The sequence below is a fragment of the Mytilus edulis genome, chromosome 13 (genome assembly GCF_963676685.1).
Source record: "Mytilus edulis chromosome 13, xbMytEdul2.2, whole genome shotgun sequence".
Classification (NCBI taxonomy): domain Eukaryota; kingdom Metazoa; phylum Mollusca; class Bivalvia; order Mytilida; family Mytilidae; genus Mytilus; species Mytilus edulis.
The window spans coordinates 70,913,274-70,985,362 of record NC_092356.1 but is presented as its reverse complement, the minus strand read 5'-3'; the positions used below and the strand labels follow the sequence as shown (position 1 = coordinate 70,985,362).

The 72,089-nt window shown below is 32.1% G+C and overlaps 1 protein-coding gene across 2 annotated transcripts; it reads right to left on the bottom strand.

Annotated features, from left to right (window-relative positions):
* Positions 1-21,826: 21,826 nt before the first annotated feature.
* On the bottom strand, positions 21,827-71,229 carry LOC139501656 (uncharacterized). 2 transcript variants are annotated; one of them, XM_071290798.1, is made up of 5 exons: positions 70,982-71,229; positions 59,473-59,979; positions 35,060-35,650; positions 23,343-24,146; positions 21,827-21,987 (listed from the first exon to the last, which is right to left on the bottom strand). In XM_071290798.1, the coding sequence occupies exons 1-4, from the start codon at positions 71,211-71,213 to the stop codon at positions 23,344-23,346; spliced, it is 2,133 nt and encodes a 710-aa protein (XP_071146899.1). In that variant the 5' UTR covers positions 71,214-71,229; the 3' UTR covers positions 21,827-21,987; position 23,343. The 2 variants fall into 2 exon arrangements, with proteins under 2 accessions (XP_071146899.1, XP_071146900.1); XM_071290799.1 differs by having other exon boundaries at positions 23,343-23,744.
* Positions 71,230-72,089: the final 860 nt, after the last annotated feature.

Below are 72,089 nucleotides of genomic sequence, written 5' to 3'. Positions count from 1 at the left end.
TAACCCATATGATACTTGGTCTTATAGATTTAGTTTTACACTCTATCAATTTAAGTTCACAAGTTGAACCATTTGTGAGACCATCAGTGACTTCAATATTAGCTGTAAGATCATATTTCATCCCAATTGCTAATACCACTTCCTTTGCAAGATTGGCTGTATCAGACTGTTTTTCTGGTAAAGAACTAAGTAATTTTGTTTTTACAGATGCTGGTAAATCCCCACAAACTGTGTCAACTGCTTTAACTTTAACCTTTTGTGAGCCTAATTTAGATATGTATTGTAAATTAAAATTATCCACTAAAGCATTTTCAACAAACAAATGAGTAGCATTAGTTCTGTATGATGGATCACTGATTGAAACAGTTCTTGTATTTAAAACTGCAAAATCATTTTCAGTCAGCTGATTTTGTCTCAACCTATTTAGTAATTGAGCAAATTCCAAATCATCTTTTTGTCTCATTATTTCAGTAAGTTCATGAAAAGAAAATAATAATTTCCAGTAATTAGGAGCTAACGCTGTTAATCCTTTGCTTAGATCATTGAAAATCCAGCTGTCAAATACAGGTTGGAGTTGGAAAAAGTCACCAATAGCTATGATACTCACGCCACCAAATGAACAGTTGCTTCCCTTGATTTTTTTCAGCCTTCTTTCCAGTAAAGAGAACATTTTGTTTCCAACCATTGAAATTTCATCAATCAAAATCAGAGACAAATTTCTGTATTTCATTCTGAGTGTATTGAGAACATCACATGACAGTGACTGGTCAAGTCCTTTATTTGGTTGTATCTGGAAAGCATTGTGAATAGTCAGACCATTTATATTGTAAGCTGCCTTTCCAGTAGGAGCACAAAGAAGAATTCTTATATCGTCAGGGTCCTCACCTTCAATAGAACATAAGTGTCTGTGTAAAGCTTGAAATATTGTTCTGACAACTACAGATTTTCCGCATCCTGCTCCACCTGTCAAAAATGTATAAAATGGTTCATGTTTTGTTTTAACCCATGTGACAACATGTTTGAAAAATTCCCATTGTTTCTTATTCAAAGATCTTATCAAATCAAAATAATCACTCTCACTTATTCTGTTGGCATGATTTGTCAATTCTACTGTTCTTGCTTCAATTCCAACTTCACGAGACATATCATACAGTCTATGTTCTGTTGGTCTATCTGGATTGAAATGAACATACTGTTCTGATTCTGTTGGGCCTATTTCAGCATCTTCCATTTCTACTTGCTGTGTGGCAGGTGCTATTTGATCATTCTCATTACAATCATTTTCTGCCTCTTCTATAGCTTTCTCTAGATCTATTACTTTTCCTTCATATTGCTTAGCTTTCTTTTCTAATAGTCTTGAAACAGTCAAGTACATTTTTTCAAATGTTTCATGTCCACATTGCAAATCTGAAAGTTCATTTCTCCATGGATAAAATAACATTAAGCGTTCTCTGTAGAAGTTTTCAGAGTCAGTCTTGTAATTATATTTAACATATCTTATAACCTTAGGTGTTTTTCTTTGGTATATTCTAATACCATTCTTCAGTGTTATGTTGATCTTGTTATTGTTTTCTTCTATAACATCTGCATTTGTCTCTTCATTTTCACTTTCAGACTCATTTTCTTGCTGTTCTGTTTCATGATCTGAGGATTCCAAGTTTTTAGGATACTGCAATTCAAGCTGAGATACATAGTCTGCTAGACACCAGTTCTCCAGTTGTTTTGGTCTACGCGAGTATCTTTTAATATCATTGTCTGATTCTATTTCAGTAGAGTGTGGGCCTAGTTTTTCTAGGGCTGATGATTGTTTTAGAAGGAAAGTTCTTTTGTGTTGTGGAGATGTGTTAATGAAGACAACTTGTCTTGTTGCTTTTGTTAAAGGCATCTGTAGTGTTAAGTATGCTGCTTCTTGTGCGCTTGTTTCAACAGAATTTGAAAAGTAATTCCCAATGTGCCTTACTTGATGCTTCAAGTCTAAATTTCCCTGTCGTGCTTCTTTTGCTGCTTGGTCTAGTAATGCACTCATACCTTTTTGTGACTTGCTTATGTATGAAACAATATACACTGCACATGCAAATGCATCTAAAACAAACTGTAAATCATGGTTTGCTTGCCAAGCTATCAACACAGTTTTCATGTAACCATTAACACGGACTTCAGATGGTTTTCGTTTGAGAAAAACTTTTGGACCACTCAAGTTGCTTCTTATGGCCTTTATGTAATTTTCATCATTCATTTGTAACACATCATCTAAAAACATGTCATATGTCATCTGGTCTATATCTTCAGAATTGTGAAGTATATTAATTTCGTTTTGTATTTCTTTATATATAGCCTTGTACTTTTCTATGTCATCATTTTCTTTCAAAGGCTCTAAGATTACTGTTGCTTTCATAGGTGGAAGGGGGAAACCAAAACGACAAATTGGGTGACCTTTTTTTCTGCATGTTTTAGAATGTTTATGAACTTGTAAATTGACTAAACTAGTGTCATTTTCTGAAAGTGAACAGGAGACATATTTATCAATAAATGCTACAACATCTTCATTTGAATTACTTTCATATACTGGTGCATTTTCAATCCAAATCAAGATATGAATATGTGGTGAACCTCTCTGTTGAAATTCAACCCTATAAAAAAAGTCTGTCAATTTTCCAATAGGATCATGATCACTTTTCAACACTAAGTTCATAAACTGTTGGACACGATAATCAAAATATCTAGAGCATGTCACAGGGTCTTTCTGAACAAGTTTAGATTTCTGATTCCAATCCATTTCTTCCAATTCCTTGTCAGTATACTCTTTGCCATCATTTAATTTTCCTAGAATTCGTAACAAATCTTTCCAGTTAGTGTCTGCAGATGAAAGAGAGCCAAACCATGTTGGAAGACCCAATTGTCTGATCATTGCAAACAAATCTTTTTTCCTCTTTTCAAGGTATACTGGAGAGTTTCTTAAACTTCTAAAGATGTAATAACCTTCATCTAATCTTACAAGATCATTTACAGTGTTAGGATTGAGTACATCTTTTGCTGTCCATTTTTTTCCTTCTGATTGACACCTTCTCAGAGCAAGATTGACCTTATCACTTATGTTTTTTAACTGAATTTTCTTCAACTTAAAAAAAATGTTTGGTACAGACTGTGCTACTCTCCTATCCATGGACCTTAGTTCCCATTTGACAATATCAGTATAGTGAACAGAAACAGACCTGTCTTTATTATCTGGCCTTCTTTGACCACAAAATATAGTTGGAAAAGATAAGTACTCTGCATCAGGATCACTATAGAGGCTAATTGGTCGTTGACCTTCACCAGGAGCAAAAGTTAAACCTGCATCACATAATGGATTGTCGTCTGGAATGTGATCTAACAGTGTATCTGTATTACCAACATGTGTTTCATTTTCATCTATTTCACTGAAATGATCCGAGTCATCTTCTGAATCATTTTCATCTTGGTTATCCTCTTGTTCTGTACTATTTTTTTCATTTGGTATTTCTTCTTCATTTATTTTTGCTATTTCTGTAATCCAATCCTCATTTATTTCTATTCCAGAAGACTTGTACAATTCACTTGTTCTCATCAAATAATGTAATGCACAAATGACAGCAAATGGTCTCACATTTTCACTAAAATCACACTTTTTGAATTCCAGCTTCTTCTTCAGTTTAACTGATATTGTTCCTGATTTCTCTAATGTATGAGGAAGTGAATTTATTGTAGGTTGAACTTCAACAGGCACATTTACAACATTGCCTTTAACTGATAACTGTCCACCTCTAGGCAACTGTCGAATCTGCATAAAAGGAATTCTTAATGATAACGGTCTCTCTTCTAAGGGATACAAATTTAATTCTTTTGGTTTTTGGGGAAATCCCATCTTATTTGCTATTGCAAAGCGAGGTATTTTTTGTCTTTTAATTGCATTTAGACAAGTGTGGCATATCCATTCTATGTGCTGTACAGATTTAAAATTTGTAAAACAATGAGACATGTTTGCAGGAGTATTCATTTTAATAGTTTTAGCATTAACTACAGAATCACAGAACCAAGTTTGATGACAAGAAGTACATATATATGTAGGACCTTCATTAATTTTTGTTTTAAAATTTCTTATGCAGGTATCAAGGGTTATACCGTGAGTTCTTTTCTTTTTGAGGTCTTTTTCATGATCTGTAAAATCAATGTTTTTTCTTTTAGTACTTTTGACTGTCTTTTCATAACATCTGTCTATATCTAGGTTTTTCTGTCTTGAACTTTGTTTCTTCAAACGCTCATTTTCTAAATTTTCTGGATGTGACCTATATTCTTGTTTTCTGTGGAAGTCTCGTTTTGACTCATGTTTTCTGTAGTTTTCATCTTGTCTGGCAATTTTTTTCTTTTTTGTTTCGTTTCTTTTGAAATTTTCATTCTCTCTAGCCTCTCTTTTAGCAGCAAGTTCTCTTCTATTGAAATTTTCATTCTTTCTAGCCTCTCTTTTAGCAGCAAGTTCTCTTCTATTGAAATCTTCATTCTTTCTAGCCTCTCTTTTAGCAGCAAGTTCTCTTTGTCTTTCCATTCGTCTTAAATCAGGATTATCTCTTTGAGACTTTTTACTTTCTGCTTCAGCCCTTCTATAATTTGTATCCTTTCTTACTTCTCTTTTAGCAGCAAGTTCTCTTTGTCTTTCCATTTGTCTTATGTCAGGATTATCTCTTTGAGACTTCTTACTTTCTGCTTCAGCCCTTCTATAATTTTTATCCTTTCTAACTTCTCTTTTAGCAGCAAATTCTGTTTTTTTGAAATCTTCATTCTTTCTAGCCTCTCTTTTAGCAACAAATTCTCTTTGTCTTTCCATCCGTCTTAAATCAGGATTATCTCTTTGAGACTTCTTACTTTCTGCTTCAGCCCTTCTATAATTTTCATCCTTTCTAGCCTCTCTTTTAGCAGCAAGTTCTCTTTGTCTTTCCATTTGTCTTATATAAGAATTATCTCTCTGAGACTTCTTTCTATGTGCTTCTGTTTTTCTGTAATTCTTATCTTTTCTTGAATATCTTTTAGCATTTAATTCTTTTTCCTTGAATTGTTTTTTTTTCTTCTTTTTTGCATGTAGTTTTTCATATATACAAACTTGGGTACTTTCATATACTGGTAGGAAACTTTTTTTTGTTTTGTGTTCCTTAGTTTCTGATCCTCAAAGTAATTCTTAATCTGCTTGGTGACATCTTTGTCAGTATCTTTATTACTGATACATACAGGTAAAATTTCAAATTGAGAGTCTAAATCAATTTGTAAACTGGTGTAAAAACCATACAAGTAACTGAGGAGGTCATGTAAGTCAGCAAATCCAATCAAAATACTTTTGCCAGAGGAATCTAATGGATTATTCAGTGCACATTCTGAATGAGAATGAGTGTCAAAAAAATAGTATGTATGATTATAATAATAAACTGCTGAACATATGGCTCCAATCATAATAAGAAATTTGTTCGACTGCTTTATACAATTTTGAATTGCTTCTTGTAATGTGAGAAATCCAGTCAACTCTTGGTACTGTAAAGCTATACCAAACAGAATATTTTGTTTGTTAATTATAAAAATCCCTTCAGGAATTTCTATTTTGACAGGAATTTCATCAAAATTTAAGAGCATATTTTTAAATAATCCCTGTGTTGTTAATTCTTGAACATGCTTCCTGTAAATTTCATCACCTTTATTCAAAATGTAATCCAGGTTCAGTGTGTTTGAATCAAAATTTAAAGAAGAAAGTGATAAGAAAACTAAGCAATTACAAGTACATTGGTTTCCCCTGCTTTGATCAACAAATTTTGTGGCATACTGGTCAAAAGTTCCAAATTTAATAAAGTTTGCATTAAAAGAATTGTAATATTTTGATACTCCTTGTTCTGAATCAGTTTTAAATTGTTCATTTTGGTCTTGCAACAGATTAGTTTGGATAAAACAATGAGAATCTTTTTTGGCATAACTATTGTTTGATTCATTTGACAGAATATCTGTTTGTATGTGACAAGTTTCTTTTAGACAGTTATTGTCACTGTTTTGATTTGCACAGTTGTTGTTACTATTTTGATTTGCAGAGTTATTGTTACTGTTTTGATTTGCACAGTTATTGTTACTGTTTTGATTCAATTCAGATTGTTTGTGTTTATTCAATTCAGATTTTTCAAGTTTATTCAATTCAGATATTTCAAGTATATTCAGTTCAGATATTTGAAGTTTATTCAATTCAGATTTTTCAAGTAGTTTCAAGTTACTATTGTTTGCATTTGAGTGGAGGTTAGTATCCCCCATGTTATTTGAGTTACTGTTGTTTATATATGTGTGGAGGTCAGTATCCCCCATGTTATTTGAGTTACTGTTGTTTATATTTGTGTGGAGGTCAGTATCCCCCATGTTATTTGAGTTACTGTTGTTTATATTTGTGTGGAGGTCAGTATCCCCCATGTTATTTGAGTTACTGTTGTTGAAGGTGTCAGTATCACCTATGTCAAGGTCAGATTTTGTACTGTTAATGGGTCCAGTATCCCAAGTCAAGTCCGTCAGTGTCTGTTTCTTTGGGTTTTTCACACCACGTTTAGCCTCAGCTGCCCTCCAATTTTTTCTTCTTGGCATCTTCAAAAATCTATAAATACATATGCAAATAATGTACAATAATGAGGACAAAATGTTATAAATTGCATAATGTGAAAAAAGAAAGACTAGATTAATAATTACATAATGAGAGCTAATATGATTGGGGTAGACATAGTACCTTTATATATATCATGATTATCATATGTGTTTTCTGTCATAGAGTTGTCACTTGTTTTTTTTATAGATATACCTATATATATATCTAGAATACTGATATGCTTCATTTACAGTGTAGTGGGATAAAATAATATATATATCGAAGTGCAATTATAGCTAATTGCTAAACATGTTGCCTTTGGTTAAATAAGGGAAAGTTAAGTTATGCCCTTTTTTTTTTTTTAATCATGATCAATATAAATATGTTGTGTTTTTATTTGCATATACAAAAAAGGTTTGAGAAATTGATACTACTGGTGCATTCCTGTATATTTAATATAGCAGTATTGTTGAAAATTCCATCTACATGTAATTTATTATAACTATCTTTCTAAATTAAGTAAACAAAGTTTCAATTAAATAAGATAACCTAATGCACTTACGCTCATTCATATGTATGTGTACATCAGTTTGAAGTTGACATCTTAAATAAGAAATACAAATTGGTGTTCAAAACAGTTATGTTCTTGTAAATTTGTTTAATCTAATTAAGTTACACAGAAAATTTTACTAATTCAAAGTCACTTGTCAATGTTGTGTCAAAATAGTCAGAAAACTGACATGTATCCATAAATCCATAAGTCTTGCGAAATCATTTTAAATTTGTCATATTAAATAGCATTGTGTAATGATAGATTTGCAACCTCATACAAAATATCATTGAATTTGATCTATCACATGTAGCTCTTATCAAACTAACTTAATATAAATTGCTACTTCATTCAAAGTCACTGGACCATGACCAAGGGGCAGAGCCTAAAAATAGTCACCAAACTTGTATTAACTGATAGCAGATGTGTCAAAGCAACACGAATGGCCTCGTCCCAAAAAGTTGAAAAATCTGCAATTTCAATATAAACACACATGTGGACACAAACATGATGGTAGCCTCGCATACCAAAATTCAGCTCAAAATCTGGAGGGTAATAGAGAAAAAATCTGTATAACTGTGATTTTCAATAATCTATCAAAGTCAAAAGCCCGTAATTTCAGCAAAAATCAGCAGAGCGGAACAAAACTTAAGCTTGACCTATAACTCATCATGGTTAACTCAGATACCAAAAATCAGCCCCATATCTGAAGGCGTTTAGAAAAAGTCTGTATAACTGTGATTTTCAATGATTTTCAACAATTTCTCAAAGTCCAAAGCTCGTAATTTGGCAAAAATTAGTGGAGCGGAGCGAAACTTATACTTGATCTGTTACTTATCATAGTTAACTAACATACCAAAAATCAGCCCCATATCTGAAGGTGTTTAGAAAAAAAGTCTGTATAACAGTGATTTTCAACAATTTCTCAAAGTCCAAAGCCCGTAGTTTCGGCAAATATTAGTGGAGCATAACAAAACGTAAATTTGATCTGTAACTCATTATGGTTAACTCACATACCAAAAATCAGCCCCATATCTGAAGGTGTTTAAAAAAAATGTCCGTATAACTGTGATTTTCAACAATTTCTCAAAGTCCAAAGCCTGTAATTTCGGCAAAAATTAGTGGAGCGGAGCAAAACTTAAACTTGATCTGTTACTTATTATAGTTAATTAACATACCAAAAATCAGCCCCATATCTGAAGGTGTTTAGAAAAAAAGTCTGTATAACTGTGATTTTCAACAATTTCTCAAAGTCCAAAGCCTGTTTTTTTGACAAAAATTAGTGTAGCAGAGCGAAACTTAAAGTTGATCTGTAGCTCATCATAGTTAACTAACATACCAAAAATTAGCCCCATATCTGAAGGCGTTTAGAAAAACAGTCGGTATAACTGTGATTTTCAACAATTTCTCAAAGTCCAAAGCCTGTAATTTCGGCAAAAATTAGTGGAGCGGAACAAAACGTATAATGGTATGTTGCGGAATGACGGAATTACAGAAAGACAAAATTACAGACTTTGTTGCGGGGCCATAAAAATGGTGGGTAAAATCCACAATTGTTGAATTTGCCATTCATTTGTCATGCTTACAAAAAAATGTCAATCCTGTGTCATGCTTAGACCAGAGTGAGACCCACTTTTAATGGTTTGAGAAATTGGCAATGCCATCGGCACAATTTTTTTATTTCCCCATTTGCATTCTGATGACATGAATGCTATTATGACAAATTTGAAGTGACAAACTACAATGAGATACACTTGCATCATTTATTACATAAGTTGAATGACATTTTATTGATATTTTTAGAAATAATTCAGATAATAGAGAGAACATATTTTCATACATGTGATTGACTGTGAAACTCAGATCAGGAGATTTGGAAATTTTGGTCAGGAGATTAGGACTCAGATCAGGAGGTTTTTTATCGACATAAATTTTGTCGTAAATGTAACTGTATGATGTAAAAATTGTGTTTTCTCTTCAAATTTCCATCAAATTGTAATATGTTCATAGTACCCTTATTGCCTTTCTATTTGAATGAAATAAAATATTAAGAATCTGTTTCTTGTTTTATTGTTTTTGATAAATGATTGTTCACTGCTTGCAAATAAATCATTATATTTATTTATCTTATCTCATAATCTGTTTAGATTTGTATTCATGACTCCATCTCCTTATCATTGGTAACTTTATAGACAAATAAGAAAGAAATATGCTCTACACGGATATTTGCAACATCATAAATTAATTAAAAAAGCAATAGTACTGCATGGCTTTTAAGCATTATGAAAGTCATATTTCTAGAAAACTTAAAAAAACTTAAACAGTGCAAATGTTTTGCTATCTCTAGTTAAACAATAAAATCTTATATAAACTAACATCTTAAATTTTCAATCCCAAAGTTTTAATAGGAAGTAAACTAACTAGGATTTTTTTTCAGTCTAAATGTACATATTGTATGGTCCAATAACATAATAAATAGACAGATTTACCATATAAACTTCAATTTAATCCTTGAAAGGAAGTCTAGATTGCTAAAATAATTTATAAATTTATATTTTTTTATTTGTCCCAAAACATTCAAATTCATTTAATTACCGTCCTTTTATGATTATTTGATTAAAATATTAATCATTTATAGTCTTTTTACAATTTACATTTTTAAAAGCAAAATAACTGAAAACAGGATAAAACAAAGGGAAGTAACAAAAATGTATTACTCAAAGTTTTTATTAAACAACGGCAGTTAGCCAGAGGTAAACATCGTTGATTACCAGTATGTTTGACACCCAAGCTGTCAAGTGAAGCCATATAATTATACATCTTCTTTGATTTACAGGTAAAATTTAACACAGGTGTCAACTACACCCGTACAGTAGTAAGAAATGATATTCATGAAATATACTCCCGTCGGGAGGTTCACATGTATGTATTTTACACGCCTGTTTCTGTTTCTTGTCATGATTTATTAACGGTGAAAGGACATAGAATCTGCTATAACTAGGTAGTTTCGAGTCCTGTCAATACAAATGTTCCTGATTTAATCAATAACAAATGTTTCAATTTTTATTCTATAGAACTACAAATAAAGTATATCATTACTCATTCCAACAAACAAAACACATATGGTTTAAATATTTTTAATGAATTTAATATTTCCATTGAAAACTTGTTTTTAGCTTCATCCTTCTCTTTTACAAGAATGTTTTCTAGACATCATCATTGATCATTGTTGAGAACATGCATGCAAAACATTGAGAGTAAAAGTGTTTGCAAATTAGATAAATTTAGTTGTATGATAACACAGTTAAATAAATATTGACAGCAAAATAATGTTTTCTTCCCTTTCATGGTCATTTTTATTTTGGGCTTATTTACATTCTAATTTTAGAATGCTAGCAGGCTAATCAGATTTTTCTTTAAACTATATTGATCCTATTCATCTATATTTTATCTGAAAATACAAAGCAGTTTGTGTGTCCCAATTATAGTTTTAAACTTGAGCAAACTTTTAATACTGTACCTTCAAGATTCCCACCAAAAAAGGAAGTATTCTGACTTTTCATTGAAGACTTCCTGTTTGCTATATCTTATTACCACAAAAAACTTTTAAACAACAAAGTCCAACAAATATGATGACTGAAACTCATGACACTGAACACATGGTCTTTATTCTTGTATCAAGTAATATTTTTACTTTTAGTATAATAAATTTCTTGTATATTAATTCAAAACCAATACTTTAAAGTAGGTTTATTCTAGGAAATGAGAACAAGGGACACGATCAAATTAAAAAAAAATCCTAAACTTCTAATATATATATTAAATGAAGAACTATATTTTTTTAATGAGAAAAACATCTTTTAATAGTTAATTTATATTTTGAACACTATCAATCAATTCTAAGATCTGTTTTTGTTGATTAATTTAGCTCTCAAAGTGTCTGTTATTCTATTAAAGTTTTGAAACAATAATATGAGGCACACATTACCTGTAAAGGGGATGAAGTCTGTATAAATTATTAGAATTCAAACTTGACATTCAAACTTTGGAATCTGTTGAAAAGAAACCAAAATACTGAAACATTTTTGATGTTAGGGATTATAGTTGTCACATCATTTTCAATGTAAACAAAGGAACGCTATCATTAGGAATAAATGTTTGTTTTTCTTCAAGTATATGTTCATTAGTGAGGGGGGCAGGACCTTTTTTGGGACTACTGCAGTTTCAGAGGAGAAGCATTTGGTAAAAGTTTACAAACAAATACAAATCAATTGTTAAAATTGACTATGAAGGGCAGTAACTCCCTTAAAGGGTCAATTGTAAATTTTGGCTATATCCACTTATTTGTAGCTTGTACTTTGCTAAACATTATTGCTGTTTACACTTTATCTCTATCTATAACAATATTCAAGATAATAACCAAAACTCTAAAATTTTCTGAAAATTACCAATTCCGGGGCAGCAACCAAACAACGGGTTGCCTGATTGGTCTGAAAATTTCAGGGCAGATAGACTCTGACCTATCAAACAAATTTATCCTTGTCAGATTTGCTTTAAATGCTTTGGTTTCTGAGATTTTAGCCAAAAACTGCATTTTAACCTATGTACTATTATTAGTCATGTCGGCCATCTTGGTTGGCAGACAGGGTCATCGAACACATTTTTTAAACTAGATACCCTAATGATAATTGTGGACAATTTTGGTTAAATTTGTCTCAGTAGTTTCAGAGGAGAAGATTTTTGTACAAGATAACAAAACTTCAAGAAAAATTGACAAAAAATGACTATAAAGGGCAATAACTCCTTAAGGGGTCAACTGACCATTTTGGTCATGTTGACTTTTTTGTAGATCTTACTTAGCTGAACATTATTGCTATTTACAGTTTATCTCTATCTATAATTATATTCAAGATAATAACCAAAAACGGTGAAATTTCCTTAAAATGACCAATTTTGGGGCAGCAACCCAACAACGGGTTGTCCGATTCATCTGAAAATTTCAGGGCAGATAGATCTGGACCTGATAAACAATTTTACCCCATGTCAGATTTGCTCTAAATGCTTTGGTTTCAGAGATATGAGCCAAAATCTACATTTTACCCCTATGTTCTATTTTTAGCCGTGGCGGCCATCTTGGTTGGTTGGCCGGGTCACGCCACACATTTTTTAAACTAGATACCCCAATGATGATTTTGGTCAAGTTTGGTTAAATTTGGCCCAGTAGTTTCAGAGGAGAAGATTTTTGTAAAAGTTAACGACGACGGACGACGGACGACGACGGACGACGACGACGGACGCCGGACGCAAAGTGATGGGAATAGCTCACTTGGCCCTTCGGGCCAGGTGAGCTAAAAAAGAAGAGTAAGCAACCACAAATATCCAATTGTTCAAAATATTTGAAAACAAGAATGTGTCCATAGTACACGGATGCCCCACTCGCATTATCATTTTCTATGTTTAGTAGACCGTGAAATTGGGGTCAAAAGTCTAATTTGGCAATTAAATTAGAAAGATCATATCATAGGGAATATGTGTACTAAGTTTGAAGTTGATTGGACTTCAACTTCATCAAAAACTACCTTGACCAAAAACTTTAACCTGAAACTTGCACTATTATTTTCTATGTTCAGTGGACCGTGAAATTGGGGTCAAAAGTCTAATTTGGCAATTAAATTAGAAAGATCATATCATAGGGAACATGTGTACTAAGTTTGAAGTTGATTGGACTTCAACTTCATCAAAAACTACCTTGACCAAAAACTTTAACCTGAACGAACGGACGGACAGACGGAAGGACGGACGCACAGACCAGAAAACATAATGCCCCTCTACTATCGTAGGTGGGGCATAAAAATAAACAAAAGCTTTGTTATTCGACTTTTGACGATGCGAATTTAAGCCTGGATGCAATTTGGGTACTCCTCATTATAGAATCATTGATGGTTTGGAGGTTAGTTTAGACCAATTTTTCTATGATTCCATATGGAATGAAAATCAAATTGGTGTTACTATATAATAAAGAAGGATACAGCTACAAAATGGAAATTTTTGTCTTGATCATAAAAAAACGTAGTTGAAAAAACTGTCAACATAGGTGCAATTTGGGTACCGTCACGTTACACATGTTCGCCGAATTTTTCAACATTCTTTGCCATACTCTGCTAAAAAAATAAACATTATGCAAGTAGACAACATATAAAAAAAATCAGATCGAATCGATCATGGGCGAACAGGTACTTGGGCGAACGTGAATCATGTCAACTACATGTAAGTCACTATGTATACCAAACTCGAAGATGAAAACATTCAGTCATTGCAGATTTCTGTTTATTCCTGTACTATTAAATCATTTGAGTTACCTGTAGTATATCCTCGAGTTTTTATTAATATTCATAGCTCCTTGGTATTGGTTGTCTTGTTAAATTAGTTGAAACAAGTACTAGGCTATTGTTGTTGACAATCGACTGCGTCCTTCTCTTCAAAACGCGTCATAATCTGAATCTTTCAAGCGTTTTAAAAATCCGAATCCGGACTAGAGATTGGCGGATATTTTGCTGATGTTCAAATTGAAGCATTTCTCCATGTAAAAAAAAGGTATCCCCATTCTTTTAATATATACTATACAAATTCTTGGAACATATAACAAATTATTTTGTTTATAAGCATCCTTTACAAAGGAGCACCTCCACATGGACAACCCTTACAACCCTTTAATATTTATGATCATTTATAAAATATAATAACTTATTTAACTATAGTTTCAATTAAATGACTAAGGGACTGTTATATTAGTTAGCATAATCACAGATTATGACTGTGATTTCATTATGTAAAATAATATATATATAAAGAAAAATGTTTTAACTTTAATTCAATGAGAAATAAACCAGCCTTGTCTAGTTAGCAATCATTTACCACACATTTAGCTTTTAGCTTTCAAATACCGGGGCAGATCCAGAAATTTTCGTAAGTGGGGGACCGCTGACTGCCTAACAGGGGGACCGCCCCAGTCACGCTTCAGTGATTCCCTATATAAGCAACCAATTTTTTTCCCGAAAAAAAGGGGGGGCACCCCCCCCCCCCCTCAATCTGCCTCTGAAATGTTATTTTACTGTCAGTCAATAAGTTTTCATAACATACATAAAATTTTGGAATTGAAGTGGGAAACAATTGTCAAAGAGACAACAACCTGTCCAAATAGCAGACAATAAACAGCCTAATCCATCTACATTGTAAGACACTAACGTGACGGTACCCAAATTGCACCTATTTTGACAGTTTTTTCATCTACGTTTTTTTTATGATAAAGACAAAAATGTCCATTCTGTGTTTATTTTGTAGCCGTATCCTTCTTTATTATCAAGATACACCAATTTGATTTTTATTCCATATGGAATCATAGAAAAATTGGTCTAAACTGACCTCCAAACCATCAATGATTCTGAAATGAGGAGTACCCAAATTGCATCCATGCTTAAATTCACATCGTCAAAAGTCTAATAACAGAGCTTTTGTTTAATTTCTTCAAATATTTTGAACAATTGGATATTAGTCCATGCTTACTCTTCATTATTTTTTAAATGGATACTTGCAACATATTGTGTTTGCTCATTTTAAAAAGATGACGTTTTGATGACGTCGCATGGCGACGTTTCAGTACATTTTGCTTTTTCAGTAAATACTTCATCTGTTGATAAATACTGTGAACGTTTTGTGCATATCTAAATAGTTTAGATGTGCTTAGTATTAAATCATAAAAATACAAATTGTTTAGTCTCTATGAAATCTTGTAAGATTTTCGCTGCTAGTTTTGCTAAATAGGTGCAATTTGGGTACTCGGTGCAATTTGGGTACCGTTACGTTATGTATATCAAAGACCATAAATTTATTCATTATAATAAAGTCAATTATTGCAACTTTATTTACTTTGCCTTTTTTTCTGTAACTATTTTCCTACATTGATTGGACAAAATTTCCATAAGAAGGGGGACACTCAAAATTTTACATTAACCTTTTTCCAGAGTTAATAGGGACAATCCTAAACAAAGTACTTAAAACATACCTAATATTTAATACCAAAAATTATAAAAACTAAATAAAGATAAAGCTTTTTACATGTTTTAGTTTAAATTTTCCCCATTAATTGATAAACCCGGACAACTCATCAACTCTTAAGGAAAATTGAGAAATCTTTTACAGTATAAAAAACAGTATGGATTATTTGTAAAGTGTACAATTTAAACAAATAAATTGCTATCTAGTCAATACACATATAATCCCTGATATAATATTTTACTTCCTTAATTTGGGTGAGGGATCAAGTTATTTAACATTCACCACTTTTATAATGCATGTTGTCAATGAAACATTTTTTACATTTGTAAAAGCATAGCAGTTTTATACTGCACTTTAAATATACTCTTAAGAAATTAATAAACATTTAAATTTACATAAAGTTATTAACAAAGTATAGTGCAGCTAAAAAAGAATTCTGTATACTTACTGTTTTTATTCACATGTCCTAATGTTAAAGTTATGTGCAATTCAAATTGCTCACACATTTTCTCGACATTTATTAGTTTGAAGAAAAGTTTTATGCACAGTCAAAAAGGGAGATAACTCAGGCGCGGATCCAGAAGGGGGGGGGGGGGGGGTTCCGGGGGTTGGAACTCCCCCTTTTTTTTGGACGATCAATGCATTTGAATGGGGACATGTAATTGGAACCCCCCTTTGTCCTGGGTTAGGAACCCCCTTTTTAAAATGGCTGGATCCGCCCCTGTAACTCATGTTTGGAGGTAAATGATATATATATATATATATATTACCCTTTTTTTTCTTTGCAATTATGGGAGGTAAAAAATTCATGACAGTAACTGTGAGTGAGTAATCTATTTCATAAGTTGGAGTCACCTTCAACATTTTTTAAAAGTATAAAAGTAAAGAAGACTTAAGATGTGTAAAAGTAATTAAATTTACTACATTTTGTAATTAATAATTATAGTAATATTACTAGTAAATCAATTAGTCCATCAATATAATATACGCATCTATGAATTTGAAATTCAAATAAGAGATACACATGTTTACAAAATTCCAATTTAATGACTCTACTAGAGATAAATATAAACAGTGATAGAAAATATCATTCAAAACCAAAATGTTTTTGTAGTTGCATCTAACCCATTATCAAGGGAGGTAATTCATGCTTAAGAAAGGATAAATATTAATCATTTACATTGATTCTATGCCCTTCTTTTATGTACTTCTTGAGACACAAAAATAACAGCTTTGAAATGATTCAATTTTGCAAAAAGAAAATTGGAATGAATAATAGTATGTGTAAAATTCAGGTGAATTTGTTTCTCATATTGCAAAAATTTAACTCAATAAATTTAAATTTGTCTTATTAACTCATGGTTTAATTCAGATAAAATGAAACATAACTTTCACGGGTTTTGATTCATGTTAATTTCATGTGAAATTGTTCACGTTAATTTAACATGAAATTTTTCACGTGAATATAACATGAATATTTTCACATGAATTTCACGTGAAATATTCACGTGAATTTCACGTGAAATTAGAATTTTTAAAATTAAATAAAGATTCCCAGGGAATATATGATACATATAATACAAGGTATGAGATGTTGACAAAATTTTTGATTTTCAGTTAATGTTTTATAACTTAGACACCATTTATATTTTTTCACGTGAAATTCACGTGAAATTTTTACGTGAAATTCATGTGAAATAATTTCACGTGAAATTCACATGAAAATTTAATGTGAATTTCACGTGAAATCTCATCACGTGAAATTAACGTGAAAAGTTAAAGTGAAATTCATGTGAAATTCACGTGAAATTTACGTGAAATTCATGTGAAATTCACGTTAAATGAGATTCACGTGAAATTCACGTGAGCAAAATTTGGCTGTGTATAAAGAACTGTATACTGTTAGATCATTATAATTCGTTGGATACTAATTTTCGTGGATTTCGTAGGTACTGGGAAAGCACGAATTCAAATGTTCAACTCATTGCAAATTTGGTTTATGATTAAATGCAGATTTTTAGAAAACCACGAACTGAAATATCCACGAATTAAATCCGAGAAAATTGGTTTCCACGAAAATAAATGAATCCATAGTAATCAAGTGCATTTTTAGGGGACAAATACTAGCTGGTGTATTAACTTTTTCTCGCGTTAGTGAGATTATATACAGAGTCAGTTTTTACACAAACCAGGTTCAACCCACCATTTTTTTCTCAACTGATTTATGAATTTCGAACAGTGGTATATAAAGGCAACAGTAGTATAGCGTTGTTCGAAATTTATAAATCGATTGAGAAAAAAAACAAATCCAGGTTAAAAACTAAAACTGAGTGAAACACATTAAATATAAGAGGAGAACAACGCCACAACAGAAAAACAACACTATACTACTATTGCTTTTTTAATACCATCGAAAGTGACCCAAAGTTTGAGTTTTTGATTACTGTGGATTCATTAATATTCGTTGGATACCAATTTTCGTGAATTTCGTGGAAAAAGGAGAACCACAAATTTAAATGATCAACGAAATACAAGTTTTGTTAATGGAAAGTATGTAGATTTTGCCAAAACCACGAATTTAAATATCCACGAATATGTAAGTTTTCCTCAATCCACGAAAATTTGTACCCACGAAAATAAATGAATCCACAGAAGTTATTGTTATTGTTTTCCTCCCGAATGAGAGCATTTAAATAATATATTTCTCCAATTGTTGAAATGTTTCCCGAACAAGACATTTAGAAAAAACGACTTAATAAAATAGAATTGTAAAATCATTTTAATCCGTAAAGCTCAGATTTATAAACGTATTATTCGAGTAATTAAGAAATTAATCAATCAGAATCGGAAATAACTTCAGACTTTTTCTTCAAAGACAACATTCAATCTGAAAGCCCTTTCAGAACTAATAACATTTAATCTTTTCTGTTCCATTTGCTCATTTCTTAATATTTTTAATATTATAAACCTGTGCTAGCACCATGTCGTTAAATATTTATTTATTTTGCGTGTAATCAAGACTATGTATAACCTTTGATAATGCCAAAAATACTGAACTCAGAGGAAAATTCTAAAAGGAAAGTCCCTAATCAAATAGCAAAATCAAAAAGCTCTAACACATCAAACGAACGGATAACAACTGTCATATTCCTGACTTGGTACAGGCATTTTCTTGTGTAGAAATTAGTTTGTTAGTGAGGACGCATAATAATATAAGCTCAAGTGATACGAGATGTGTTATTACTGAAACATCTGCCATACCCAAGTTATAAGCATTTTATCTTTGAGGATGTTTTAAAAACACAATGTTAGTGTCATTGCTAAATGACGCTTCAAAACGAGGGTATACAAAGTCCAGTCTCTGTATATGTTGAATTGCAAAGCCGTTCTAAATGAATCACAAAACAAAAAAGAGACTGCTAATGAGACAATTATCGAGAAGAGGCATTCTCGCAATGATGAAAACCCATTACGTATAATTAGCTAAACAAATTCCCTAAAAGACAAAAAACAAATAATTTAAACAAGTAACCCTCGACAAGATCAATAAACATACAAAAAAAAGTACAATCACAAAAATACTGAACTTAGAGGAAAATCCATTCGGAAAGACCATAATCACATGACAAAATCAAATAACAAAACACATCAAAAACAAATGGACAAGGACTGTCATATTCCTGACTTGGTACAGGCATTTTAAAATGTAGAAAATGGTGGATAAACCTGGTTTTATAACGCTAAACCTCTAAACAGACATACTAAATAATATAGTCAAAATATGGGTACAGCAGTCATCATCGTGTAACAATTTTAAAAGGAACAAATTAACAGAACACAAAAACATCTACCTACAAACACATTAATTGATTCGCGTGTCTGACGTCAGAACATTATATACGTCACATATTGTTGTCGTTCAATGTTTATACATTGAACCAAAAGACATGACAATTAGCAATCAAGGAAATTAGCATATTTACAAACACTTAACACAAGATAGACATACACATTATATGGCGGGGTCACTTATTTTATCTTTTAATCAGATTTTGACAGTATCAATCTGTTGTCCTTTTGGGTTCACGCATCATTGTAAATATAATGGAATTTGATGCAACTGTCATACAGGTGAGAGGTTTGGCTTGCTATAAAACCAGGTTCAATCCACCTTTTTCTTAATAAGACAAATGTCTGTACCAAGTCAGGAAAATGACAGTAGTAATCCTTAGGTACTACGGTACTTTTCTATCCCAAATTCATGTATTTAGTTTTGATGTTATATTTGTTATTCTCATCGGATTTTGTCTAATGCTTAGTCCGTTTCTGTGTGTGTTACATTTTAATGTTGTGTCGTTGTTCTCCTCTTATATTTAATGCGTTTCCCTCAGTTTTAGTTTGTTACCCCGATTTTGTTTTTTGTGCATAGATTTACGAGTTTTGAGCAGCTGTATACTACTGTTGCCTTTATTTAGGTTTGATTTGTTTGAGCTTTTTGATTTTGTCATTTTATTAGAGACTTTCCGTTTTGAACTGAGTTCAGTATTTTTGTGACTTTTCTTTTTTTAATTTCAACTGTTGAGTTGTTCAGTTAATCATATTTAACTCCTACTACTAACGCACAAAAGAAATACATGTTAACCTCAATAATGCTTCGACGGAAACATGATAAAGTTATTAAAAAATTAACAAATTGAACATAATTTTTTTTTATAGTTCTAAAAGGGCATTCAGATTAAATGTCGTCTTTGAAGAAATTGTTCAAATAGAATCGTCAAAGCCTGAACGATTTCTCAATTCTAATTGATTAATTTCTTAATCACACGAATAATACGTTCATAAACTAAATGTATACGGATAAAAATAATACTTTTTTTTAACCATTCCATTTTATGAAATCGTAGTGTCTGAGCATCTAGTCCAGAGAACGTTTCAATAAGTGGAGAAGTGTCTTACTAAAGTCTCTTATTCCAAATGAGAACCATTAATTTTCGTGGTAAAACAGACCCCTATATGATATCTTAGGAAAGATTAAATTATAAGAGCTAGTATTTGTCCATTAAAACTGCACTTGATTGGTCAAATCTTCAATGTCTTCCAAATTATGATAGATACATAGTTGATAAATAGATAGAGAATATCGTCTGAAATGTATAGTGCAGAAAATGACAACCTGTCAGCTTAAAAAGAATAAAAAACTTTGAAAGATCTAAGGCTAATTCAGATTCGGATAGTCTATAAAAAATGTAAAAAAAAAATGCTGTTAATCGATGGAACATTTGAAACTCAATTCTCCTTTCCAAAAAACTATAGGACTATGGGTAATCTCATTGTTCGTACACCAAAATGACGTCACTTCATTGGATGCATTTCCATTGTTGAGTACGTTTTAAACCAATCACAACGTTTTGGTGTACACTTTTGAAAATGTTACCCAGAATGCATTAGATTCTGAAACGGCGAATTGCCAGATAGCTTGGGACAATTGATATAATTTTGAAAACTATATCTTATTTTTCTATCAAATAAATTATCACAAACAACTCAACACACAACGCTGTTTTACTCAAAACATCCCAATTATTAAGACGTATGTGCAACATTGCTTAACATAGATTTATGCTTCGAATGGTAAATGTTAAGCACATTGATATGAACATAAGGAGAACAATTTCAAAAATCCTTACTCTATAGTCGGATATAAAAGACCCTTACATGTAAATCTTCCAGGTAAATTCTTAACAAATCTAAATAATCTGTTTTATGTTAAATGTTTGTTTACATATGTGTTTGTTTTTATAGTGAAACCGTATTTTTGTCATTTTTACCTATTACCTCTGTTCTTTTTTTATCACATATCGTTGTCATTATTATGGAACTGTATAGGAGTGCATACAAGTGAGAGGTTTAGCTAACTATAAAACTAGGTTTGATCCACCATTTTCAACTACGGAAATTGCCTGTACCAAGTCAGGATGTTGACAGTTGTTGTCCATTCGTGTGTTGTGTTTGATATTTTGATGTTGCCATTTGAATAGGGACTTTCTGTTTTAAACTTTGCTCGGAGTTCAGTATTTTTGTGATTTTACGTTTATCATGACATATTTTGGAATTTGTTTTAAATTGTAACAGGGTTGTAGGTTTTATTCAATTTCTTTAATATGTATTACTTTCGGCTAAGTGATGCAAGGACATCAAAGCCATGTAATATAATTGATAAAGGTCACAGGAACTACAAAAAGAGTGTGGGATATTTAAATCGCATTTGAAATATTGTGTATGCAATAATTACTGTAAAAAGGTACTCTACTTGATAAGGCATGTTCTAATGCTGGTACAAATAGTTTGTTTCGGGAAGTTATGTTTTTTGTGTTTTTGTACTATTGATATGTTCCCTTTTAGCCATATCTGTGTCATTTCATTTTCGATTTATGAAAACCATTTTTAATCCATCGTTTTCTGCATACGACAATGCCTTAATCAAGTCAGCGATATGACAGTTGTAATCCTTTTATTTGGTGTGCTCTAGCTTTTGATTTCATCTTTTTCTATACTTTTCATTAATGCTACTTACGACAAATGTAGAATATAAAAAAGGAAACGCAGTATTAATTGTTGCGGGTTACATTTATTCATGAACTTCATCTATACAATTATGATTATGTGATACAGCCCTTGGTGTATGAGGGAATGTTACAAAAAACCAAGAACTGTTGTCATAATGCTATGGATTCATTATCATTAGGGACTTTCTTCATAATCACTACACCTGAAAATATAAAACACAATAGAATCAATGTCTCTGTATGTTTTTCAGTCCATTCTATCAATTGGACAATGTTCTAAATCAATCATTTTTTAATAGCTAGGAAATCTCTAGTAAGGAAGACTCGACCGCTCAACGACTGTGAACTGTAAAAATATTCCCGTACTAATACAAGCTAATCAGAAATAAAGTCCTTTTATATTTATTTTCATCCCTTGTGACAACACACTTTCTAAAATCGTTTATGCTAGTGTGCTTTGTCCGTGTGACTTTTTATATTTCTTTGATACATATGACGTAGCTCTGTACTTTAAACATCCCGCCATTTTGATATTGTTCTATTATAATTTTTGCATACTTTGAACGACAAAATTAGTTTATATCTCTACCTGTATGACGTTTACATTCTGACGTCAAACGGTCGATTCTATATCACAGTTCATGGTAATTCCGCCATTTGGTCACAGGACTTAAAATAATTCAATCCTAAATGGGTTGATTTAACATACATACATATAATACAACCATAGTAATCAATGAACGTAGTTGGTTAATTTGATATGTGCTTTTTGTGCTTTTTTTGTTTGTTCTGATTGGCATGGTGCAACGTAAATGACTGCTGAACCCGTATTTTGAATTTTCCTCGTAGTGTTGCCTTTTGTTGGCTGTGTTTCTTTGTCAATTGTGTTTTCCAATTTATTTATATTGTAGTCCTGTGGTGTTGAGTTGTCATTTTAATGTTATATTTCACATGGCTATAAAAGAGGGAGGTTTGGCATGCCACAAAACCAGGTTCAATCCACCATTTTTTCCTTTAAAAATGTCCTGTACCAAGTCAGGAATATGGCCATTGTTATATTATAGTTCGTTTCTGTGTGTGTTACATTTTAACGTTGCGTCGTTTGTTTTCTCTTATTTTTGAGTGTAAATTCACATTGCGACAAGACGTGTTACGGTACTTGTCTATCTCAAATTCATGTATTTGGTTTTAATGTTATATTTGTTATATTTGTTATTATCGTGGGATTTTGTCTGATGCTTGGTCCGTTTCTGTGTGTGTTTCATTGTATTGTTGTGTCGTTGTTCTCCTCTTATATTTAATGCGTTTCCCTCAGTTTTAGTTTGTTAACCCGTTTTTGTTTTTTGTCCATGGATTTATGAGTTTGAACAGCGGTATACTAATGTTGCCTTTATTCAGTAACTTTGATTTTTTTTTTAAGACTGTCAAATAAGTTAATATTTTTATAACATTGCAAATCATAAAAAGAAGGGACACAACAATTCTAAATCGTCATATTGACAAGTCTTTTCATTCAGACTTTGCATTTTGCATTTTGTATTTTCATACTGATGCATACTTTAGTATTGGGATCCTTTTCCGTAACCATAACCACCTCCGACACCGACAGCTGCAACTGAGACTGGTCCGTAACCAGCTCCGACTGAGACTGGTCCGTATCCAGATCCGTATCCTGCTCCGTATCCACCGCTTACAACAACTGGTCCTGGACCGTACCCACTACCTCCTTTGACTGGTCCATATCCAGCACCAGATCCGCTTCCTACAATAACTGCACCCAAACCGATTCCTGAGCCATAACCTCCGGAAACTGGTCCATATCCGCCTCCGCCACCTCCTAGGAGGACTGCAGATCCAACTCCTGATCCATATCCAGATCCGTATCCACCATTAACAAGAACTGGTGCTGGACCGTATCCGCCTTTACCTCCGGAAACTGGACCATATCCGCTTCCTCCACCTCCTAGAAGGACTGCAGATGCAACTCCGGATCCATATCCAGATCCATATCCAGAGCCATATCCACCACTAACAACAACTGGTGCTGGTCCATATCCGCCTTTACCGACTGGTCCATATCCAGCGCCGGATACACCTCCTACAACAGCCAAAGAACCGACACCGGATCCGAGTCCGTATCCACCATATCCACTACCGCCACCTCCTAGAAGAACTGCAGATCCAACTCCGGATCCGTATCCAGAGCCATACCCAGAGCCGTATCCACCACTGACAACAACTGGTGATGGTCCATATCCGCCTTTTCCTACTGGTCCATATCCAGCACCGGATACACCTCCTAGAACAGCTACAGATCCGACACCAGATCCGAGTCCATAACCACCATATCCACTACCGCCACCTCCTAAAAGGACTGCAGATCCAACCCCGGATCCATACCCAGAGCCGTATCCGCTACCATATCCATATGAGTCTTTGCCAGAGCTGTAGGCAGAACTGAAGACAGTCAGCAATACGACGGCGAGAGTGAAATACATTTTGATATGGATCGTCTGTACTGCAAAGAAAAGAAGTAATGCGTTATTAATGTTTTAGTTGTGCAGAAAGTATTGCATATTTTTCATTTTAGTGCTATTGGAATGTCACTCATAGTACATAAAAGTTTTGCCGGATGCTAAACCATTTCGAAACTTTAAACATGAATTAGCAAAACGGATTGTATTATTATGAAGAAATTCCTTGTTTAAAAAAATTCGATGCATCATGCCATATCATTTATAACGGCTCAAAATAATTTAGGGTTTTTAATTTGATTACAAACTCTCCGTTTTGATTACGGACTTTTCAAATTTATTTTTTGTAGTTGGAATTTTTTTATTTTGCTTTTTGCAATATTTCATTAAAAAAGGAAATGAGGACATTTACATACGGTCTTCAACGATAGAAAAATTTTAAAACGATAGGTCAATTTCTGAATTCAACATTTATGAAAATCAATGTGACTTTTATGGTTGATACACTGTATATAGATATAGGAAGATGTGGTGTGAGTGCCAATGAGACAACTCTCCATACAAATAACAATTTAAAAAGTAAACCATTATAGGTTAAAGTACGGCCTTCAACACGGAGCCTTGGCTCACACCGAACAACAAGCTATAAAGGGCCCCAAAATTACTAGTGTAAAACCATTCAAACGGGAAAACCAACGGTCTAATCTATATAAACAAAACGAGAAACGAGAAACACGTATATCTTACATAAACAAACGACAACTACTGTACATCAGATTCCTGACTTAGGACAGGTGTTTGATATTGAAAAAGTATACAACGTCAGCAAAAACAACAGATAAACAAACAGTATGCAATTAACACTGCATTTTCAAAATTGACGCATTAAATGGCATTTCCTGTTGATTTTCCTTTCGACAAAAATACTAAAGTCCATATTGTTACAAGATTTTTTTAGATGTAATATTGAAAACATGTTCGTTCCATGTTTAGATTCCTTCAGAAAATATGTAAATCATCAAAATTTATATGATTAAATGATGTCAAATCAGTTAAATATTTGTAAAAGTCAGTTTCATTTATGCACTTTATGCATTAGTGTGACCAATTTGTATTACGTATAAACGTAAAGATAACTTTCTAAAGATTAAACAGTTCTAAAAACGAATGCATGAAGTTAATACCAATGGTGCACCGATTTGATATTAATTATCATGGTTTAATTATAACATACTAAAACGGATATGCAAATGAAAATAAAGTTAAATAATTGCATGTGCTCAGTTATGTTTAAAAATATGTAGCATTTTATCAGATAAATACTTTATGTCTGGTTTTACAAAAAGCACGAACACATAAATATTTTGCAAACCAGATTGGTCGAAGAAGTAGTTATTCTTGGTGGATCCTTATTTTAATTTTCAGTATTGACATATTTTGTCTATAAACGCATATATGAATGAACCCCATAATGAAAACATATCTTTAAGGGAAAAGCTAAATGTTGCATGAACACGTTATCAAATGAGTTGAATAAGTGACTGAGTTAATTGATATTAGAAAAATACAATTTCTTTATGCTGATATTATAAAAGTATTTGAAACTAATAACAAAATATATACTATTCACTTATAATGGTTTACTTTTATATATTGTGTAATTGATAAACAATTTTTTTTAAAGTACTGCCTTCAATACGGAGCCTTGGCTGACACCAAACAGCAAGCATATTTTACATTAAATAGAACTAGCAACCCTTTAAAGGAATACAAAAGTATGCCTTCATTCAAAATTAAGTTAAATGTTTCAAAAAACAAAAGACAACCTTTTCTTTAGAAATCAGAAAAACTTACCTAACGATTGAAGCTGGATATGAACTGTGCTGATACCATCAAATATTCTCTCTTTTATACTGAACTTTTCAATTGAATAAAAGACTGATTACTAACCACAAAGTCAATTCATTCATAATAATGCATCATGATTGCATCACCTCTGACCTTTGATGTTCCTCAAATGATCAATTCCTCAACATTTCATTAAGAAGAACTAAAGAAACGATGATGTATAATAATTTTGCTTATTTCATCATTTATATTTGCATGAAATTAGATAATGTATATTTTTTTGTGTTAAAGGTTTTTGCTGTCAATGCGGTTTTTTTATTTTCAGTAATATCAAATGTAGGCTACTGTTAGTTGTCTTAGGTGTACGGTAATTCATTATCTTAATAAAAAAAATGGAAATTCAAAATGCACTTATTAAAATGACTAGCAGATGTGTGAAATTTGTCATTCGACAGGAAAAACATAAATAAATGTACTGATATTAAATTCATAGGTTAAAAAGTCGAAACTGCTGAAATTGGCTAAAAAAATGAATAATAATATGGTCACAGTAATAAATAAACTATTTACTAAAGTTTGAAATTTTCGAAATACTAAGGATTTTCTACGCAAGAAATGGATAATGTTAGCTGTATTTGGCAAAACTAAATGTTTTGGAATCTCAATGATTCTAAAATAATTGACCATATGTTAAAAAAGATAACTATTTGATTCCAGCGTCACTGGAGAGTCTTTGTAGATGAAACTCGCATCAGGCGCACAACGTATTAATATCAGTATCTATGATGAGTATTTTTATTTTATAAAATCTCGTGTTACTTTTACCCGTTACGAGGATCTTCAAAATTAAGTAATATTGACGATATCTGTTATATGATTCAGTTTTGTTTTTAAATACACAAAAACGGATTTGAAATGTTCCTTTGATTTTCGTTGTTGGGCGTCCGAAAATAACAAAGTTTTATCGCATTCACATTTTAGTGTACGACTAAATGTCCATCCGGTCAGAGTACTATCCAAGGCTCATAGCATTGCATCAAATAAAATCGTGGTTCAGTGTGTGATAAGATTTTTGATTTGTTTATCGTTGTGAAACGTCAGAAAACTATCCTAGTGTCATTGAATTCAACACTTTAGCGAAAGTCAAAATACATCTATGATGTTCGGTGTGAGACGTAAAAAAACACTCAGCCAGTTTTATTGAATTAAACACTTTAATTTAATACAGTCGTTCATTTAAATTGATGAAGTTGATTTTGTTCTGTTAATCGTCAATGACTTTGTCATTTTAAACTGGATTATCGATAACTGTTTTGGATACCTAAAATAAATAAGTGTCCTTACATACAACGGTATATTGCTGGGTCTTCCACGTGCTCCACAGATAGTTATCAAAGGTACCAGGATTATAATTTAGTACGCCAGACGCGCGTTTCGTCTACATAAGACTCATCAGTGACGCTCATATCAAAATATTTATAAAGCCAAACAATTACAAAGTTGAAGAGCATTGAGGATCCAAAATTCCAAAAAAGTTGTGCCAAATACGGCTTAGGAGATCTATGCCTGGAATAAGAAAATCCTTAGTTTTTCGAAAAATTTAAACTTTTGTTAACAAAAACTTTTCCTACATCATTAAAATATCAAGTTTATCAGCAATCAGTGCTGGGTTTCTTAGTTACTGTGAACCTATATATTGGAATTTTCTACACTTTTCACAAGCATTCCCCGTTCCAAAAAATAAGACAAATTGAAAGAGTTGGTATTGCTTTGTTTCATAAAAAAAAGGAAATGCCGACTTTGATACAAGTATCTTGATTTAGGGTGGAATAAATTCTGCTTTGTTCAAAATCACTCAGATTCAGACAAAAAATTCTTTAAAATTAACATTATCAAGATGTTTGACTTCTTGCTGGACGACATATTTGCTATGTTTGGAGGATTTGTTTTTTAACAAACAATCGGCTTTCAAAAGAAAACGAATTGATCCATCTTCTTACTGACTTGTTTCTGTATTCTAATGATGATGACTCTATACTGAAACTTCTTAGGAAGAAAGAAAAGAAGTTGTCACTTTACTTTCCGCTATAAAGATGATGTAATCTCACCGGATACCTCCAAATTTGGTGCCAATATTGAACCCAACTATTCTATGACACTTGAGATAAAGGACAAACCAGATATTGTTAAGTCTGCTTCATATATTAAATAACATATAGAAGTGACAATGAGGGTTGATTGAAAACACAATAAGGCTGACAAACAACGACAACTAGGATACAACGTAAAGTACAAAGTTCATCTCAGTGTTTTCCTATTTTAGCAATGTTATAGATAGGTGACATTCATTATAATCCAGGTCAAATTAAACATCCATGTATCTATTTTAATAAGCCGGTAAAATGTAATCAGCATACGAGTAATTGATTCATAAAAGTGTACGAATTTATTTGTACAAAAGTACAAAATACTTTATAAAATGCGCCATTATTATTGTGAATGCTGCACAATCTGACTACCAAATTTTACTGACTCGTACTTCAAATTATTAACATCATCATGTAACACATCAGCAATCTCACACTGTTGGTCAATTAATAGAAACAACATTTCCGATGTCAGCATTGAGGACGTCGAGTAAACATATTTGACGAGCTGAAAGGTGTACACATCAAACATTGCAGTAATTTTCAATTTGCATATCTTAACATCAACAGTTTTTGAAATAGATTTTCTTCAATAAAAGAGTTGATAAATGACGACTTACATGTAGTTCACATGGTAATCGTAGCAGACCTCAAACTCGACTAAACGAGTTCTTTATAAACAATAACCACCGGTTGTGGGCAGATCGGGCAACGAAAGACCTTTTTGTTTACATCAACTCAGATTTAACATGTGACAGAAAGGGCAAACTTGATTAAAAACAATTGAATCAACTGTTACTGAACAAAAATAAGTAAGCGAAAGTTCTTATACCTATTCGTTCCTTGAAAATAATGGGCGTTTAAATAAAGCAAATTTTAGAACAGATAAAAGCTTATTTGCTTTAATACAAAATTGTGGACAAGACACAATTCTCCGTGGTACCGCACGAACCCCACTTTATGTTTAAGCATTTATCAAATAGTTATGAGGGTCAATTCAAAAATTTGGCTGACTTTAACAGAGGCGGATCACGAAATTTGCATAAGTGGGGGCCCTCTGACTGCCTAAGAGGAGACACGCTCCAGCCAAGCTTCAGTGATTTCCTATATAAGCAACCAAATATTTACCCAAAAAGGGGGGCCCGGACCCCCTGCCCCTCCTAAATCCTCCTTTGTTTAAAACCGAACAAAATCAAACGTTAGACTACACCAACCAAAATGTATATGGAAGCCATCCAACCAAAATGTATATGGAAGCCACACCAACCAAAATGTATATGGAAGCCACACCAACCAAAATGTATATGGAAGCCACACCAACCAAAATGTATATGGAAGCCAAGCCAACCAAAATGTATATGGAAGCCACACCAACCAAAATGTATATGGAAGCCACACCAACCAAAATGTATATGGAAGCCACACCAACTTAAATGTATATGGAAGCCACACCAACCAAAATGTATATGGAAGCCACACCAACTTAAATGTATATGGAAGCCACACCAACCAAAATGTATATGGAAGCCACACCAACCAAAATGTATATGGAGGCCAAGCCAACCAAAATGTATATGGAAGCCACACCAACCAAAATGCATATGGAAGCCACACCAACCAAAATGTATATGGAAGCCACACCAACCAAAATGTATATGGAAGCCACACCAACCAAAATGTATATGGAATCCAAACCAACCAAAATGTATATGGAAGCCACACCAACCAAAATGTATATGGAAGCCAAGCCAACCAAAATGTATATGGAAGCCACACCAACCAAAATGTATATGGAGGCCAAGCCAACCAAAATGTATATGGAAGCCACACCAACCAAAATGTATATGGAAGCCAAGCCAACCAAAATGTATATGGAAGCCACACCAACCAAAATGTATATGGAGGCCAAGCCAACCAAAATGTATATGGAAGCCACACCAACCAAAATGTATATGGAAGCCACACCAACCAAAATATATATGGAAACCAAACAGCTAACGAGCATCGATACTATTCAAATTGAAGTAAGAAATGTCTATTTTAACATTTTCATTTCGAACAACATTTTTAATATTTGTATCGTAAGATATCGTATCCTAATTCTTAAGAAAACATATTGTTTTTTAAAGATGCAGCGTAAAACAATCACTAATCAATCTTATAAAACACTATGTAAAAAGATTATCAGTACCAAAACATCAATTAAACACAAATCACAAAAGATACCTTGATTCATGTTCAATTAAATAACAGGCATTTTTTTTATTATGGATACTTTTTTTTATAATCTTAACCACAACAAATACATAAAAACAAATAGATATGTTACAAAGAAATACAAAAGGGCATTTAGACAAAGCATATAACAAACATACAAAAATTTGCCATTCGACTCGACATTATTCCGACAGTATTTAATTGTCCTTAATTACACTCGACTTTACTTCTGAAAAATCTGATTCAGTATTTGATAATCTCGGTACACCTTATATATTCAGGTGTTTCAATCCATTCTTTTCAAAGCACAAAAATGTCGGCATTCGCATTATATCCTAACAAAACCTTTAAACAGACTTATTTAGAAGGGATATAGTTACGATACTATTGTCAGGTCATTAAAGATGGCATATTTTGGCTTTAATATATTGATTCGCTAATAGAGTCTTTGAATCGGAAATAAATACATTTATTCTAATACCAGTTGTTTGAAAGATACGGGTTATGTTCTCATATATTTTATCATGGGTTGATACTATAACCCTAACGGGAGGGATTGTACTTGATATTCATATGATGAAGACATAATCTTTCAATCAGTTTAATGTTTAAGTCTAAAACTGGCATGTCAGTAACTGCTAGTATTTTTTTCAAACTGAGATGTACTGTGCGTATTGTTGTGTTTTTGTTTTTTCTACATTGGCTAGAGATATAGGGAGTGGGTTGAGATCTCACAAAACATGTTTAACCTAGCTGCATGTTTGCGCCTGTCCTAAGTCAGGAGCCTCTGGCCTTTGGTAGTTTTGTATGATTTTTAATTTTAGTTCATTTATATATTTCGCTGTTTAGTATGACGTCCATTATCACTAACTAGTACTGTTTTTAGTTAGAGGCCAGCTAAAACTGAGGGATTTTCTAGCTGTGTTAACGATCCATTGGTGGCCTTCGGCGGTTATCTGCTCTTTGGACGGGTTGTTGGCTTTTTGAGTAATGTATTTTTTGGACGATGTTAAAACATCAGAATAACCGTTTAAGACTTTACTTACTAGTAAAAAGACACATACTGTTTTATATAAAGGAGAAGGTTTAGTAAGACCCCTTTTTGGCCCAAAAATATAGCAGTTTTAGAAAATTGTGAAAATGTAATCTTTAAGCTATATTTTGACAAGTAAAATGCTTCTTCTACATAAATATGAGCTGTTTTTGACAATACACTGCACAAATCTCGCGTTCTAGCATCATTAAGTCATGCTAAATTACTGAAATCTTCAAAAGTTTTGCATTTTGGTTAATTTTTAGACGGTTTTCGTCTAAAATAAAAGTGGCCGCATTCGTGTTCATTCATAATATTGAAATGTACGTTGTATTTGATGATAATACAAAACATATATAAAGGTTGAGGATGAACACGGATGCAGCCACTTTCATTTTTGACAAAAACCATCTGAAAAGTGACGTTTTTTGGCATATTTGATAGATTTTTCATATTTGAGCTTGAATCAGAGCGTTTTTAATGACTAAATGACTAAATCAGTCAACATCTTTCACATAAACTAATCGAATCAATTGAAATTGACACTTAAGTGTTTAAAAAGTGTCCAAAAACTTTCGTTAGATGAACCTGAAATTTGAGGCCAAAATCGGCCCTTACCGGACCTACTCCTTTTCACTTCTTCTTACTAAATTTGTATAAACTTCAAGATTTACCTGTATTATTAAAACCGGTTTTTTTCTAAAGTGAGTATTTTCGAAGGGTTAAATATTTCGCAGTGGTGTCTTGCCATGGCTATGTTTGGACTTGTTTGTTTGCTTTTTGATATCAGAGTGATCCTTCACAAAGTAGGATTTATCCCTCCCTAAGACAAGATACTTTTATCTACGTTGGCCATTCTCCTATAAGATATGGAATATGTTGTATAGCGAAACCGAATAATCATTATAATGATTAATTTCAATGTTCGAAATTAAGTTGCGTTTATGCTTTGCTTTACGAGTTAAATTGAAATCAATTGAAATAATTGATAAAAAGATCAGGATTCATAACCTTAATATGAAAAAAATGTTTAATACATTTAAGGAATGACTGTAATATTGTTTTTGTCTATGAAGGCATAACACCACAATTTTTTATGTTATTTCGAATAGACAGAAAATATATTACTGTCATTTTATTTTCATTTAATTCTGAATTCCATTTTAAGCCGGAGTAAACCTTGGAAAAACTTTGATGACGTCACGGTCACATAACAAAATTATGTCTATGAGCTGATAAGCAAAACACTGTCAGTCAATCAGAAGACGCGTTACATCCAAAATTAAATCATTTAAAAATAAATAAGATACAACAGTGTGTGCAAGTGAGAGAAAATGTCCGGCATGCACGGTGTTACAATGTATATGTCGGCAAATATATCAGTCCTAGGAGGGAACAACCATCTATCTTTTTTTAATCAGCCTCGTTTGGTCTGTCTTTTACAAAGGAAATGAAATTTACCTCTTTGACAAAAATTTAATCTATTTTCGCCACTTTGTACATGTATGATTTGATTTTGAAATGCATTTTTTTTTATGTTTTTGCTTTCTATCAAAAGATAGTGATCTGACACCAATTTTATTTCTCCTTTCCATCTCCTACTATCTTTGTTTTCAATTCTATATTTAATGGTTTTGAGAGCTCCATATTAAAGTGTTCAAACCTCATTGTTTGTAGAAGACTGTAGTATGGTACCTTCGAAATTCTGTTTTTTTTTTCTGCTGTTACGGCACGTTTTCCTAACATTTCCTTTTACTCGTGGTAAATAAGATTAGTAGTAAATGAGTTGCTGAAGAAAATATATTTGTACTCTCAAATTGGAAACAAATTGATAACGACATGTAAAAAACAGAAAGAAAATTAACATTCTACAAGTATCATGAAAAAGTATTGAATAGCTCTAATTCAACAAAAAAATAAAAATAAAAAAATCTGGAGAGGGGTTTTGGATATCAAAGGTGTTTGTAAATGCTAAGCAGATCCTGCTTAAAAAGTAGTACCACTCGTGTTGCTAATCGACAACAAATGATAAAAACCATTCGGTGATTTTGTTTATATAGATTAGACCGTTGGTTTTCCCGTTTGAATGGTTTTATACTAGTAATTTTGGGGCCCTTTATAGCTTGTTGTTCGGTGTGAGCCAAGGCTCCGTGTTGAAGGCCGTACTTTAACCTATAATGGTTTACTTTTTTAAATTGTTATTTGGATGGAGAGTTGTCTCATTGGCACTCACACCACATCTGCCTTTATCTATATGTCATACTGCAGGACTGGGATTGAGAATGGGATTGTAATTACGATAATTGGAAAATATAAAAAAAGAAGATGTGGTATGATTGCCAATGAGACAACTGTCCACAAGAGACCAAAATGACACAGACATTAACAACTATAGGTCGCCGTACAGCCTTCAACTGTGAGCAAAGCCCTTACCGCATAGTCAGCTATAAAAGGCCCCGATAAGACAATGTTAAACAATTCAAACGAGAAAACGAATGTCCGTCGTCATTTGTGAAACGTATATCCAATAACGGTGAACCCAAACAGAGATTCCATCCATAAAAGTTTCAAATGCATAACTTCAACATTGCGACTAGGATCCATTTTGGAATATAAATAAGTTCTCAATCTGTAATTATTTCGAAGGCAAATCTTTATTAATGAACTTCATCTATATAATTCTGTAGTAAAGTCCTCGACCGATGTAATGAGTGAGTTTACACGGACAACGGACGGTTCCTGACATTGAAAGTACTATGGAGTCATTATCTTCGGGGATCTTGTAAATAATCAATTATTCTGCAAATATAAAACATAATGAATAGAAATATGTAATGGCTTTGATTCTCTGCAATTAAAATATTTCTATTTCAATTCTTCTTTTTTTTTAAAGATAAAACACTTGAAACCTCAACTGCTATTGCGCAAGGTTAAGTTTAATGGTGAAAGTCACCCATGAAATAAATTGCCAAAAGTCCTCATCCAGTCAAAAATAGCGTGACAATCTATATTTCAATAGAATCAATATATTTTTTGTTTTTTTTCCTGATGACGATGTACAAATCGGTTCAAATCGTCACAACTAAAGGTTTTAAAGCAATTTATAATACTTATACTAGATTTTCTTACAGTATTATCCTAAATTTATTTATAAAAAAAAACATTGTGTTTAGCGTTTTGTTATGATCAATGTTTCTTTTACAATCATAAAAAAAGTTTGCTCAAATGTTAACTTTGATATGGTCAGTTTTCATTGTCTTCTTAGTTTTGATAAAAATGCTTTTGCAATGTTAAAAATACTTTTACAGTCAAAGCTTTAGTATGACCTTTTACATTATACACTATAGATACTAGGACGGATTAGTCTAGTTTAACGTTATTTCTCCTTAAAAAAACATGACGAAACGGACTTATTTATATTGTGTTTCCATACGGATACATACCTAATATTTTGATCCTTTTCCGTAACCATAATCGCCTCCGACACCAGCGGAAACTACTGAGACTGGTCCATATCCTGCTCCGACTGAAACTGGTCCATATCCGCTTCCGCCACCTCCTAGAAGGACTGCAGATCCAACTCCGGATCCATATCCAGAGCCATATCCAGAGCCGTATCCACCACTGACAACAACTGGTGCTGGTCCGTATCCGCCTTTTCCTACTGGTCCATATCCTGCACCGGAAACACCTCCTAGAACAGCTAAAGATCCGACACCGGATCCGATTCCGTAACCACCATATCCACTACCGCCACCTCCTAGAAGGACTGCAGATCCAACTCCGGATCCATATCCAGAGCCGTATCCACCACTGACAACAACTGGTGCTGGTCCGTATCCGCCTTTTCCTACTGGTCCATATCCTGCACCGGAAACACCTCCTAGAAGAGCTAAAGATCCGACACCGGATCCGAGTCCATACCCACCATATCCACTACCGCCACCTCCTAAAAGGAATGCAGATCCAACTCCGGATCCATACCCAGAGCCATATCCAGAGCCGTATCCACCACTGACAACAACTGGTGCTAGGCCGTATCCGCCTTTACCTACTGGTCCGTATCCAGCACCGGATACACCACCAAGAACAGCCAAAGATCCAACACCGGATCCGAGTCCATAACCACCATATCCACTACCGCCACCTCCTAGTAGTACTTCAGATCCATATCCAGAGCCATACCCGCTTCCATATCCATATGAGTCTTTGCCAGAGCTGTAGGCAGAACTGAAGACAGTCAGCAAAACGACGGCTAATGTGAAATACATTTTGGTATAGATCGTCTGTACTACAAGAAAAACATTAAAATATATCATAAATTTTTGATGCAAAGAATATACACAAATACCACAGATAACTTGATTTCCTATCATTATGCGTGTACTGAATAAGGACAAGTCTACTAAGTTGCGCGAGAGACAAATACGTGAATAAAACAAAGATTTGCTTTACGTCAGACTTATGCAAATTTAAAACATTAAATAACCAAAACTATTGGAAAATTAAAAGCGAAGTCCTGCTTTTGTAAATTCTGTATCTTTAGATTGAAAAAAAAACCCAACCGTGTATTCGGTAATTGTCAATTTTGTATATAAAGAAAAGGTGTCGTAGATAAATAAACCAACATGGAAAAATCGGGTTGTTTATAAAATAAACTTCAACAGAGCAAAATATACATTGATATATCATAAGTGGATATGAGCTTTTCGAATGAATTCATTAAATATTTATGTAAATAGAAAATATTCTCTTGAATTTTTATTCTCTTTCAAGCTCCCGGAAATCCACCCCTTAATGTACAAAAACCAAAGACAAAAAAAAAAACCCAAACAAGTGAAAGTTTAAAACACAAGGAATATACGAAGTATAAAAAAATAAATCAATCTACATCAACAAATAGCGGGACTTTGCACGTGATCCCTAAGGGGGAAATTGGTGATTGACTTTCTTAGATAGTTTTCATTTAAAATGAACTATCGAATAAAAAGATAGTGTTTCCCTTATAACAGTGTTTGATGGATTCTTAGTGCCTTGATTTCTCAAAGCATAAACATAAAAGTCAAACACGATATTGAAAATTAAAAGCAGACAATTCTAGTAAGATATCAGAAAACTTACCTAAGGATATGAGCTAGATATAACCTGTGCTGACTCTGTAAAATGTTCCTACTTTTATACTGAAAAAAGACTGATTACATACCACATAGTAAACCATTTGTAATCATGCATCATAAATGCTTGGATGTCATTTATACGATCAATTATCAAATATTAATTTATTTTATAAAAAAAATGAAAGAAACCACAAAATAAGAGAGAGAGGAGTTTTCGGACGATTTTAGACATTACATAGATAAGGATTTAGATCATTTATTTCATAAGTGTGTGATCATCCATAACAGTATCTATCTTTATATATTAATTAAAGTCACAAGAATCTAACATATCATAAAGAGGATGGCAACCGAAAACGTTTTATGATACACTTTCACTAAAACTGACATCTACCGTAATCTGAATGATATTTTTTTCGTTAAATAATTAAGAATTTTCTCAATATACTGCGAAAATGTACATAAAGGAACTTACGTTAAATAAAAATATCAAACAGGTAATCACTGTCCTTTCCTAGATTTAGATATTTTAGTTTTTAACCGCAATATTCACACACTTACATTTACGACAAAAAGGATTGTTAATTTTCCCTTTTTGAATGTAGATGTTCCTTTGGCACCACATTACGGTGTTTATATTTCACAACTTGTTCGATATGCCCGTGTCTGTTGTAACGTTTTCAATTAGAACAAACATAATCCATGTATTACTGGTAAATTATTAAGCATGGGATTTCGTTATCACAAAGTACTTAAAACCTTTTATACATTCTTTAAATATAAAGATTTGGTTTGAAGTTTGGTTGTATCTGTAGAAAATTTTAAACTTAGTTACCTCAAACTGAATTGCACATCCACATTTCTACTGAAATATTGTTTACCGTGCCAAGAAATTAGAATTTGTAAACTTATTGATCCTTTAAATAAACTTATTCTAAAAGGTTACCAATTCAACACAGTGACCCCAATTAGATCACTTAATATTTTGTTTATTGGTATTAATATTGATTTTGTTATCAGTAAATAAAAAGATAACTAAATTCTTCGTACTATGAACATCAAAATTGTTCAATATCTTCTTAAATCTGTACAGGAAGTGCTATCGAGCTCTAATTGTATAGTTATATTGTTGATATTCACCCCATATGTACCAAATGCTAGATTATGTTTATTTATATTATAGAACTTTCTTTGTATTCCCAAATAGGACGATTTAGTATACGTAACGACAAAATTATTTTTATATACCTGTGTTAAATATGAAACCATTTTTTTTTTCAAAAGTGAGGATTTTCTTCAAGTTGTTAAATATTTCACAGTGGTATCTTACCATAGCTTTGTTTAAACTTGTCTATTTACTTTTGACCTTAAATATATAGCATATCTATCCCTAATAACTTTATTAACTATGTATTTGCATTCAGGCATCGCAGAACAAATTTATTTGTTCATAATATTGTGTGTTAATTTACGTTTTTTGATTGAGTTAAGCCTTCCAATTGATATTTTATTGTGTGCTTTTGTATGCTGTGATGTGTTATTGTCTCAGAAAAGGGAGTAGGTTTGATATAATTAAAATGTTTAATCCCGCTGCAAATGTTTGCACCTTTCCTAAGTCAGGAATCTGATGTACAGTAGTTGTCGTTTGTTTATGCAATGTATACGTGTTTCTCGTTTCTGTTTTTATTATATATATTAGACCGTTGGTTTTCCTCTTTGAATGGTTTTAAACTGTCTAGTAATTTTGGGGCCCTTTATAGCTTGTTGTTCGGTGTGAGACAAGGTCGTGCCTTGACCTATAATGATTTACTTTTATAAATTGTTATTTGGATTGATAGTTGTCTCATTGGCACTCATACCACATCTTCCTTTATCTTAATATCATTGTTATATACATATACACATTCATGGATCTACAATCTTTCTATACCTGTATCCTGATATTTCACAAGGTCCTGTTTTGTCTCTGACTGTTTATGACGTCTTTACACTAATGTGTACTGATTGGTAATAAATTGTAAGATGCATGATTTTTTGTATTAGTTGTTAGTGGCTTTGAACTAGCAGTCAGAAATCGCGATTACTCTCAGATCTGTACTTTTTGTTGGGATGAACAAGAACCCGGCCACGTTCACTTGTATTAGTAGTATTTTTTTTTTATCCATCTGCCTTTTTCAACTGATTATTATAGTTCTTTCTTATTTTGTACTGTTACACCACTGTCCCAAGTTAGGGGAAGGGTTGGGATTCCACTAACATGCTTTACCCCGCCACATTCTCTATGTATGTGCCTGTCCCAAGTCAGGAGCCTGTTATTCAGTGGTTGTCGTTTTTTTTATGTGTTTAATATTTGTTTTTCGTTCATTTCTTTTTCATAAATAAGGCCGTTAGTTTTCTGGTTTGAATTGTTTTTCATTGTCACTTCTAAACCCTTTAAAGGCTGAATACTCTGTTTTGACATGGCACATTGTTAAGGGCCGGACGGTGACCTATAGCTGTTAATTTCTGTGTCAGTTTGGTGTCTTGTGGAGAGTTGTCTCATTGGCCATTACATCTTCTTTTTTATAAATATAATGCATACATAAAAACTCTTTTTTATATGAAAATGTATATCGTGAATAAAACAAAAAATACATATATCATTTCTTATTTGCATGTTTCTTCGACAAAACATAGAATAGAATGAAGAAGTTAAAGGGATTTCCATTTTGTTGATTCAACATTTGATATTGAGGTCTTCAAATCTACATAACCTCTAATGTTTTCTTTCAGTCTCATTTTTTCACAGCAGGAGGTGAACAATTATAGTAGAAACTCAAAATGTAAGAACCTGAATCCTGTTAGAAAAACAATGAATACATCTGAACAATTTTAACAGGCCAAAAAAACAATTCATGCACTTTTTTTTGAAAACCGTATATTTCATAATCCTTTAACAACAATGGATCAAATTTTTAACCTTATAAATATATATTTCGCAAAAGTAATGAATTAAAACAATACATCAACACTTATAAAATATTTATGGAACACAGACATATGTGTCAATCTGGTTATAAATGTGTCATCATAAAACAACAAATACAATACTAACCCTCGTTATACATTATAATGTACCTAAAATATAGAGTAGTCAGTAGGTTAGTGAAGATACAAATATCTTCTATGCTTCAAGTAACAAAATCACGTACGGGACATGCACATTGTATATCTGTATAGTGATTTTACAGAAGGTCATTATACCTGGTAATAGGTACGTACAAATGTATCAAAATATTTTATTCATTAAACAGTTATTTTTAAACGCTTTAATGTTACGGAACATTTTTTTTCACAAATAAAAATGATTAAAAATGTATGTATTGTATGGAAAGCAACAGTGAACCCCCCGATTATTATTATTTTTCCCCCCTTAAAAATACATTGATACAAATAAATCTCCGGCTTTGACAATCCCGCCGATTATTAAAAATTCTACAATCTTCGGCTTTTCAAAATCTTCGGCTTTTCAAAAATCTACGGCTTTTTCAAAATCTTCGGCTTTTCAAATTCTACGGCTTTTTCAAAATCTTCGGCTTTTCAAATTCTACGGCTTTTCAAGATCTACGGCTTTTCAAAATCTTCGGCTTTTTAAAATCGTCGGCTTTTCAATATAATAATCTACGGCTTTTCAAAACCTACGGCTTTTCAAAATCTTCGGCTTTTTAAATAATTGACCGTTTATTTGTTTTACCTTTGATTGCTCAATGCTTTTTTCAGGAGAGTTGTGTATACCGACCTCTGAACTGTTTCATTTGTTAAAACTAAAAATCATAATCATTATAATTATTGTTCCGGACCATATGAGTATTTGGACCATACGCGTATGGTCATGACCATATGGGTATACACTCATATGGTCCGACCATACGCGTATGGTCGGGGTTATTAATACTCTGTTTCAGTTTACTTTTAATACTTTTAAACTCTTTACATGGTATGACCGTTCATTAAAAAGACGCTATCATATTGGTAATTTTATTATTATATTATAATTAAATTATAGGCTAGATAAAAATAAGAAGTTTCGCATAGTTAATTTTACTTAATCGTCAAAGGAGTAGGTCCAGTAAGACCACTTTTTGGCCCCAAAATATAGCAGTTTTACAAAATTGTTAAAATGTAAACTTTTAGTTAGTTATTGGAAAGTAAAATGCTTCTGCTACATAAATATGGCTTTTTTGACAATATAATGCACATATATTGGGTACTAGCATCATTAAGTCATGCTAAATTACTGAAATCTTCACAATTTTAGCATTTTAGTTAAATTTTGGACGGTTTCCGTCTTAAATGAAAGTGGCCGCATTTGTGTTCATTCTTAATATTGAAAAATGATAATACATAACGTATATAAAGATTGAGGATGAACACGGATGCGGCAACTTTCATTTTTGACAAAAACCATCTGAAAAGTTACATTTTTTGGCATATTTGATCGATTTTTCATATTTAAGCTAGAATCGAAGCGTTTTAAATGAGTAAATCATTTAAAATATTTCACATAAACTAATCGAATCAACTGAAATAGACACTTAAGTGTTTAAAAAGTGTTCAAAATCTTTCGTCAGATGAACCTGAAATTTAAGGCCAAAATCGGCCCTTACCGGACCTACTCCTTTAAAATAAAAACATGTCATACCGATGGTCATTACCGATTGTCATTACCGATTTGTTATTACGAGTGAATGGCAATATGTCGACTAAAAAAAAATTTAAAAAATCTTAATGAACTGTTACACCAGAAGTCACCGGAAAGTAACATAGTTTATTTAAGTTGTCTTGTGAATATGGTGTATTGCAGTCATTTTACGATAATTTAGATCTAGAGCTTCTTAAAAACACCGTAGACATCAAAATGGCCAAAGACCTCGTTATCACTGTACGCAGCTGCAAAAAGGCTACCTTTTAACTCGCAAACAAAAGGTGTAAATGTAAAGTATCTTGCACAAATTTCTTGCAAATGCAAAAAAGCTATGACACCCTGTGGAAGTGAATGTCACTCCAAACCTACATGCAAGAATGTAACTAGCGATGAAAACTAACTATGGCATCAATATTTAATTTTTACGTTGTTTTTGGATTATAAAATTAACAAATTGTCATGTAACCACCACTGTTTTTGTTAGATAAAGTTTGTGCATTATTAAAACGTTTATAATGTAATTTGAAAAAAAATATACCTATACGGTCCAAATACTCATATGGTCCGGCCCGTTAATAACCAAACGAGTATAATACTCATATGGTCTAACCATACGCGTACGGTCGGACCATATGAGTATACGCATATGGTCATGACCATACGCGTATGGTCCATATACTCATATGGTCCGGAACATTATTATTATTAATTATTATTATTATAATTATTATTATTATTATTATTATTATTATTATTATTATTATTATTATTATTATTATTATTATTATTATTATTATTATTATTATTTTCATTACACTAAATCCATTGGATGTTGGATGTGTACTGATTGATAATTTAGTTTTAGATGAATGATTTATTGTATTATAGTTGTTAGTGGCTTTGAAATAGCTCTCAGCAGTCTGGATTCTACTTCGTCAAAATTATCTTCCCATTACGCCAGTTCATACTAACAATCGTAGAAATGGAAGCCGTTGTAAGGATGACGCGCTGCCAATTCTTCTATCGGAAACCGATAAATTTATCCACATTGCAGCATTACGATCCTTATATGTCAGTTGTATTTTAAAAGACAAATGTATCAACTAGTTAATGAGCCCAAGTTAATGATCTTGGCTGCATTGATTCAACTTAAAACTACTGTCTGATCGGTTGTCGGGTGGAATTTTCGAAAATGCATAAACATTTAAAAAAATTATAATTAAATAATTCGTGGAAGGGCAGACTAAATTTTTTTATTGGTTGAAGACTATAAACCCTAATTATCACAGACAAAAAAATCTAATTTTTCGAAGATACGCATTTTCATTATCCAACTTGTAATACTGTTGTCAAGTACTTTCAGTAAAAAAAATAGCTATTCGAACACATCTACTCTGTTTTTGTGATTCATTAGATAGGTATTTCACTTTACCCATATATTTCATCGTTTAGTACTGTGATTATTTTATGTTATAAAGTCAACCTGTAGCTTTGATAGGTAAAAATTATAGAATCTGAAGCGAGATGATGTATCAAATATTTTTGCTTTGCACGATTTCAAGATAAAATATTTAACTCAAACACGCTCTTACATAAAAAGGTGCACTCGATTTTCACTTTTCGATATAATTGTTACCCATTTTTTGGAATTTTTTCTCGAGTCACATAATGAAAGGACAGACACGAAAATTACAGAACAAATAGATCGATATGTTTCCGTCCGTGGTAAAATAAAATAAAAAATCGGAGGTTATGCATTTCTTACATCCAACTTGAAAGATACCCATGTCGTCGACTTGATATCAAATTCTTCTGCTTAACTTATGTACTAGATAAATTAAAAACTTATGAAAATGGTGTTTTTGAAATAAAATACTTCGTAATTGAGAAGAAAATTGTAATTTTGAATGTTTCTATTAACTTTTAAAATTTTATCCAATTTAGGTAAACTTAACATTTCCCTTTAAGGTTTATGTACCCTTCTGTAGCCATTTTTGTACGAATTTTTCAAACCTCAGTTGTATCAAAACTAAAGATATAATAAATAATAGAGATAGGCCATTTAGTACATGTTCCAAGGGGAAACTTGATGTAAAGCATTATTTTTTACTGTTTCATTTCATTTGATAGAAAAAGAGGACTTTGTTGCAAATAAATCAAGATTTTTATAGAAAATCCACAGCCTTTAATACAGAGATTTTTGTTATAAAATTTGAAACATAAATTACTTACTTGATTTTCTATGATGTGCTAGTGTTTATTTTTTACAAAAACCTGTAAATTCCAAAACACCTCGTGCTGAGTCACTAAAGTCGAGCGCACCCTAAAAGGTGTACTTGATTTTGGCCATATTTATACTTGTCTTAACCAATAACTACATTTATAAACTTGTTTTAAAGAAATCAATGCTAGCACTGCATGCAATAATGCTATATCTTTCAGTCATCAAATTGCCAAATATGAGAGTACAATGATAAAGGCTGTGGATTTTCTATAAAAAATCTTGATTTATTTGCCACAAAGTCCTCTTTTTCTATTAAATGTAATGAAACAGTAAAAAATAATGCTTTGCATCAAGTTTCCCCTTGGAATATGTACAAAATGGCCTATCTCTATTATTCATTATATCTGTAGTTTTGATACAATTGAAGTTTGAAAAGTTCGTACAAAAATGGCTACAGAAGGGTACATAAACCTTAAATTTTATATTTTTATTACCCCACAAAATGTGTTTCCTAATATTTCTAAAGTTTGTGATTGGTGTGTTTCTTGTTAGTGTATTATTTGCTTTGTACCAGCTCTTTATTATGTTCAAGTAAACTGAGGGTTGTGTATTACTTAAATTCGGTAATGACTTAATGTTGTCTGACATCATATGAAAATGTAAGGATGTTTTTACCAAATGTGTTGAAATAATATGTTGAAATGACTTTCCAATTAGCAAATGCCTTCGCCGTTAATCGTTAAACCCATGAAGAGTGTAATTCATTAAAGAAATTATCAATGTCTGTCATTTTCAGACCTCCATTTGTGTTAAACGTTTAACCCTTTTTGTTTATTATTCCATATAGAATTGTATATACGTTTTTTTTAAATCTTTTATGTAGATTTGGGGTATCGAAACAACCGAAGCTACAAATGTAAGATTGGGTAAAATAAGTGACTTAAACAACAGCTATTCGACCTATCATTGTCAAATTTATTTTTCCCAATCAAGTTTGAATTTGTTTGACTGTTTCATTGTATTTTCAATATTTAATTTGTCACATTAATTTTTATTTAATCCAAAGTAGACGCCTAAACTTACGATTTGTTCTTTGCTCCAGTGTAAATTTTCAATTTTGTCTTTACAATGTTTAAGTCTTCCTAACCATATACCTTCTGTTTTAGATTTATTCAGATTTAAACCAGAAAGTTTTCCAAATAGTTCTATTAGGTTCAATGCTTGGTGAATATCATTGTTAGAACTTTTAGAAGCGTGTATTGTCATCAGCTAATGGGACATTTTTTTATTCTGTTTTTTTTTCATCAAGGTTAATTTGAAACTTTAAATGTTAGAATTTTGTCTTACTCTACAGGCCATGGCACATCTTCTTTTTTTTTAGTTTGTATTTTTAATATCTAATGCATTTATAAAAAAAATGCACACAATGTATATCGTAAATAAAACAAAAAAATAATAAATAATTTCTTATTTGCATGTTTCTTCGATAAAACATAGAATAAAAGGAAGTAGCTAAAATGGATTTCCATTGTATTGGTTTCGCATTTGATATTGAGGTCTTCTAATCTACATAATCTCTAATATTTTCATTTCCTTCAGTCTCATTTATTTTTACATTAGGTGAACAACTATCGTAGAACCTTAAAAGTTCATCATGTCAGCTTTGAAAAAACCTGAATCATGTAAAAGTACAATTAATAAATAGGATTAATTTAAACTGGCCAAAAAACGATGTATGTACTTTAAAAAAACCCAACATATTGCATAATCCTTTTACACCAATGAAACGATTTTCTAACCTTATAAATACATATTTCGCAATAGCAATGAATTAAAAACAATACATCAAAACTTTTCAAATGTGTTTGGAACACAGAAATAAATGTCAATCTGGTCATAAATGTGTCGTCGTAAAACAATAAATATACAATATTAACCCTCGCTATATATATAATGATGTACTGAAAATATAGCGTAGTCAGTAGGTTAGTGAAGATAAAGATATCTTCTATGTTAAAAGTAACAGAATCACGTACGGTCCATGCATACTACATGTCTGTATAGGAAGTGTTACAGAAGGTCATTACACTTGGTAAATAAGTACACACTAATGCATCAAAACTTTCTAGTCATTAAATAATTATTTTTAGATGCTTTAATGTGACGAAACATCATTTTTTTAGAAAATATATTGTTAAAAAATGTAGGCATTTTGGTATTCTCGTTTCTCGTTTTTTATATAGATTAGATCGTTGGTTTTCCCGTTTGAATGGTTTTACACTAGTAATTTTGGGGCCCTTTATAGCACGTTGTTTGGTATGAGCCAAAGCTCCGTGTTGAAGGCCGTACATTGACCTATAATGGATTATTATTATTATTATTACCCCAAAGTTAACATGCAATATTCATGCAATAACCCTATATTATTATTATTATTATTATTATTATTATTATTATTATTTTTTTTTTTTTTTATCTAAAATCTGATTTATTGCACTATTGCTGTTATAATTAATACCATGTCTACAGCATTTGACAGGGCATCCCTGAAGCGTTAGTTTTACTGAACAAACAGGGAGATTGTTCAGTAAATTATTAATAATAATAATAAATGGTTAGATTTACATGTTACAATATTGTGTATACAGATTATACAGATTACTACAGAAATTATTTTCCGGAAAAAAATACATTCGTGAACCGCTTTGACTCTGTATATATGCTAGTTGACCTGGTCATGACCTATTGATCAAGGATTACACGATGGAGGCAAATTAACAGTCGAAGCAGTTTGTTGTATATTAATTATGTAGGTGAACATACTTGGTTACGAATTGAAGTACATTATATAAGTATATTTATTTATGAGTATGTGATATATTAAATGAAGGATGCGTCAGAATAGTAGGGGTTTAATCTTTATCACTGATCATGATCATGACGAAGTCTACAACACGTGGTTTTAAGATTAACTAATATAGACACATGTATTGCTGAATAAATTAGCATATAGCATATATGCGAGAATAATAATTATATGTATAAGCTTATTTCTTTCAAAATTTTACCATGTTTACCACCTGAAAGTGTCGAAATATTTAAGTAGTTCAAAAAATCTTTTTTGAACAGGGCATACACATCAAAATTTGTAGTTTTATAATTTGAACTGTGAGTGCACTTGTGGATAAAAAATGTAATGAGTGTCACCAACAGATTTATATCATAATAATTGATATCACCGATTTTATATCCTATAATGAGATTTCTGTAGTTTAGGATATGATGACCTATTTTAACTTTATTTAATAGTATTTTGATCTTTTCCCAAAAAGTTTTAAAGTAATGACATTCTAGGAAAAAATGTTTATAATCTTCTGTTACATTACATAAGTCACATTTACTGTCTTCTTTTATCTTCCATTGAAAAAGCAATTGTTTGCAAGGAAGGATATGATGCAGCAATTTCCATTTAAATATTTTTAATCTGTTATCTTTTAAATAAGTAAATATAAAGTTAAGCATTGATTTAATTGGAATTAACGAATCTAAATTTAGGACACGTTTCCATTTAAAGAAACCTGGAGGCGTGTCTTCATTTCCACTATTAATGTGTGTGTATATCTGTTTTGTTTCCATTACTTGTAAAATTATTATCTTATTTTTTTCTTTTGTATTGATGCAAAGGTTAAGTTTATTTTTTACTTTTGATTTTATTGATTTTTCTGATTTAAGTACCTTGAGCCATTCATTTGGTAAGGCATAATTAAGTTTTGAAATTTCAAACATTAAATTGGATTTTGAGGATATTTTATTAGATATTATTTCTTGAGAGATATTACCATTTTGGTCTATTATATCATTAACGTATATAATACCTTCTTTTATCCAATTTATAAAAACTAAACACTTTCCTTGAAATTTTATCAGTTTGTTTCCCCATAAGATTTGTTGTCTAATGTTTTTAAAATTCATATTGAGTTTGGTATTATTTAAATTTTGTACTTTGAACCAAGACTTTACAATTTCTAAGTAGAATTTTGGTAAAGTTTTATGTAGGTTTTGTATTGAGTAAATGTTGTCTAGATTCATGTAAAGTAGCATGAAATTAGCACCAAATTTATTAAAGTAAAATGTCGGAATTACTTTCCAGTTAGCAAAATCATCTGCAGTAAGTCTTTTTATCCATGCTATTTGTAGTGCAGTTATATAATTGTCTATATCTGTCATTTTAAGCCCTCCCTCAGTAGTATTTTTGCTAAGGGTGGTTCGTTTGACCTTTTCTCGTTTACCATCCCATATAAAATTGTAGATAATAGTTTTAAACTGTTGAATAAATTCATGTGGTAGGTTTGTGACTGAAGCTAAATATGTAAGGTTAGGTATAAAAAGAGATTTTACAACTGTTATTTTACCTATCATTGTAAGATTTCTTTTTTTCCAATTACTTATTAATTTGTCACATTTCTGTATTATTTTTTCAGTATTCAGCTTATCACATTCAGCTCGATTTGTTCCAAAATAAACTCCTAGACTTTTTATTGGTCCTTTATTCCATGTTATATTTTCAAACTTATCTTTACAATGTTTTAATTTTCCTAACCAAATGCCCTCAGTTTTTGATCTATTTAATTTTAAACCTGATAGCGTTCCAAAGATTTCAATAATATTAAGAGTGTGACGTACTTCATCTTTTGATTTTAGAAAAAGTGTTGTGTCGTCAGCTAATTGAGAAATCTTTAAACTGTGTGTTTTAGTATCTAGCTTGATTTGAAAACCTTTGATGTTGTTGTCTTGTCTTATTCTGCAGGTGATGAGACCCACCCATTGTTTAACATACAACCCGTTATGTCTTTGTACAGAGTTTTAACCCATTTGATAAAAGGATTTGGAAGGCCGAATTTCTTGAGTGCTTCATACATAAATGGCCATTCCAATGAGTCAAAGGCCTTGGAAAAATCTATGAAGAGCAATGCTCCTTCAATATTAAAGTATTCTGCATGGTCTATTATGTCTTGAATTTGACGAATGTTGAAACCTATATATCTATTTTTTATGTAACCATTTTGGTCACTATGGATGATTTTAGTTAGTATTGGTTTAAGACGTTGTGCTAAAGAATATGCCATAAGCTTTGTATCAACATTGAGTAAAGTAATTGGTCTATAGTTGTCTAAAAGAAGTGGGTTTCCCTTTTTATATAATAAAGAGACTACTCCTATTTTTTGTAGTGTGCTCATTTCTTCCTTTTGATAGCATGTGTTAAAAACTTTAACAACAATTTCTTTTAAATTTGTCCAGAAGGTTTGATAAAATTCTACACTGATCCCGTCGATGCCCGGTGATTTATTTAATTTCATAGATTTAATAGCTTCTGTACATTCTTTTATGGTAAGCTCCCCTTCTAGATTTTGAGTTTCCTCATGAGAAAGAGTTTTATCTACTTTTGTTTCTGTTATATATTTTTTTATTTCATTTTCATTAGGATTTGTACTTTTATATAAATTTTCATAGAAGTTTTTTTCTAACTTTAAAATTTCAGATGAATCTGTTATAATTTCTCCTTTTTCATTCGTAAGTGCAGAAATATTTTTATGAGTTTGTCTGGATTTTTCAAGGCCTATAAAAAAATTTGTGTTTTTTTCTCCTTCTTCTGTCCATTTTACACGTGATCTAACCTGAGCTCCCTTTGCTTCATTTATGTAAAGGTTCTCTAGTTTTTTCTCAGCATTGTTTATTCTATTTTGAACATTATTATCCTGTAAGTTTTCTGCATTTTCGTTCAATTTTTTTAATGACAGTTCTAATTTAATTATTTCATTTTTATTTTCAGCTTGTTTTTGCCTACAGTATTTAATGGTTATGTCTCTTACTTCGGCTTTAAAAACGTCCCACTTAACTCGAGGATCTACAGCCGTAGTAAGTATTTTTTGTTTATAAGTTTGAATTAAGTTATTAATGAGATTTTGATATTTTGTGTCATTCAATATACTGTTATTAATTTTAAAGAAACCTCGGCCTCTACTGTGTGCTTTGTGTCTTAGCTTTAATGAAATTGCCTGATGATCAGTGTAAGAAATAGCAGCGGGTCTAATATCTGCTGCTGTAATATGTGGTCTTATATCAGAGCTAATAAGAAAATAATCTATTCTGCTTGCTATGTTAAAGTTATTTTTCCTTCTCCAGGTGAACTGTCTTTTGTTTGGGTTAATTTCTCTCCATATATCAACTAACTTATGTTTTTTTATTAATTGTTTCAAACTATTTACAGGTTTATTAAATTTTTGTGTACTTGTACTTTTTCTGTCGTTTTCAGTCAGACTTTCATTTATATCCCCTCCAAGTATTAAAATGCCTAATCTATTATTTTCAATTAGTTTGTTTATTTTTTTGAAGAAAGAATTTCTATTTCTTTGTATATTTGGTGCATAAACATTAACTAAAGTGAAGATGTTATTATCAAGTTCTACATTAATTAGAATAAACCTGCCCTCCTCATCTTTTATTTCATTTATTATTTTGTGATTTATGTTTTCTTTAATTAAAATTGAAACACCTCTGGATAGGGAATTGCCAAAGCTATGGTATATCTTACATTTAGTTTCACTATTTATTACATTTATGTTTTTATCGGTGAAATGGGACTCTTGAATAAACAAGATGTCACATTTTTGATTTTCACACCAAATATATAGTCTGTCTCGCTTTTCTTTTTTTCCTAGCCCTTGGCAGTTCAAGGAGCAAATATTTAAATTATTACTCATCTAAATAATGAACTATACATGTATTAGCAAAGATTACTACAGAGATATACATCATAACAAACTGTTTTAATTTGTTGTATACAATACAACTATGACTAAACGTATAATAGTAGTAATGCATGAGTATATATAATATATATGTATCATTATAATATGTGTTTTTTACAATAATACAGTTTTGTACTTGTGCCTGTATGTAAATGTATATAGGAGCTTGATTTTCAGAAATTACTTTTTCTATTTTCAGATATTTGAATTGTTCAATAAGGAGTGTTCGAGTGCTCAACAACATTATAACTGTGATCCAATGAAATATATTCTTAACAGTTTTTGATGACGTCTTAAATTTTCCATACATTTGAACCTGGAAATGATATCTTTTTGTGTAGAATTCTTTGGAGATTTTTAAATGTTCACTTAACGCTGCTGTACATGTGTGTATCATGTGTTTTAATAAGATATGGATCTGTACTTCAAGTGAATATACTGCGTCAAAATGATTAGCATAGCTGGTTGTGGAATATGTGTGTCTTGATAGTATGGTGCAAAAATATATGAGTGCAATTCGTTTCGTACTTCCTGTGTGTGATGCGGTATATGGTGATATACTACATATAGTTGCGTACCATATTTGCAATTTCGTAGGAATATGAAGTGGTTGGTACATTTTCCGATTATTCTTGTTTGAATTGCAGAAAATAGAAGATTTGTTTGTACAATCAGTGCTTACGTGTAATAAAAGCATTTTGGTGATGAACCGAATTAAACAAATGCAGCCTAATGACGTGGATAGTAGAACTAGTGATCGTTTCATTTTGTTAACTAGTGAATAAAAGTTTTTTCTTTTTGTTGGTTTAATGCTTGTTTTAAAATTATCTGTTTCTTTCAGACATATGTTTTTGTTGGTATTTTGTGAATAAACATACATATAAGATAAATTACATATTACACTGTTTTCTATTTCTACATCATCATGATCATCAATTGAGAACATATGATCTAGTTTTGTGTCATATTTCTCTTTTTGATTGGTTAATATACATGTACTACTCTTATCAACACAAATACAATATACAATATGTATAGAGGATAAGTAGTTTTCATTTTCGATATCATTATTCAAACACATATAATCTAAATTATATCGTATTTTTTTTTTTTTTTTTTTTTTAACATAATAAATAAAAGTCATGAAAAAACATAAAATGAGAACATTGTTTATGTTTACCATAACATCAGTTGGACACATACAATCTATTATTACAAAGAGTTCTTTTTTTTGTTTGTATTTTACACTATAAATAAAAACACAGAAAAAAAGTAAATATATACAAATGTTCATGGAAATAGGTATATAATTTTACTATTTAATGCTTATAAAATTTATATACATTTAGTTGAGCTGGATGATAGTTAGTGTCCCTTTGGTTTCTGAATATTTGATGTTCGTTCGTGAATTTGGTCAGTTGGTGTTGTTGCTGCGCGTTTGTCTTTGCGTCCATCAGGGGTTCCAACATTGTTGTTTCCTTGGAAGTGAAAGAACAATGTTGATTGATTAGGATTGTCCTCGTCTTTATTAAGTTGTTGTGTACCGGTTTTTTTGCCAGACTTTTTTTTAGCTTTTGCCTTTTTAATTTCATTGTTATGTTTGGATGCTGAAATGCCTTGGTGTTCAGGTTCGTTCATAAAGAGAGCTGCATCCTTTTTATTTGAAGCATTATAGCTGAAACTTGCGCTTGTCACATTGAAATTTTGCATAAAAGACGGAGACTGGTTGGTGGTTCCCATCTTTTCAGTATTTGTTTTAAGTTCAGATGTATTTTCATTTTCACTTGTTGAATCTTCAGATTCATGCATGCTAGCATTATTGACGTTGACTGGATGTTCTTGAGCATGGGCAATAACGGTCTCGAAATTTGGACATTCAGCTTTCTTATGTCCTGGGTTGTTGCATGTTGTACATACCCACTCATTTGGGCATTCTCTGAGCACGTGCCCAGTTTGTAGACATTTGTTACATGTGAGCTGAGATGAATCAGTTTTCTGTTCTTTGTGTAACAAAACGGCCATATATTTACCAATTTTAAGAGTTCTAGGCAAGACCTTTTCCATGGGTTCACAGTATAATATCCTGTCTCCTGTTTGGCAGTTGGTGAGTAAACCGTCCACTCTGAGTCGCTCTCTGTCTAATGAGTGGACTGTCCCTCCAAGATTTTCTACTGCCCTCATAATCTGTCCATCCTCAGCAGAGCATGGGATGTTCTTGACCCTAACACGCCAGTGATGAGGATTGTCATGATCGTATACCTTTGAATTAGGATTGCGGGTATAGATTTTCAAAAGTTTTTTCCTTAAAACCAGTCCCTTTGTTATTAAGGTGTCTCTGTCAGTTTCAGAGTCGGGATAAATTCGCCACATCCCTTTTACCCTTTGCAAACCTCTGAGGTTCCTAGAATTAACAATATGATCAATGGATTTGTAAAGTTCAACATGGTTGAGAAACTGACCTATGCTTGGTTTGACATCACCAAACAGGTCTTTCTCTAGCAGGAAAACTGGCTTAACCGAACCAAGTATCTCGTGTGGGTTCATGGGATTTTCAACCTGATTGTTGGCCATCAGACCGTTTTTCACTGCGTTTTTGTATGACTCTGGTAGGTTTTTAATATGGCTGACATCAGCACTATTGATGTCCGAACTTGCCATCATCAAAATGGTTATTTGTCCGTATATTTGTGAAAAATATTGCAACAGATAGTTATAATACAAGTGTCTACCTAGTATGCACCTATTCAGTATACTTATACTCTGGATTACGTCTTTAAACTATTGATTTTACTTGGATTTGTAGGAGCGAAAAAATTTCCGTGGAATACCTTCGGCCCCTTACGTCCTTCCTTTATTATTATTATTATTATTATTATTATTATTATTATTATTATTATTATTATTATTATTATTTTTATTATTATTATTATTATTATTATTATTATTTTTGATATTATTATTATTATTATTATTAGAATAATAATTTTTATTTATTTCAAATTGGTTAAATTATTTCTCTTATTGGATACCAAGGGGTCACATAACATTCTGTATTCCTCAGTTAAAATTCCTTCGGTCTTTCCCAAAAAATGGACCAGAAAACCGGGCGTTAACGGACGTTTACATGTTAATGAACTCTTGGGCCTGGTTTTTCTGTTTAGAGTGACGTCCCTTTTTTCGTTATTTATGAAATTAGAGAAAATTTATTTTGTATTCATATACAGAAAAAAAGCACTTAAGTAGATGGCAAATTTATCACTAGGACTAGCCTTTGTTCTTCAAACTTTCTTAAAGAAATCGTACAGTAACTCGACATTTTGTCGAAAAATTTGTATTATGTAATTTTGTATACCATGATTTCCTTGATGAAGTAAACATAGAAGTTAATGCAGAACTGGTTATTATCGTGATTAATGTACTGCCTATATGACAGTGGTATAGACTGCGTCAGCAATTATAACCTCGCCTATTGATCGGTCATTTCCGCTGTTATAGTCAATGATTCTACCCTGCGAGCAGCCCATATATCATGATAATGACTATTATATAAATAATATATATCAATAGTGAAGTACTATTCCATATTTCCACAAAAATATGACTCTTTTTATCTCTAACAAAAGGGGTCTGCATTTAACTCACAATAACAATATGAGTTGTATTCAGCTCTCACTAACAAAAGGGGCTGTTCTTAGCTACAAATAACAAAAAGGGAAAAGGTTAAACTGCTAGATACTATAACAAATTTCAGCATGATGTTAAATGATACATAAGTTATATGATTATAGATATAAAGGGTTAAAGTTAGAGTTAGACCACAACAATTATATACTACAGTGTTACTTGCCATAAAAGCGGGAGGTTTGGCTATCCACAAAACTAGGTTCCACCCAACATTTATTTCTTAAAATGTCCTGTACCAAAACGGGAAGATGGCCATTGTTATATTATAATTTGTTTCTGTGTGTGTTATATGTTAGCTTTGTGTTTCTGTTGTTTCGTGGTTCTACTCTTATATTTGATGTGTTATCCTCAATTTTGGTTTGTATCCCGGATTTGTTTTTTTTTTCTCAATCGATTTATGTATTTGGAACAGCGGTATACTACTGTTGTCTTTATCAACTACCTGACTGTTTCTGTTTTACATATAGTCCTGTAATAGTTTCGCGGTTATCTGTATTGGACCCGAGCCTCGAATAGTTGATGACAAATTTAAACAGTTTATCTAGAATCTATAACAGGGCCAATACAGAAAGAGCCAGTCATAGAACTTTTATTAAATGCTTTTAATTCTTTTAATTAGAATAAACGACACTTGATCTACAAAAATTACCGTGAAGAAGACACACAATTTCATATCTGAACTTGTCATTTCTTACTTGTATGCACGTCCATAGATTCTTTGTCAACGTTGTCAGATGTTATATATTTCTGAGTTCGCGTCCGTGTACTTATCTTATGCATTTAAAACTCATTTTATCTAACGAATATAAAGATCAAGGGAAAAATAAATCAGACTGTTTTTCTATTCTGGATCGTCTGCATTCTGTTGATTGATCAACGGAAATGAACCAGTGTCAATGATCGAAAGTCGTTCTCGAAAAGAGTGGAAAAGATTTCCGTTTTCAAGACTTCAAGACGCTACAAACATTGTACAACATTTACACATTTTATAATATGATTTTTAATTTAAGAAATATAATACAAATGTTTATTTGCATACCATTTCGTCAAAATTTAAGTAAGGCGTAAGAAAATAAATTGTAACCAGATGGTTTTTTTCTGTATTGCCCCCTCCCTCCCCTCCACACCCGTATAAGCTCTGTCCGTAAGGTAGTATAAACTCTTTATTGATATTGATAGGGCAACGTCATCAGTATTACGCACTGGGACTGATTTGTTCGCAGCATTAATAAATATAGATATCAAACAAAATAAAACAAAATGTGTTAAACAGTTAATATGTGTGATTAAACCTCAGGCTTTGTATATTTACAAGTAAAATGTGCGTTGAAAAACAACCAGGCTTAAGGTGGTAACCATCCGAATGATTTTAACTTGAACAATGAAATAAATATATTTGAAATCACGATCAAAATGTGCTTGTGGTATATAATACCACCAATGATTTTTCACCTTAGCCATTGTTATTTTTGTACGTTTTAAAAAAATGTGCAGATTTTATCTTTGTTTCAAATTAAAGAATACTTGCATGGGTAAGGTTTGATTCTGTCAACTACTACATGTATATACGAAATTTAACATACCATTTCATTGTATTTAAGAGAATAACGATCCCTGGAAGTTAAGCAATTACATATTGACTCTTCTGTTCCTTTATATAAACTAAAGTAACCATGTTTCCGAAATATTCTACAGAAATTACCAATTGAAAAACTGATGGTGCTTTGCAACATCCAAGATATATGTTTATGACATTTTCAATTGCAATGAATTGTAACATTAATCTCATACAACTGTCAAATTCAAGGGATTTTTTTTACTCTTTTCTTTTGCAACCGGATGCGACGTACTATGAATAATTTGGAGGTATATTACCTTCAAGTTGGTATTTGAAGAAGCTGCAAATGTACTTCAATTATCCAAAGCTATCGATAGTATATTTCCTTTCATGGTATGTATGTTGTATATCCACTATAATAATTAAATCAAATGTTGTCAACAGCTTCCAACGATTCAAATAGTGAAATGATTTTGATTCGTCATTTGGTAGAATCTGGGTTTTTCTTTCAATGACATTTTGAACGTAAATTCATGAAGCAACTGGAAAGTACTTGAATAATAGCATTTATGCCTGGCCATTATAAAATATGTATTCATGAATACTTCAAATTTGACACCACAGTTATAGAAACAGGGTGATTAATTGGTGTATGAAAGAGAAAATGCTATACTTTTACCTCAATTTTTTCTCAATTAAATTTACCAATATTAAAGATAAAACCTGTCTAAAATCATTTTCTACAGTATTCTTATTTCTTTCAGCTTAGAGGCTATCGAATTTGATATGCTTTATATGAGGGTAACTATGAAACATTATTTAACTGAGATTTCTACTTTGAAAGGAGTTTTATTTGCCTTAAATGCAACGTGGACATATCCTTTTAAAAATATGTTGAATCAAACACAAACTAATTAGGAGAATAATATGAACATTTCAACGCAGATTGTTTAATTATTAAATAACTCTTTCCTTCACAGCCGATGTAAAAATTTCATAACTGGCGAAAATTATAACTCATATTATTACTGTAGGAAACTCCCGCAAAAAAAAGTTGTCATCTATGTCAACCAATGTTTGTGATAAAATATAAATCTTAAGGATGTACACCTCTGATAAGCCAAAAATTTCTAGAATTAAACTTTTGTTCTTAACCTGATTTTTGGGTTATTAAGACTGTAACAAAATAATTGGTGAAGAAAAAATCATATGGTGGTGCAATTTTTTTTTCTACGGACCTTTGAAAATTTTCCCATTTTTCATCGATTTTTACCTATTTTGGGGTTATAATCGTGAAAAAAATCAAAGTTCCACAATTAAACTTTTTTTCTTACTTTAAAGATGAAGTGGACCAATCTGAATAAATTTTACTTACAAAAACTATAGGTAGGTGTTGATATAAGAAAGTTTTATCATATTTTGACTCTTTTTTGTGTAAAATTTACCATGCTTTCAATTTTGTATTTTTGTGATTTTTCTCAGTTTTAAGAACAAACTGCAATTATTTTGTTATAAATGATTGAAAAGATACATATCTAAGAAATTTGAAAAGACCTAAATGATATGGGATGAACACGATTCTTGTAAAATCATTTTTGGTATCCCTCACCCATTTTCTCAAAATTTTGGCTACAAATACTGACTTGATTGGTTGTAAAATTTGAAAACTGGATTACTCAAAAACCATTTATTGTAAATGCACATTTTTTTCACAGATTTATGTTTGATTATAATATTTTTAAAATTCATTGATATTTTCCACTTCTATCACATGTTTTGGAAATTATTCAAGAACGAGATTTCAACGAGACTGAACGAGACTGAAAAGTCAGAAGAATACATCCTTAAGTAGAAAAGGCCTGCCGGGCGTTTTGAATATCTGAAATCTGACAATGGAGGTTTGTTAAATATTGTACTGAACAAGATTTGTTAGTGCAATTTAGGGACGACATCAAAAGTTCAATGAAGGATAAAAAACTTAATTCATATAGTTTTTTCACTGACCCCCCTACCCCCCTTCTTAACTTAATTTGGGAAAAATTGATTGACCAATAAGAATATATGTAAAATCGATGTCAATTTATACAAAACTTGCAGCAATTTGACCCCCCACCCCCAAACTATTTGAATTAAGTTTTTTATCCTTCATTGATTTTTTGATGTCGTCCCTTATTCCTCTAATGATTTTTGATATTAAGCAGACAAATGTTATCCTTCCATTCGAATGAAATGCAAATTATATGTATTCTTTCTATGTGACATTTTCAGACATGGTCGCATACTTTTCATCAACTCACAATTTAGGAAATTCAGAGGGAAGCCAGACCATATGACGTCATGATTGAATTCAATTGACCGATGAAGAACTGAGATCAAATAAACTGCACGTTGATAAAATAAAAATAGAAATCATGTAAGAATCAGAGAAATTTTAATATAAAACTCAAAAACACCATACCTTTTAATTGCAAAAATCAAATATGTTTTTGTTTTCGTACAGCACTTGAATGATACAAACATACATTACCGTTTTCCTTAACAACTGTTCAAAGGGGGAAATAAGAAAAGAGTATTTGAACTCGAATACAAACTGACAACGCCATATCAAATAAACGAATGACAAACAACAGTCTATAAACACAGCCTAAATAAAATATAGATAACAAATTACACGAACTCACATCAATCCATTGAAAGGGAGAATGGTGAAGACCACATGTATTTCTAAATGATAATCAAAGCATGCGTCAAATGTATCATCCCTCGTATTGCCATTGCATACCAAATATGGTGATAAATCACATTTAGTGAAATCATATTCGAGTACAAGAGAATATGATTTTGGTTATGATAAATGGGACATACCTGTCGTCATCTGTGACATTTTTACTATAATGGTCAAGAAACCTCGAGGAGGCGACCGTTAAACTGTCAAAAACATAATTTAACTTTTTATCTTTGAACATTTCATGGAAAAAAATAAGTTCCAAATCTATGATTGTTTCGGAAGCAAATTTTTATTAATGAATTTCAACTATATAATTCTGTATTTGTGGTACAGTCTTTGACCGATGTAAGTGTTGAGTATACACGGACAACGGACTGTTGTCTGACATAGAATCACCATCTTCGGGGATCTTGTTAACAATCAGTTCACCTGCACAACAAATAAAATATAATGAATTTAAATATGACATTTCTTTGAATCTATGCAAATTAACTTTTTTATATCAATTATTATGCCATTCTCCTATTATTTTTTTTACAAACAAAACTTTTGAAACCTCGACTGCAATTGTGCAAGTTTACTTCCAATGGTGAACATCATCCGTGAAATCAATTGACAAAAGTCCTCATCCAATCAAAATAAGCGTGACAATCTGTATTCCAATAGAATAAATATTAATTTTCCCCCTAATGACAATGCACAGTTTCAAATCGTCGCAACTAAAGGATTACAAGCAATTTATAATACTAGTACTAGATTTTCTCACAGTATTATCCTACATTTATTTATAAAACAAAACATTGTTTATAGTTTTTTATTAAAATCAATTTTCCTTTTACATTCATATAGAAGGTTCGCTCCTATGTTTACTTTGATATGTTTATTTTGCATTGACTTCTTACTTTTGATGTAAATCCTTTTGCAATGTTAAAAATACTGTAAAACATTTCATATTATACATCATAGACACAAGACGGATCAGTCTCGCATAACGTTATTCCTCCATGAAAACATGACGGAACGGACTTATATTGTGTTTTCATACGGATACATACCTAATATTTTGATCCTTTTCCGTAACCATAACCTCCGACACCAGCGGAAACTACTGAGACTGGTCCGTAACCTGTTCCGACTGAAACTGGTCCATATCCGTATCCGCCACCTCCTAGAAGGACTGCAGAACCAACTCCGGATCCATACCCACAGCCATATCCAGAGCCGTATCCACCACTGACAACATCTGGTGCTGGTCCATATCCGCCTTTACTTACTGGTCCATATCCTGCACCGGATACACCTCCTAGAACAGCTAAAGATCCGACTCCGGATCCGATTCCGTAACCACCATATCCTGCACCGCCACCTCCTAAAAGGACTGCAGATCCAAGTCCGGATCCATACCCAGAGCCATATCCAGAACCGTATCCACCACTGACAACAACTGGTGCTGGTCCGTATCCTCCTTTTCCTACTGGTCCATATCCGGCACCGGATACACCTCCTAGAACAGCTACAGATCTGACACCGGATTCGATTCCGTAACCACCATATCCACTACCGCCACCTCCTAAAAGGACTGCAGATCCAACTCCGGATCCATATCCAGAGCCATAACCAGAGCCGTATCCACCACTGACAACAGCTGGTGCTGGTCCGTATCCTCCTTTACAGCTACTAAACCACTCAACGTTCCCTCTTACACTGAACGAACACGGAACGAACACGCGAATGGAATGAAATGAGAACGAACGAGTTAAATCAGTCAGAATCGTGTATCTCCACTCATTTCGTTTATTAAAGTCAACTCGTGTTTTTCCGCTCAAAGTCGTGTGTGAACGAAACGAACGAAACGATCAATATATTCCGTGTAAACAAACACTGTTTCGTTCAGAAACGATACTATTTCACCTGATTGGTTGTTTGGCGATTATGCTAGTTTGCAAATTTCCAAATGAAACGAATAAATATACCAAAGTTAATCGGTATATTGTACTACTCATTGTTTATTTATGAATAAAACTGAGAAAGGAAATGGTGAATATGTCAAAGCGACAACCACCCGACCATAGAGCAAACAACAGCCGAAGGCAACCAATGGGTCTTCAATGTAGCGAGAATTCCCGCACCCGTAGGTGTCCTTCAGCTGGCCCCTAAAATATGCATAATAGTACAGTGATAATGGACGTCATACTAAACTCCGAATTATACACAAGAAACTAAAATTAGTGAAATCATATTCGAGTACAAGAGAATATGATTTTGGTTATGATAAATGGGACATACCCGTCGTCATCTGTGACATTTTTACTATAATGGTCAAGAAACCTCGAGGAGGCGAATTCATTACATTGCTTCGATATTGCATTTAAAATAAAAATGATAGCTCTGAATTAAATAGATTAATAGTAAAATAAAAAAAATTATTTAAATTATGAAAGGCAAACAAGATCAATTTAAATATTAAAATACCTTCTCTTCTTGAAAAAATAGGATGGAAACATTTTTTATTTTATTATTCATATTTATTATTAAAGTTGTCATTTTTTTCTACTTATTTTCATATAAGTTAGTGAGATGTACATCGTAAAAGACGTGAAAAATTTAAGGAGTATCTCAGAAACATAATTTAGTGACAGTCGCTATTCCTGGTTAAAATAAATAGAATATATTATATTATGCTTTTAAAACATGTGTGTGTGTCAATTTTTTTCGTTATCCACGTCAAACAATTTGCATAGTTTTCTTTATTAAAGAAATGAACGACCCTATTCGTGTGTGTAAATTATTTTAAAACTAACGCCCATTAAGTTTTTCCAAAAAATAGATAAAAAATATTCTTATTTCGTTTCACGGAGGGAAAATATTTTTTTCGATGACTTTAGTTTAATCATTTCCCGTCTTTTACATTAGCGTATGATCCGTATATTTAACCTTTTTCAAAATAACCTAGTACTTCCAAAGTCAGTCCATTTATCTGTAAGTGCACGCATAGTCCGCTATCATATGCATGTACAGTGTATTTGTTTATTTTTTTTTATTCAAGTGCAAACACTAGCTAGTAATGATTGGTTTTTCGTTTCTTGAAGTCCAGTCGCACATATATCATGAATGTTCAGGACGAATTACGCTCACAAATATACTTACATAATGTAGCAAGAATATTCTGTGAAGAAAATAATCATTTATTATATTGTGTTTTCTGTTTACCTAAATGACTCAACACAATTCAACGGTTGATTTAATTAGAAAATATATCTAATAGATAAAGGCAGATGTGGTGTGAGTGCCAATGAGACAACTCTCCATCCAAATAACAATTTAAAAAAGTAAACCATTATAGGTTAAAGTACGGCCTTCAACACGGAGCCTTGGCTCACACCGAACAACAAGCTATAAAGGGCCCCAAAATTACTAGTATAAAACCATTCAAACGGGAAAACCAACGGTCTAACGCTATAAAAAAAAAGACGTTTATAAAATACAGAAAATTAAATAAGAGAAGGGAATCATTCTTAAAGTTATTGAAAAAGAAATAAAACTGCCTTGAATATCTAAAAAACATATATCTATAATTATATATGCAAATATTGGAAATGTCTTGAAAAGTAGTATAAAGACCAAATATTAAAAACAATATATTCTTAAGAAATATTTAAAACATATTTGTTTTTAGGCTAAATGTGAGTAGGTGACCATGCGCTTGGAAATAGAAATATGTTAAAATAAACTTTTTGAACTTTTACATTTATAATATCAGATTTATTTTTGCCTTTTTTTTTTGCGTTCTTCAAAGATTGCAAATACAAAGCTTTGATCGGAATCTCGCTAATTGATAACAGTTTCCAGAATAACTTCATACATGTAACACCTTTTTATTACTCGTCCATATAATTTACATGTTGATTTTTAGCATCCGTCTATCACACCTTCACTCTTTGAAGTTTCACATCTGGGTTGAAAAATAACAAGTCGTTATCTATTTCACAATTGGGAACTTTTCTGTTGTTTAAACAGTCAAAATAAAATCGTGATAATGTAACAGTTGAGTCACGTTTATCATCGATGATTTACGATTTAGTTTAGTAATAAATCAGAAAATTGCTAATTGTTGTACACTTGTTCCAGATAGATTTAATCGTTGGCAAAATTGTTATAGCAAACTTATTAATTGCCTAAATTTTAATATGTTTATTTAAAATTTTCGGATTAAGCTTGATGTCCAAGGTCACTGAACTAGTACATATTTTGTTTAGAGGCAAACTTAAGCACGTCTCCGGGTGAGGGATTTTCTCTATGTGTTGAAGACCCATTGGTGGCTTTCGGCTGTTTTCGACTCTTTAGTCGGGTTGTTGTCTCTTTGACACATTCCTCATTTCCATTCTCAATTTTACGTCATGTTAAGTTGGAAATCCAGGATAATTCAAGGATAGTCTTATTAAATACAAGTATCTATGATGAAATTAGGAAATATTTATGGGCGGATCCAGCATTTTTTTAAAAAGTGGGTTCCAACTCAGGGTAAATTGAAGTTCCAATCATATTACCACATTCAAAGGCATTGATCGTTAAAAAAAAAGTTGGTCCTAACCCCGTAACCCCTACTGAATAAAAATTGAACGACACCGTTATACTTACGACACACAGGTACCTATTCAAAATTGATATTAAAACATATAACTTCGAAAAAATACTTATAATAGCAACAAATTAGCATATATTCTTTTTTTTATATAATGTATGATAGCTTTGTGAATTGATTTTTAGCTTATTTTGTTACGTTTTCTTAACGTACAGTGGCAAGTATTTCACTTATAGTCCGGACGAAAAAGTAGTTCTAACGAAAAAATACAATACTAAAATGTGTTCATCAAAATAGAATAAGAATTTTGACAGCTACTGAACAATAAAGAAATATTTTGAGGGCATACACTTTGAGAGAATAATATTCGCCTACGATAAAAAAAAAATCCTTTACTGTAACGTAGTATATACAGAAGGATAAAATACATTGAAAGATGGTACACTCCTACATCCTTATATTCTTGCATTACTATACAATGTTGTGACTTTTAAAGGATTAAATTAAAAGCAGGAGGTTTCGTTTTTTTGTTTTTTTGTTTTTTTTTTGGCATAAACTAATATTGCAGTTTGTTTCGTTTTGCTCCCCTCGGTGAAATTATAATATTTGCACGCCCTCACCTAGATCTAGATCTGAAATTAGTTGTTATGTTAAAATAAACAATAATTTACCTTAAGCGATGTAATATTGTTGACCATTCGAGATTCTTTTTTTTCAACCCATCTTCAGCTGAATTTGTGATTTTAATATTACTATGCGGGACGCAAGGGATTTCAAATCGAAAATAAATGCAAAAAAATGTGAAGTTTTGTGTCTTTCAAAACACGAACAAAATACAGAATTAAATGCAGGATAAAGACAATACCTGTTTAGTGTCATTAAATGTTAAGCTGTATTTGTACTCGGCTCGAAACAGGAGTATTAGCTCGCTAAAGCTCGCATTACTCCGGTGTCTTAGCCTCGTACACATACAACTGATATTTAAAGACACTAAACAGTTATTGTCTATATGTTTCCTATGTTTTAAGAATTTATGCATACGGGTTAATAATTTTATTCTCCTCAAAAACATTTTTGTAAAAAAAAATCAATGGTGTGCATTTTAACCAAAAACTGAATAATTCGCATCTAAAACAGAAATTAAAACAAAGCTATCAAATCAAATTGGTATTATGGGTAATATGAGAACACAACGGGTGCCACATGTGGAACAGGATATGCTTTCCCTTCCGGAACACTTGAGATCAACCAAGTGTTTGGGCGGGTTTGTGTTGCTCAGTCCTTGTTTCCTATGTTGTGTTCTGTGAACTATTATTTGTCTGTTTATCTATTTCTTTATTATCCATGGCGATGTCATTTTATTTTCGATTTATGAGTTTGAATCTGCCATCTGTTGCCCCTCTTTTTAAGCGCAATATTTCCACGATGAATAAATTGGGGTTCTAATGATGTACTGGTGTGTTGTTGTTTTTTGTTTGTTCTTTTTTTCGGGGGGGGGGGGGGGGGGGGGGGAGGGGAGAGGGTACATGAATATATCTTATATGCAGTATAGTGATTACTAAAAAGCTGTATGTTTAGTAAAACGGCGAAGACGAAATCATGTACTTTTTAAGTAAGTTACTCACGTGCATGCGATAACCATGATAACTTAACAAAGGTTAAGGCACTTTTATTTTAAAATTGATCCTAGTAAGATCAGTTTCACATTTAACGGCGCATATCTAATCTAAAAACCCGAGCTATTAAATTACGCGATAATTCCCGAAAGTTACCTAAATTGTTGAGGATTACGATTGATAAGCAGTGACCATGCAGATATGGACACACACTCTCCCGATTAAGTGTTTAAGTTCACATGAACAAGCAATATGAGAATCATTTAAATAAAAGAAATAAAAATTATATTGACAAGACAACGTTATTTACAATGACACATTAAACGATTTTAAAACGGACTACGGCTGTGTTTTAGGTTGCAGTAATTTATTAAAACAAGTATATGTTATATTAAAATTTGATTGAAAGTAATCCCAATTCAAATTGTCAATATACAAACAAAGCAATCAAACTTACCAAAGTCTTACCCTGCATGAATAAAGAAATTAGCTGTAATTGTCACGAAGAAGTACTTGTATTCACGCTAAGGTTGTCCACTTTACGGGAAGAATACATCAGATTCTCAATTCGTTTACATAATATAATACTATTAAGTCATAAATTAAGGAGTCAATTAACACCTAAGGCATGTGGAATACTCAGCGGTTTACTTTGTACTTGTACAATCTTACTATCCATGCAGATGCAAATTTATACCCTTTTCTACTTACAGTTACTGTAACTAGGCGACCATTTGATTAGTTAATAGATAATGAACTATGAATAATGGATGTACTTCAGCGTGGTTCAATTCTTGTACACAACTATTTCCTGCATTTTGTGTTATCGATAATTCCCTTTCATCAATCAGGCCTTGGACCGAATTATTTATTATTTCCTACTAGTATATTATATTATAATTAAAAGTTCGGTTATATGATACTAAACCTAACTGAAGGCACGGAATCCCTTCGCATATAAGAAAAAAATATTGAAGAAAAACTGCGAATTGATACAGGAACAAAACTGAAATTAAATGTATCTCTGATGTTTAGGTTTTTTTTTTCTTTTTAACAAAATATTTCTGTTTTCGCGAAAAATGAAATTGACACTCATCGATGTAGCGCAGTAAGCAAAAGAAAGCAATCGACAGATTGATGCTTTCTTTAACCATTTCATTCATAAACACAACTGTTATAAAGTCTTTACAGCAACAGGATTACTTATTTCCTGGTTTGAATTGTTTTGTTTCGGAACCTTCTTAGAGCTTACTATTCGGTATGGATTTTCTATAGGTTACTTATGGTTACTTTCATCTGTCATCTATTCTGGTTAATAGTTGTCTAGTTTGCAATCATACCAAATATTTTTTTATTTTAAATTTATGTTATTCTCTGTATAAACGATCAAGCTATTCATTCTGAGTATATAAAATTAACGAATATTAATTATATGTCACTTTGATGTACCCTTGTAATTATTGCAGAATTGAAACTCAAACCATAGGATTTTGAGACGGTGACCTTTAATAATTCACATCTATACAAACTGGACCCCTGTTGTGTTCACCTCGAAATACAAAGCTACATGTATAGATGGAACGGCGAACCAGTTTAACATCTATAAGTCATTTTGTCTCTGGTGGATATTTGTTTCTTGCGAAATTTAGCTTTTATTCGTTTTCTCGTCCTTAATACGCTATAACTATTTGTTATCATAAGTTCCGAACACTGACTTGTCGATAAAATGCAACTGTACTATTTGTCTAAGGTTTTACACGAATTTGCGACGAAGCATATTGTATAATATTCATTGAATATTCTTTTCTTAGTATATATGTATTATTTTTTTGTTTATCCCGGTTTAATGTTCATATTTCTTATAAAATGTGATATATATGAATTAACGAAAATTCATAACTCTAACTACATTTTTGGGACTTTGCACTTTATACTAAATATGACTTTTTGTCCTTACTGACACTAACGTACAATTTTGTAGATGATTTGTTGTAAAATTTCACATTACTTTAAGTCATTAGTACATTTGATTAGGAAATGAAAATTTTATGTCGTGCATAAACGGAATAGAACACGGAAAAAAATATTCTTTATACAACATGTATATATCTGGACAAATTTCTTTGTTTCAAAAGAGTTTTGATTGAATATTTGAAGGTACTTTTTTATTGCAAATTTTAAGACAAAGCTGAAATATGTACACTATACTATTTATGGTTTTCTAAAATGCTCTCATCGGCAACGTTTAGGGCTGTATATTAATTTCTAAATAACGGAAATTTGTAAAAAGATCAGAAGTTTTTAGAAATATCATCATAATCTATAATTTACCCCCCCCCCCAAAAAAAAAGCCATTGATGATGATGATGGAAGTTTTCAAAGACCTGGACTGGCTATACAGCCCTTAGATATATATATAGGAAGATGTGGTGTGAGTGCCAATGAATACATCAAGTCAATAAGAACTGACAAATCTGGTATCTCTGCACTAAAGAAAGACGGCAACATCATTACAGACGCCACAGAGAAAGCAAATCTCTTAAACGAACAATTTCAATCTGTATTTACCCCAGTTACAGATGACCCAATACCAAACAAAGGCATCAGTTCACATCCTAATATCAGCGAATTACATATAACACCAAATGGGATCGAAAAACTCTTAAATAAGATCAACCCACATAAAGCCACCGGCCCAGATAACATCAGTGGCCGCTTACTGAAAGAAATGAAGACAGAAATTGCACCAATACTATGCTTAATCTTTAACAAATCATACAACACTGGTATTACACCTAACGACTGGAAACACGCTAGAGTCGCACCAGCATATAAAAAAGGGGATAAGCATAAACCGGTCAATTATAGACCTATTTCATTAACTTGTATTTGCTGCAAGTTAATGGAACACATAGTAACACCACACATTATGAAACATCTCGAATCAAATAACATCTTGTACGACCTTCAACATGGCTTTCGGCACTCTCGTTCTTGTGAGACACAACTTCTCTCCTTCATTCAAGAACTTCAATCCACAAACAATTCAAATACACAAACAGACCTTGTAATAATGGACTTTGCGAAAGCCTTTGATAAAGTTCCGCATCGTCACTTACTATACAAATTACACTATTTTGGCATTAATGGAAACACTTTAAATTGGATCTCTGCATTTCTCTCTGATCGAACCCAGACAGTTGTTCTGGATGGAAGATCATCAAGCACAGTCCCAGTCACCTCTGGGGTTCCTCAAGGTACTGTCTTAGGTCCTGTCTTATTCTTGGCGTATATCAACGACCTTCCAGACTACCTTACACATAGCAAACTAAGACTATTTGCTGATGACAGTATCTTATACATGCCAGTTAAATCCCAGAGTGACTGCCTAAAACTGTAAGCTGACCTTGACGCAGCTGCAAAATGGGAAGAGGACTGGCTGATGGCCTTCCACCCAGACAAGTGTAATGTTCTCTCTGTAACAACTAAACGTCAACCTTTAAAACATAATTACACTCTCCACAATCATATACTAGAATCTGTTGCATCTGCTAAGTACTTAGGCATCACATTACAATCAAACCTTAAATGGGACAAACACATAGATGACAATATATCAAAGGCCAACAAAACTCTCGGCTTCCTTCGAAGAAATCTGAAAACATCAAACCAAAACATCAAGAGCCAGGCATACCAAGCACTTGTCCGTCCCAAACTCGAATACTCTTGCTCAGTTTGGGACCCCCACACTTCAGAATCTATTTCAAAGATAGAGATGGTCCAAAGGCGAGCTGCTCGGTATGCCTGCAACAGGTATCATAATACTAGTAGTGTATCAAACATGCTGAACACACTAAACTGGCCTATTTTGACACAACGCAGACTGCGTGCACGACTGGTTATGATGTACAAGATCACACATCAACTTGTTGCTATACCATCTAGCACAATTCTCATTCCATCAGACTCAAGAACCAGAAAACATCATTCTCACACCTTCAGACATATTTATACATCAAAAGACTCGTACAGATTTTCATTCTTCCCATACACAATAACTCAATGGAATCTTTTACCAACCACTGTAGTAAATACACAGACAGTCGACTCTTTCAGAGATCAGCTAACATATGCTGTTCTCTCCACTATTATTTAAAAAACTTCATCTCATGTACATAGTTTTAATCACTACATCTGTTCTTTGCACTGTTTGTAAATATAACTTAATTTTAATAAATAGGCCACGTATGCACCAGTTATTAATCATCTTTATTCAGATGGAAAACTGGAAAACTTAAAGAAGAAGAAGAAGAAGAGACAACTCTCCATCCAAATAACAATTTTAAAAAAGTAAACCATTATAGGTCAAAGTACGGCCTTCAACACGGAGCCTTGGTTCACACCGAACAACAAGCTATAAAGGGCCTCAAAATTACTAGTGTCAAACTTACATACATGTATCTATAAGTATGCTATGCTTATTCAAATTAATTTTGAACGTCAAAGTACGTGACTGTTTTCATTAACGGTTTCACTACTGAAAAAGCAACTGTCAATGAATAAATCGACAACTTGTAATGGTTTTGTGTTTTGTTTTTTTTGCACAACACATATATAAAAAAAGAAGATGTGGTATGATTGCAATGCGATTACTCTCCAGAAGAGATCAAATGACACAGAAATTTTAACAAATTTATATATAAAGGTCACCGTACGGCCTTCGACTGTGAGAAAAGCCCATACCGCATTGTCAGCTCCCTGTGATTATTTTCTTGTGATTTTTATTCTTGTGACTTATTTTCTAGGGACTTTGTGACCTTTTTCCCGGGACTTTTTTCCTGTGACTTTTTTTTTCATTTATCTTTCTCTTAATATGTATCACGTTATAACTACACTGTTATTGTCAGATTAGCTGAAAGCGTAAACATTTCAAATAAAGGAAATAAAAATACTGAATTATATTTCTGAACAAATTTTAAACACCAAAAAAAATCAAGATCAATGTAAAATATATAAATATCTTTATTAGTCTCATTTTCTAAAAATAACAAAAATAAAAGTTCCATTTAATGATTGGCAGTAGAATAATTATCTGTTAAACAACTAAGCTAAGTGTGAAATGTCTGGCAAGTTTTCAAAAGATGTCCTGCAGAGTACGCCCGCTGGTTATTTGGATTGATTAAAAAATGTATGAAATCCTCGGGAACGTTGTCACCACTTTCATTAATACACATCTGTTGCAATAAAATGTCTTTTTAGCTTTACAGAAATATGTTAGTGTCAATAGTCCACTAAACTTAAACACAAGGCTGCATATACATGTTTCATATGCATGATATTTCATTGTATTTATGATATGCAAATAAAAAAAATATTTTCCTATAATACTAAGATTACAGTAGCTGTATTAGAAAAAAAATAAATCTAGCTTGTTAAATAAAATTAAATGAAACACAGACTTACTGAAATATTGTCCCTATGTTTTAAGCAATCGTAGATACATTTTATTCAGCATTTACTTTTTAATCATTTAAAATAGAAAGAAGACTATTTACAAACTACCGTACTACAATTTTCTACATTCGTTTTAATCACGGTAGTTTTATAAATTGACCATAAACCCACTTATTCATGGTAAAGTATCAATATTTCTGACCTGACACTATACGTACTTTTTATTGCTTAATTCTTTAGAATTTAATATGCAACGTTTCGGGTTTTTTCGGGAATAATCCCAGGTAAACCCTCATCAGAGGTCGACCTTTATATATTTATTTCGTATCTAGTATCATAGATAGATGTGTGTCTGTTTCATAACAGTTTTTTTTCAAATTTACTACACGTGCATATAGGTCTACGTTGTAGCTAGTCTTTTTACATGTAGATATTTGCAACTCGGTATATCCAGTAAGCCATGTGTAGAGTACATTTTAATATAGGGATATTCTTAAACATCCTTTTTACAAAAAATAAATAATGAACCTGTGAATACATTTAATCTCAGCATGAAAGTAAAATATAATATTTCCATGTCTCAACAAGTTTTTTTAAATGACTTTCACATCATTTAATTAAAAAAGACGGTCTATTCAGACCTGAGCCAGTGACCATCATGTGGTGATTGTCGTCTTTTCTTAATAAAGAAAAATACATGTGATGATGTGATTATAAAATACGAAATTTATCTGTGAAACGAATCCAATTACGTTTCGTTTTAGAATGATATAATCGTTCACACACGCTGTAAACGTTCTAAAACGAAATGATTAGCTTCACAATTTACCGAACAACACGCTTGTTATCATGCTATGTCGTGTATAAACGGAATGGAACACGGAATGGAACACGGAATGGAATGAACGAAATGAATGGAATGCATGACACGTAAACGGAATGAACGAAACACCCAAACGGAACGAATGAAAAACGGAACGAAAACGGAAAAACGGGAAACTTGAGTGGTTCAGTAGCTGTACCTACTGGTCCATACCCAGCACCGGAAACACCTTCTAAAACAGCTAAAGATCCTATACTGGATCCGATTCCGTAACCACCATATCCACCTCCAACACCTCCTAGAAGAACTCCAGCACCAACTCCGGATCCATACCCAGAGCCATACCCGCTTCCATATCTATATGAGTCTTTACCTGAGCTGTAGGCAGAACTGAAGACAGTCAACAAAACGACGGCGAAAGTGAAATACATTTTGGTATGGATCGTCTGTACTGCAAGGAAAACATTCCAGTATATCATATATATATTTGTGGCAAAGAATATGAACAACAGACACTTTGGTTTCTTATTAATGCACTGGTGCTAACTACGAGGACACGTTTACGTCGATGTTTAAGAAACAAAACAAAAAACTACTGTCATATTCCTGAATTGGTACATTGATATATTTTAAGTGTGTAAGACCTTTCGAATTTAAAGTTTAAGAGATCAAAAAACTTTCATTATATTGCAAATGTTCTCGTATATGTTTAAAAACAAACAGTCAAAAACAAGAGAAAGTGTAAAACACAGGGAAGACACAATGTATAAAAAATGTGAACAAATTATAATATCTTATACACCAGATAACGGGACTATAAACATGATCTCTATGTGGAAAATTGGTGACTGACTTAGTTAGTTTTTATTTAAAAATGAACTTCCAAATAAAAAGATAATGTTTCCTCTAGTGCATTAAATTCTCAAAGCATAAACATAAAAGTCAAACACAATATTGAAAATTAATAGATGACAAATTTAGTCCAGAAAACTTACCTAAAGATAGGAGCTTGATATGCTGACTCTGTAAAATGTACCTACTTTTATACTGAAAAATGACAGATTACATACCACATAGGTCGATCCATATATAATCATGCATCATAATAGCATCACCTTTGTCATTCATAAGATCAATTGCCCAAATTTTAATTAATTTAATAAAAAGGTGGAAAGAAGGATAGGATAAGCAAAGGTTTCATCATTCACACTTTTAAAAGATAATAGTTTGCATAGTCGTGTGTTAAATTTAAAGAACCATGTATACTGTTTAGTCTAGTTTATCTTAGCTTACAAGATAACGAATGC

What these genes read in the sequence shown, in the direction of transcription:
- LOC139501656 (XM_071290798.1), bottom strand. Translation starts at nt 71,213, where the DNA reads ATGTATTTCACTTTCGCCGTCGTTTTGTTGACTGTCTTCAGTTCTGCC. An exon ending in TTCTGCAGTCCTTCTAGGAG is followed by an intron (nt 35,651 to 59,472) that starts GTGGCGGATACG and finishes TACTACTAGGAG; the next exon opens with GTGGCGGTAGTGGATATGGT. An exon ending in ATCTGCAGTCCTTCTAGGAG is followed by an intron (nt 24,147 to 35,059) that starts GTGGCGGAAGCG and finishes TCCTTTTAGGAG; the next exon opens with GTGGCGGTAGTGGATATGGT.